The sequence below is a fragment of the Triticum urartu genome, chromosome 5A (genome assembly GCF_056163025.1).
Source record: "Triticum urartu cultivar PI428250 chromosome 5A, HENAU_Tu73, whole genome shotgun sequence".
Classification (NCBI taxonomy): domain Eukaryota; kingdom Viridiplantae; phylum Streptophyta; class Magnoliopsida; order Poales; family Poaceae; genus Triticum; species Triticum urartu.
Window position 1 is genome coordinate 399,673,106 of NC_141877.1, and position 72,089 is coordinate 399,745,194.

At 46.3% G+C, this 72,089-nt stretch overlaps 2 protein-coding genes and 1 pseudogene across 6 annotated transcripts; all 3 read right to left on the bottom strand.

Annotated features, from left to right (window-relative positions):
* Nucleotides 1-31,082: 31,082 nt before the first annotated feature.
* Nucleotides 31,083-34,118, bottom strand: LOC125509224 (glycosyl hydrolase family 81 protein). The gene is made up of 2 exons (XM_048674146.2): nt 33,964-34,118; nt 31,083-33,804 (listed from the first exon to the last, which is right to left on the bottom strand). Exon 2 carries the CDS (start codon nt 33,550-33,552, stop codon nt 31,312-31,314), a length of 2,241 nt encoding a protein of 746 aa, XP_048530103.1. The 5' UTR covers nt 33,553-33,804; nt 33,964-34,118; the 3' UTR covers nt 31,083-31,311.
* Nucleotides 34,119-34,807: 689 nt separating this feature from the next.
* LOC125509223 (RNA-binding motif protein 25) lies at nt 34,808-41,210 on the bottom strand. 5 transcript variants are annotated; one of them, XM_048674144.2, is made up of 9 exons: nt 40,842-41,045; nt 40,608-40,723; nt 39,564-39,811; nt 39,142-39,294; nt 37,202-37,558; nt 36,254-36,740; nt 35,891-36,162; nt 35,479-35,730; nt 34,808-35,110 (listed from the first exon to the last, which is right to left on the bottom strand). In XM_048674144.2, the coding sequence occupies exons 1-9, from the start codon at nt 40,892-40,894 to the stop codon at nt 35,084-35,086; spliced, it is 1,965 nt and encodes a 654-aa protein (XP_048530101.2). In that variant the 5' UTR covers nt 40,895-41,045; the 3' UTR covers nt 34,808-35,083. The 5 variants fall into 5 exon arrangements, with proteins under 5 accessions (XP_048530101.2, XP_048530102.2, XP_048530098.2 ...); XM_048674145.2 differs by having other exon boundaries at nt 39,564-39,772; nt 40,599-40,723; XM_048674141.2 differs by having other exon boundaries at nt 40,599-40,723.
* A 300-nt stretch (nt 41,211-41,510) lies between these two features.
* LOC147971588 (uncharacterized) lies at nt 41,511-42,934 on the bottom strand (annotated as a pseudogene).
* Between the last annotated feature and the right edge of the window lie 29,155 nt (nt 42,935-72,089).

The window sequence follows — 72,089 nt, forward strand, 5'->3', positions numbered from 1 at the left end:
TGGTGGCACAGTGCTGTGGCAATGAGTTCTCGGAGTTTGCATAACTACCCGCTGAGGGCACCAGAGGGGGCGTGCTGCTAGCATGGAAAGGAAACCACTACTCCCTGCCCGGTGTCACTATCTCACACACGTCATGGCTGTGACTGGGTGCAACACCAAGGGAGAGCAACTGGGGAACATCGGTGTATATGGCCCGCAGAACTGGGACGAGAAGGTGCAGTTTCTTCAAGAGCTCAGGCATATGGTGCAGAACTCGCTATCAGCTGGGGTTGCCTAGCCTTAGTCGGAGACTTCAACCTCATCACGCGGGCAGCTAACAAGAACAACTCCCGGATCAACCGTCGATGCATCACAGCATTTAGGAGGTTCATTAACGATTTGCAACTGAAGGACCTATACCTACATGGTCGTAGGTACACATGGAGTAACGAGCAAGATCAAGAAACAATGGTGAAGCTAGACCGTATACTCATCAATGGAGCATTCGAGGAGCTACTGCCCGACTGCATGTTGCATGCTCTATCCTCAGAGATCCCGGACCACTGCCCTTTATTGCTCAATTGTGAGATAGCTTTTCGGCAGGCGCGATGCTTCAGATTCTAGAACCATTGGACCAAATTGGAGGGGTTCGAGGAGGTGGTCTGTGCCACTTGGCAGGGAGGGCCTACGGCCGGTGACCCCGTCGGCCAGTTCGCCGGCAGGCTCAAGGCCATGGCCTATGCACTTCAACGCTGGCAGGCCAAGTTCTCCAACAACATCAAGCTCAAGGGGGCCATCACGAGTGAGATCATTGCGCAGCTCGACAGGGCTATGGACCAGAGGCCCCTCACGGCAGACGAGGGATAGTTCAGGGCCAACATGAAGATGCAGCGACTCGGATATGCCGCGCTGGACAGGGCTATCTGGCGGCAGAAATCGAGGGCCAGGGGGATAAAGGAGGGGGATGCAGGAGCTAACTTCTTCCGTGCCAAAGCTACGGCGCGGAGACGCAAAAACTTCATCCCCAAGCTACAGGTGGACGGGGTTACAGTCACCGATCAGGAAACCAAGGTGAAGGTCTTCCACTCCTTCTTCGAACCTATCTTCGGGGCCAAGCAACCAAGGCCAAGGAGGCTGAACTTACAGGGGCTCGGTTATGAACGGATTGAGCTGGGTGACATGGATGCGCCCATCACCGAAGAGGAAATCCTTGCCAACATAGCGGAGCTGGACGGCAATAGAGCTCCCGGACCCGATGGGTTCACGGGGCTATTTTACAAACGCTGCTAGCACATCATCAAGACTGACCTAACTACAGCCATCAGGGCAGTACAGACCACCACGACGACCCACCTCCGCCGCCTGAACCAAGATACCATGATCCTCCTTGCAAAGAGTGTTGACGCCGCTACCATGAAGGACTACAGGCCGATCAGTCTGGTTTGTAGCTTCGCCAAGCTGGTCACCAAAATCTTGGCGACAAGGCTTCAGAGGAGGATGAATGATCTGGTTGGACCTTGTCAGAACGCATTCATCAGAGGTAGGGCCATCCAAGACAACTTCTGCTTTGTCAGCGGCAGAGTGTTCACCAACTGCCTGGCTGCGCTCCTCAGTACAGCATCGACGAGAATCCTTGTCAACGGTGAGCTCTCCGAAAGGATTGATCTTATGAAGGGCCTCAGGCAGGGCGATCCTCTTTCCCCACTGTTGTTCGTTTTGGTGATGGACTGCCTAGCAACTCTAATTGACAAGGCAGCGAACCTGGGAATTCTGGGCCCTATGGGAGACCAAATATTGCCATTCCGGACATCTCTATACGCAGACGAAGCAGTGCTGTTCATCAACCCTTGCCGGCGCGAGATTGTTGCCGTAAGCCAGATCTTAGGGCTGTTCGGCGATGCCACGGGCCTGCACACGAACCTCACAAAGTCATCCGTATCGCCCATCTGCTGCGAGGGGATGGACCTGTAGGAGTTGCTTCAAGACTTGAACTGCCCGATCAAGCATTTTCCGTGCACCTACCTCGGCATGCCCCTGACAGATTCAAAGCTGAAAAAGGACTCCCCCCCTTTCCTAGTTGGAATAGGATTCACGGAGGGGGGAAAAGAGGAAAGAGAGGAGGAAGGGGGGCCGGCCCCCTCTCCTTGTCCTATTCGGACCAAGGGGGGAGGGGCGCGCGGCCCATCTCTGGCCACCTCTCCTCTCTTCCACTAAGGCCCACTAAGGCCCATATACCTCCCGGGGGTTCCGGTAACCTCCCGGTAATCCGGTAAAATCCCGATTTCACCCGGAACACTTCCGATATCCAAACATAGGCTTCCAATATATCAATATTTATGTCTCAACCATTTCGAGACTCCTCGTCATGTCCGTGATCACATCCGGGACTCCGAACAACCTTCGGTACATCAAAATGCATAAACTCATAATATAACTGTCATCGTAACCTTAAGCGTGCGGACCCTACGGGTTCGAGAACAATGTAGACATGACCGAGACACGTCTCCGGTCAATAACCAATAGCGGAACCTGGATGCTCATATTGGCTCCTACATATTCTACGAAGATCTGTTATCGGTCAGACCGCATAACAACATACGTTGTTCCCTTTGTCATCGGTATGTTACTTGCCCGAGATTCGATCGTCGGTATCCAATACCTAGTTCAATCTCGTTACCGGCAAGTCTCTTTAATCGTTCCGTAATACATCATCTCACAACTAACTCATTAGTTGCAATGCTTGCAAGGCTTATGTGATGTGCATTACCGAGAGGGCCCAGAGATACCTCTTCGACAATCGGAGTGACAAATCCTAATCTCGAAATACGCCAACCCAACATGTACCTTTGGAGACACCTGTAGAGCTCCTTTATAATCACCCAGTTACGTTGTGACGTTTGGTAGCACACAAAGTGTTCCTCCGGCAAACGGGAGTTGCATAATCTCATAGTCATAGGAACATGTATAAGTTATGAAGAAAGCAATAGCAACATACTAAACGATCGGGTGCTAAGCTAATGGAATGGGTCATGTCAATCAGATCATTCATCTAATGATGTGATCCTATTAATCAAATGACAACTCTTTGTCCATGGTTAGGAAACATAACCATCTTTGATTAACAAGCTAGTCTAGTAGAGGCATACTAGTGACACTCTGTTTGTCAATGTATTCACACATGTATTATGTTTCCGGTTAATACAATTCTAGCATGAATAATAAACTTTTATCATGATATATAAGGAAATAAATAATAACTTTATTATTGCCTCTAGGGCATATTTCCTTCAGTCTCACACTTGCACTAGAGTCAATAATCTACATTACACAGTAATGATTCTAACACCCATGGAGCCTTGGTGTTGATCATGTTTTGCTCGTGGAAGAGGCTTAGTCAACGGGTCTGCTACATTCAGATCTGTATGTATCTTGCAAATCTCTATGTCTCCCACCTGGACTAGATCCCGGATGGAATTGAAGCGTCTCTTGATGTGCTTGGTTCTCTTGTGAAATCTGGATTCCTTTGTCAAGGCAATTGCACCAGTATTGTCACAAAAGATTTTCATTGGACCCGATGCACTAGGTATGACACCTAGATCGGATATGAACTCCTTCATCCAGACTCCTTCATTCGCTGCTTCTGAAGCAGCTATGTATTCCGCCTCACACGTAGATCCCGCCACGACGCTCTGTTTGGAACTGCACCAACTGACAGCTCCACCGTTTAATATAAACACGTATCCGGTTTGCGATTTAGAATCGTCCGGATCAGTGTCAAAGCTTGCATCAACGTAACCGTTTACGATGAGCTCTTTGTCACCTCCATATACGAGAAACATATCCTTAGTCCTTTTCAGGTACTTCAGGATGTTCTTGACCGCTGTCCAGTGATCCACTCCTGGATTACTTTGGTACCTCCCTGCTAGACTTATAGCAAGGCACACATCAGGTCTGGTACACAGCATTGCATACATGATAGAGCCTATGGCTGACGCATAGGGAACATCTTTCATTTTCTCTCTATCTTCTGCAGTGGTCGGGCATTGAGTCTGACTCAACTTCACACCTTGTAACACAGGCAAGAACCCTTTCTTTGCTTGATCCATTTTGAACTTCTTCAAAATCTTGTCAAGGTATGTGCTTTGTGAAAGTCCAATTAAGCGTCTTGATCTATCTCTATAGATCTTTATGCCTAATATGTAAGCAGCTTCACCGAGGTCTTTCATTGAAAAACTCTTATTCAAGTATCCCTTTACGCTATCCAGAAATTCTATATCATTTCCAATCAGTAATATGTCATCCACATATAATATCAGAAATGCTACAGAGCTCCCACTCACTTTCTTGTAAATACAGGCTTCTCCAAAGGTCTGTATAAAACCAAATGCTTTGATGACACTATCAAAGCGTTTATTCCAACTCCGAGAGGCTTGCACCAGTCCATAAATGGATCGTTGGAGCTTGCACACTTTGTTAGCTCCCTTTGGATCGACAAAACCATCTGGTTGCATCATATACAACTCTTCTTCCATAAATCCATTCAGGAATGCAGTTTTTACATCCATCTGCCAAATTTCATAATCATAAAATGCGGCAATTGCTAACATGATTCGGACAGACTAAGCATCGCTACGGGTGAGAAGGTCTCATCGTAGTCAACCCCTTGAACTTGTCGAAAACCGTTTGCGACAAGTCGAGCTTTGTAGACAGTAATATTACCGTCAGCGTCAGTCTTTTTCTTGAAGATCCATTTATTCTCAATTGCTTGCCGATCATCGGGCAAGTCAACCAAAGTCCATACTTTGTTCTCATACATGGATCCCATCTCAGATTTCATGGCTTCAAGCCATTTTTCGGAATCTGGGCTCACCATCGCTTCTTCATAGTTCGTAGGTTCATCATGATCTAGTAGCATGACTTCCAGAACAGGATTACCGTACCACTCTAGCGCGGATCTTACTCTGGTTGATCTACGAGGTTCAGTAGTATCTTGTTCTGAAGTTTCATGATCATTATCATTAGCTTCCTCACTCATTGGTGTAGGTGTCGCAGAAACAGGTTTCTGTGATGTACTACTTTCCAATAAGGGAGCAGGTACAGTTACCTCATCAAGTTCTACTTTCCTCCCACTCACTTCTTTCGAGAGAAACTCCTTCTCTAGAAAGGATCCATTCTTAGCAACGAATGTCTTGCCTTCGGATCTGTGATAGAAGGTGTACCCAACAGTCTCCTTTGGGTATCCTATGAAGACACATTTCTCCGATTTGGGTTCAAGCTTATCAGGTTGAAGCTTTTTCACATAAGCATCGCAGCCCCAAACTTTAAGAAACGACAACTTTGGTTTCTTGCCAAACCATAGTTCATAAGGTGTCATCTCAACGGATTTTGATGGTGCCCTATTTAATGTGAATGCGGCCGTCTCTAAAGCATAACCCCAAAATGATAGCGGTAAATTTGTAAGAGACATCATAGATCGCACCATATCAAGTAAAGTACGATTACGACGTTCGGACACACCATTATGCTGAGGTGTTCCGGGTAGCGTGAGTTGCGGAACTATTCCGCATTGTTTCAGATGTAGACCAAACTCGTAACTCAAATATTATCCTCCACGATCAGATTGCAGAAACTTTATTTTCTTGTTACGATGATTTTCAACTTCACTCTGAAATTCTTAGAACTTTTCAAATGTTTCAGACTTATGCTTCATTAAGTAGATATACCCATATCTGCTTAAATCATCTATGAAGGTGAGAAAATAACGATATCCGCCACGAGCCTCAACATTCATCGGACCACATACATCTGTATGTATGATTTCTAACAAATCCGTTGCTCTCTCCATTGTACCGGAGAACGGTGTTTTAGTCATCTTGCCCATAAGGCACGGTTCGCAAGTACCAAGTGATTCATAATCAAGAGGTTCCAAAAGTCCATCGGTATGGAGTTTCTTCATGCGCTTTACACCGATATGACCTAAACGGCAGTGCCACAAATAAGTTGCACTATCATTATCAACTTTGCATCTTTTGGCTTCAACATTATGAATATGTGTGTTACTACTATCGAGATTCAAAAAATAGACCACTCTTCAAAGGTGCATGACCATAAAAGATATTACTCATATAAACAGAACAACCATTATTCTCTGATTTAAATGAATAACCGCCTCGCATTAAACAAGATCCAGATATAATGTTCATGCTCAACGCTGGCACCAAATAACAATTATTTAGGTCTAATATTAATCCTGAAGGTAGATGTAGAGGTAGCGTGCCGACCGCGATCACATCGACTTTAGAACCGTTTCCCACGCGCATCGTCACCTCGTCCTTTGCCAGTGTTCGCTTAATCCGTAGTCCCTGTTTCGAGTTGCAAATATTAGCAACAGAACCAGTATCAAATACCCAGGTGCTACTGCGAGCTCTAGTAAGGTACACATCAATAACATGTATATCACATATACCTTTGTTCACCTTGCCATCCTTCTTATCCGCCAAATACTTGGGGCAGTTCCGCTTCCAGTGACCAGTCTGCTTGCAGTAGAAGCACTCAGTTTCAGGCTTAGGTCCAGACTTGGGTTTCTTCTCCTGATCAGCAACTTGCTTGCTTTTCTTCTTGAAGTTCCCCTTCTTCTTCTCTTTGCCCTTTTTCTTGAAACTAGTGGTCTTGTTGACCATCAACACTTGATGCTCCTTCTTGATTTCTACCTCCGCAGCTTTCAGCATTGCGAAGAGCTCAGGAATAGTCTTATTCATCCCTTGCATATTATAGTTCATCACAAAGCTCTTGTAGCTTGGTGGCAGTGATTGGAGAATTCTGTCAATGACGCAATCATCTGGAAGATTAACTCCCATCTGAATCAAGTGATTATTATACCCAGACATTTTGAGTATATGCTCACTGACAGAACTGTTCTCCTCCATCTTGCAGCTATAGAATTTATTGGAGACTTCATATCTCTCAATCCAGGCATTTGCTTGAAATATTAACTTCAACTCCTGGAACATCTCATATGCTCCATGACGTTCAAAACATCGTTGAAGTCCCGATTCTAAGCCTAAAGCATGGCACACTGAACTATCGAGTAGTCATCAGCTTTGCTCTGCCAGACGTTCATAACATCTGGTGTTGCTCCAGCAGCAGGCCTGGCACCCAGCGGTGCTTCCAGGATGTAATTCTTCTGTGCAGCAACGAGGATAATCCACAAGTTACGGACCCAGTCCGTGTAATTGCTACCATCATCTTTCAACTTTGCTTTCTTAAGGAACGCATTAAAATTTAATGGAACAACAGCACGGGCCATTTATCTACAATTAACATAAACAAGCAAGATACTATCAGGGACTAAGTTCATGATAAATTTAAGTTCAATTAATCATATTACTCAAGAACTCCCACTTAGATAGACATCCCTCTAATCATCTAAGTGATCACGTGATCCAAATCAACTAAACCATAACCGATCATCACGTGAAATGGAGTAGTTTTCAATGGTGAACATCGCTATGTTGATCATATCTACTATATGATTCACGCTCGATCTTTCGATCTCAGTGTTCCGAGGCCATATCTGCATATGCTAGGCTCGTCAAGCTTAACCTGAGTATTCTGCGTGTGCAAAACTAGCTTGCACCCGTCGTAGATGGACGTAGAGCTTATCACACCCGATCATCACGTGGTGTCTGGGCACGACGAACTTTGGCAACGGTGCATACTCAGGGAGAACACTTTTATCTTGAAATTTAGTGAGAGATCATCTTATAATGCTACCGTCAATCAAAGCAAGATAAGATGCATAAAAGATAAACATCACATGCAATCAATATAAGTGATATGATATGGCCATCATCATCTTGTGCTTGTGATCTCCATCCTTGAAGCACCGTCGTGATCACCATCGTCACCGGCGCGACACCTTGATCTCCATCGTAGCATCGTTGTCGTCTCGCCAATCTTATGCTTCTACGACTATCGCTACCGCTTAGTGATAAAGTAAAGCATTACAGGGCGATTGCATTGCATACAATAAAGCGACAAGCATATGGCTCCTGCCAGTTGCCGATAACTCGGTTACAAAACATGATCATCTCATACAATAAAATTTAGCATCATGTCTTGACCATATCACATCACAACATGCCCTGCAAAAACAAGTTAGACGTCCTCTACTTTGTTGTTGCAAGTTTTACGTGGCTGCTACGGGCTTAAGCAAGAACCAATCTTACTTACGCATCAAAACCACAACGATAGTTTGTCAAGTTGGTGCTGTTTTAACCTTCGCAAGGACCGGGCGTAGCCACACTCGGTTCAACTAAAGTTGGAGAAACTGTCACCCGCAAATCACCTATGTGCAAAGCACGTCGGGAGAACCGGTCTCGCGTAAGCGTACGCGTAATGTCGGTCCGGGCCGCTTCGTCCAACAATACCGCCGAACCAAAGTATGACATGCTGGTAAGCAGTATGACTTATATCGCCCACAACTCACTTGTGGTCTACTTGTGCATATAACATCAACATATAAAACCTAGGCTCGGATGCCACTGTTGAGGAACGTAGTAATTTCAAAAAAATTCCTACGCACACGCAAGATCATGGTGATGCATAGCAACGAGAGGGGAGAGTATGATCTACGTACCCTTGTAGATCGACAATGGAAGCGTTAACTTGGTTGATGTAGTCGTATGTCTTCACGGCCCGACCGATCAAGCACCGAAACTACGGCACCTCCGAGTTCTAGCACACGTTCAGCTCGATGACGATCCCCGGACTCCGATCCAGCAAAGTGTCGGGGAAGAGTTCCGTCAGCACGACGGCATGGTGACGATCTTGATGTACTACCGTCGCAGGGCTTCGCCTAAGCACCGCTACAATATTATCGAGGACTATGGTGGAAGGGGGCACCGCGCACGGCTAAGAATATGATCACGTGGATCAACTTGTGTGTCTAGGGGTGTCCCGTGCCTCCGTATATAAAGGCTCAAAGGGGGGAGCTGGCCGGCCAAGAGGTGGCGCGCCAGGAGGAGTCCTACTCCTTCCGGGAGTAGGACTCTCCCCTTCCTAGTTGGAATAGGATTCGCGGAGGGGGGAAAAGAGGAGAGAGAGGAGGAAGGGGGGCCGACCCCCTCTCCTTGTCCTATTCAGACCAAGGGGGGGAGGGGCGCGCGGCCCATCTCTGGACACCTCTCCTCTCTTCCACTAAGGCCCACTAAGGCCCATATACCTCCCGGGGGGTTCCGGTAACCTCCCGGTAATCCGGTAAAATCTCGATTTCACCCGGAACACTTCCGATATCCAAACATAGGCTTCCAATATATCAATCTTTATGTCTCGACCATTTCGAGACTCCTCGTCATGTCCGTGATCACATCCGGGACTCCGAACAACCTTCGGTACATCAAAATGCATAAACTCATAATATAACTGTCATCGTAACCTTAAGCGTGCGGACCCTACGGGTTCGAGAACAATGTAGACATGACCGAGACACGTCTCCGGTCAATAACCAATAGCGGAACCTGGATGCTCATATTGGCTCCTACATATTCTACGAAGATCTTTTATCGGTCAGACCGCATAACAACATACGTTGTTCCCTTTGTCATCGGTATGTTACTTGCCCGAGATTCGATCGTCGGTATCCAATACCTAGTTCAATCTCGTTACCGGCAAGTCTCTTTACTCGTTCCATAATACATCATCTCACAACTAACTCATTAGTTGCAATGCTTGCAAGGCTTATGTGATGTGCATTACCGAGAGGGCCCAGAGATACCTCTCCGACAATCGGAGTGACAAATCCTAATCTCGAAATACGCCAACCCAACATGTACCTTTGGAGACACCTATAGAGCTCCTTTATAATCACCCAGTTACGTTGTGACGTTTGGTAGCACACAAAGTGTTCCTCCGGCAAACGGGAGTTGCATAATCTCATAGTCATAGGAACATGTATAAGTTATGAAGAAAGCAATAGCAACATACTAAACGATCGGGTGCTAAGCTAATGGAATGGGTCATGTCAATCAGATCATTCATCTAATGATGTGATCCTGTTAATCAAATGACAACTCTTTGTCCATGGTTAGGAAACATAACCATCTTTGATTAACAAGCTAGTCTAGTAGAGGCATACTAGTGACACTCTGTTTGTCTATGTATTCACACATGTATTATGTTTCCGGTTAATACAATTCTAGCATGAATAATAAACTTTTATCATGATATATAAGGAAATAAATAATAACTTTATTATTGCCTCTAGGGCATATTTCCTTCAGCTCGCCCCATGCCCAGCCACAGAATCCCTGTCACAATGGGCTGAGCGCACAATCTCTAGGCGTCCAGCGGAGCAAAGCAAGAAGTGGAGTGCCTTGGTACAATTAGTCTGGTGGTCAACTTGGAATGAACGCAACGCTAGAATCTTCCGGAACCAGCAATCATCGGCACACGCAGTGGTCGACAGGTTGATTGAGGAGGCAAACGTGTGGCGAGCTGCTGGACGAGGCAATGCCAGCTCCTTGCTGAACAGGCCCAGGGAACCCGACTAAGGAATTGTGCTAGATCAGGGCTAGTACTGGTGTAGGAGTTGGCCAGTGTTGCATGTTGGATCTGTACATCGCTTGTAACTATTCTCCTCTTAACCCCCCCCCCCCCCCATATATCAATGAAAAGCTGCTCTCAGCCTTTTCGTCAAAAAAATAATTAACATTTAGTCAATTTAAGGTGGGATTTGTCGACGGAAACTGCATCTAAAAAGATAATTAATGTGAAGTCAATTTAATGTGTAGTATGCCTAGACCGGTCGGCACTCTGAGCTCCACGTCGGTGGCTTGTTTTTTTTAAAAAAAAAAAGATATATCCCAGCCTCTGCATCTGCACAATGCATACAGTCATTTTATTAATTATTCATAATGATCTTCTAAAGTTGTACATTAGTAAGCCCGAAGCCATCATTTTGGCAACAACTGTCGCTGCTCCTATCTGTTGAGTAACGTGATTGTATTAGGAAACATAGGATAAATTAGGAAGTATTCTAGCTTGTCTTGTACTATAAGTAGATCATGTACTCTTACATATATGCCCACGTGGCTCAAGCAATACAATCAACAATTCCATCAATCTCCTCTCTCCCTTCTAACATGGTACCAGCCTAATCACGATCCAAACCCTAGCCGCCGCCGCTTCCACACCCGCGCGCCGCCCCCGGGGCAGTCGGCCTCCATGACCGCCGTCGGGGGCCGCGCCGCCCGTACCTAGGGTTCGTCTGCCGGCCGTGTTGGCTGGCTGCCCTAGAGAGTCTTTTTCTCGAACCCTTGCTTCGGGTTTTTTCGCTCTCTCGCCGGTCGTTTTAATCGGTGTTTTTCTTTTTGGTTTTCCGATCAAATCTTGATCGTTTGGTCGCCCGGCAACCCACGTGCGCCTCTACTCCAACCCGGCGCGACCAGCCGGCCTCTCCTACGACCCGGCGGCCATGCGCGCCGAGGCGGCCCATCAGGGCCAGCCGTCGTTCGCGCGTCGGTCCGCCCGTCGCCCTGCGCTCGCCGTCACCGCCTTGCTCCGACCGGGAAACCTGCATCGCCCCGACCTGGCGGCCTCGCGTCATGCGACGGCCAATCATAGTCATCGCTCGCGCGTCGGCCCGCCCATCGATCCACGTCACCTGCCTCTGCCGCGTCTGCACGGCGGCCCGGCGGTCTACCTCGCCGGCCTCGTCCTCGGCTGCGTCGGGACGGCAGCATCAAGCTCGTCGGCTGCCTCAACTCGGACGTTGCTGCTCCGTTGGTCGCTCGGGCCTCGCTCCCTGGGCGCCGACGCTACTTTGGCAGCTCGGATGTCGGTACTAACAAGCTCGTCTGCACGACATCCCACGCCATCTGTCGTCGCCGGCCTCATCCCGGACTCCTCCGCCACCACGCCTCCACCGAGCGATGTCCCCGACCTCGCACACGATCGGCTTGATCACCCGCTCGCCGCCGCGATTCGCCCCATCTACGCCGTGCGACCAACCTGGCCCGTCGGTTGCGCGCGCCTCCGCAGGTCCCGTGAAGATTGTCCCCGAGTTCAGTGCCCCCCTCCGCCGATCGAGCAACGGGTTGCCGCTGCGTCGCCTCGTCAGGCCACAGCGCCGCCACCCTGTGGTTCTCCTCATGGCTGCATCGACTCGCGCGTCGCCGCTGCGTCGCTCATACGGGTCGTAATGCTGCGATACGCGGTCCCAGCCACCGCCCCGAGGATGTCCCCGTGGTTGCACCGACCCGTGCTCCGCCGCTGCACCGCCCCTTCAGGTTGTAGCGTCGCGGCCCGCGGTCCCCGCTGCCGCCCCGAGGTCTTCCTATTGTCGCCCCGACCTGCCGGTCGCTGCTGCGTCGCCCCTTCGGGCCGTAGCGCCGCGGCCCGCGGTCCACTCCACCGTCACTGCACGTCGACCTCCCAAGGTATGCGCCGCGCCGTCTCCCTTGGTGTGGGAACGCCACCGTCCGCGCCAGTCTTCGTCACGCTGCTAGGGTTCTTCACCTACTTCGAGCACTGTCGCCACACTTCCAACCTAGCCGTCGCCGCCGTCAGTCCGTCGCCGCCGCTCTTCTTTGGCGGCCGCCGCCGCTACCTCCGTAGCCGCCGCAGCCGCCCGTCCACCCCCTTCGTCTTCGTCCAGCACCAGCCCGTCGCCAGCGTCGCTGTCATCTAACCCGCCCGCTTCATCTACTCTGACAACCGTGGGCGACATTGGCCCCGCGCCGATTGGCGCCGCAACCGTCGTCGAGTCCTTCTCTGCTGGCCTCTCCGACTTCTTCGACATGGCGTATAGCTCGTGCAGGTCCCAGTCTACGCATGCCTGGTGCTGGCAACACCGCCGTGTGCCTTCGTCCATGATGTGTCCCCGGGCCTGGCAAGCCTGGTGCGGCGCTTCGTCAACTTCGTCTTCGTCCGTCTACGCATGCCCGGTGCTGGAAACACTGATGTGTGCCTTCGTCTATGATGTGTCCCCGGGGTTGGCAACCCCGGCGTGACGCGTCGTCAACAACGTCTTCTTCCTGGCGCACCACTACTTCGACACCGCTGTGCCCATGACTGACTCGGCACCTCCTTGTGTTTGCGGCTCCACGGCGACTTCCTCGACACCAGCTACCCCGACTCGACATCGACCATGGCATTCTTCGCACGGCTACCTCGACCACGGCTACACCACCTACGCTCTTGGCTACTTCGACGAATGGCACAAAGGGCTACCGCCTGCTTGAGCAACCTCGTCGGTTTCCACTCCAACCATGGCTCTGAAGGAAATATGCCCTAGAGGCAATAATAAAGTTATTATTTATTTCCTTATATCATGATAAATGTTTATTATTCATGCTAGAATTGTATTAACCGGAAACATAATACATGTGTGAATACATAGACAAACAGAGTGTCACTAGTATGCCTCTACTTGACTAGCTTGTTAATCAAAGATGGTTATGTTTCCTAACCATGAACAAAGAGTTTTTATTTGATTAACGGGATCACATCATTGGGTGAATGATCTGATTGACATGACCCATTCCATTAGCTTAGCACCCGATCGTTTAGTATGTTGCTATTGCTTTCTTCATGACTTATACATGTTCCTATGACTATGAGATTATGCAACTCCCGTTTGCCGGAGGAACACTTTGTGTGCTACCAAACGTCACAACGTAAATGGGTGATTATAAAGGTGCTCTACAGGTGTCTCCAAAGGTACATGTTGGGTTGGCGTATTTCGAGATTAGGATTTGTCACTCCGATTGTCGGAGAGGTATCTCTGGGCCTTCTCGGTGATGCACATCACATAAGCCTTGCAAGCATTGCAACTAATGAGTTAGTTGCGAGATGATGTATTACGAAACGAGTAAAGAGACTTGCCGGTAACGAGATTGAACTAGGTATAGGATACCGACGATCGAATCTCGGGCGAGTAACATACCGATGACAAAGGGAACAACGTATGTTGTTATGCGGTCTGACCGATAAAGATCTTCGTAGAATATGTAGGGGCCAATATGAGCATCCAGGTTCTGCTATTGGTTATTGACCAGAGACGTGTCTCGGTCATGTCTACATTGTTCTCGAACCCGTAGGGTCCGCACGCTTAAGGTTTCGATGACAGTTATATTATGAGTTTATGCATTTTGATGTACCGAAGGTTGTTTGGAGTCCCGGATGTGATCACGGACATGACGAGGAGTCTCTAAATGGTTGAGACATAAATATTGATATATTGGAAGCCTATATTTGGATATCGGAAGTGTTCCGGGTGAAATCGGGATTTTACCGGATTACCGGGAGGTTACCGGAACCCCCCCCCCCCCGGAGGTATATGGGCCTTAGTGGGCCTTAGTGGAAGAGAGGAGAGGTGGCCAGAGATGGGCCGCGCGCCCCTCCCCCCCTTGGTCCGAATAGGACAAGGAGAGGGGGTCGGGCCCCCCTTCCTCCTCTCTCTCCTCTTTCCCCCCTCCGCGAATCCTATTCCAACTAGGAAAGGAGGGGAGTCCTGCTCCCGGAGGAAGGAGGACTCCTCCTGGCGCGCCTCCTCTTGGCCGGCCGCCCCCCCCCCCTTTGAACCTTTATATACGGAGGCAAGGGGCACCCCTAAGGACACAAGTTGATCCACGTGATCATATTCTTAGCCGTGTGCGGTGCCCCCTTCCACCATAGTCCTCGATAATATTGTAGCGATGCTTAGGCGAAGCCCTGCGACAGTAGTACATCAAGATCGTCACCACGCCGTCGTGCTGACGGAACTCTTCCCCGACACTTTGCTGGATCGGAGTCCGGGGATCGTCATCGAGCTGAACGTGTGCTAGAACTCGGAGGTGCCGTAGTTTCGGTGCTTGATCGGTCGGGCCGTGGAGACGTACGACTACATCAACCAAATTAACGCTTCCGCTGTCGATCTACAAGGGTACGTAGATCACACTCTCCCCTCTCGTTGCTATGCATCACCATGATCTTGCGTGTGCGTAGGAAATTTTTTAAAATTACTACGAAACCCAACAGTGGCATCCGAGCCTAGGTTTTATATGTTGATGTTATATGCACGAGTAGAACACAAGTGAGTTGTGGGCGATATAAGTCATACTGCTTACCAGCATGTCATACTTTGGTTCGGCGGTATTGTTGGACGAAGCGGCCCGGACCGACATTACGCGTACGCTTACGCGAGACCGGTTCTCCCGACGTGCTTTGCACATAGGTGGCTTGCGGGTGACAGTTTCTCCAACTTTAGTTGTACCGAGTGTGGCTACGCCCGGTCCTTGTGAAGGTTAAAACAGCACCAACTTGACAAACTATCGTTGTGGTTTTGATGCGTAGGTAAGATTGGTTCTTGCTTAAGCCCGTAGCAGCCACGTAAAACATGCAACAACAAAGTAGAGGACGTCTAACTTGTTTTTGCAGGGCATGTTGTGATGTGATATGGTCAAGACATGATGCTAAATTTTATTGTATGAGATGATCATGTTTTGTAACCGAGTTATCGGCAACTGGCAGGAGCCATATGGTTGTCGCTTTATTGTATGCAATGCAATCGCGCTGTAATGCTTTACTTTATCACTAAGCGGTAGCGATAGTCGTGGAAGCATAAGATTGGCGAGACGACAACGATGCTACGATGGAGATCAAGGTGTCGCGCCGGTGACGATGGTGATCATGACGGTGCTTCGGAGATGGAGATCACAAGCACAAGATGATGATGGCCATATCATATCACTTATATTGATTGCATGTGATGTTTATCTTTTATGCATCTTATCTTGCTTTGATTGACGGTAGCATTATAAGATGATCTCTCACATAATTATCAAGAAGTGTTCTCCCTGAGTATGCACCGTTGCGAAAGTTCTTCGTGCTGACACACCACGTGATGATCGGGTGTGATAGGCTCTACGTTCAAATACAACGGGTGCAAAACAGTTGCACACGCGGAATACTCAGGTTATACTTGACGAGCCAAGCATATACAGATATGGCCTCGGAACACGGAGACCGAAAGGTCGAGCGTGAATCATATAATAGATATGATCAACATAGTGATGTTCACCAATGAAACTACTCCATCTCACGTGATGATCGGACATGGTTTAGTTGATTTGGATCACGTAATCACTTAGAGGATTAGAGGGATGTCTATCTAAGTGGGAGTTCTTTAAGTAATATGATTAATTGAACCTAAATTTATCATGAACTTAGTACCTGATAGTATCTTGCTTGTTTATGTATCATTGTAGATAAATGGCCCGTGCTGTTGTTCCGTTGAATTTTAATGCGTTCCTTGAGAAAGCAAAGTTGAAAGATGATGGTAGCAATTACACGGACTGGGTCCGTAACTTGAGGATTATCCTCATTGCTGCACAGAAGAATTACGTCCTGGAAGCACCACTGGGTGCCAGGCCTGCTGCTGGAGCAACACCAGTTGTTGTGAACGTCTGGCAGAGCAAAGCTGATGACTACTCGATAGTTCAGTGTGCCATGCTTTACGGCTTAGAACTGGGACTTCAACGATGTTTTGAACGTCATGGAGCATATGAGATGTTCCAGGAGTTGAAGTTAATATTTCAAGCAAATGCCCGGATTGAGAGATATGAAGTCTCCAATAAGTTCTATAGCTGCAAGATGGAGGAGAACAATTCTGTCAGTGAACATATACTCAAAATGTCTGGGTATAATAATCACTTGATTCAAATGGGAGTTAATTTTCCAGATGATTGCGTCATTGATAGAATTCTCCAATCACTGCCACCAAGCTACAAGAGCTTCGTGATGAACTATAATATGCAAGGGATGAATAAGACTATTCCCGAGCTCTTCGCAATGCTGAAAGCTGCGGAGGTAGAAATCAAAAAGGAGCATCAAGTGTTGATGGTCAACAAGACCACTAGTTTCAAGAAAAAGGGCAAAGGGAAGAAGAAGGGGAACTTCAAGAAGAACAGCAAGCAAGTTGCTGCTCAAGAGAAGAAACCCAAGTCTGGACCTAAGCCCGAAATTGAGTGCTTCTACTGCAAGCAGACTGGTCATTGGAAGCGGAACTGCCCCAAGTATTTGGCGGATGAGAAGGATGGCAAAGTGAACAAAGGTATATGTGATATACATGTTATTGATGTGTACCTTACTAATGCTCGCAGTAGCACCTGGGTATTTGGAACTGGTTCTATTGCTAATATTTGCAACTCGAAACAGGGACTACGAATTAAGCGAAGATTGGCTAAGGACGAGGTGACGATGCGCGTGGGAAATGGTTCCAAAGTCGATGTGATCGCGGTCGGCACGCTACCTCTACATCTACCTTCGGGATTAATATTAGACCTAAATAATTGTTATTTGGTGCCAGCGTTAAGCATGAACATTATATCTGAATCTTGTTTGATGCGAGACGGTTATTCATTTAAATCAGAGAATAATGGTTGTTCTATTTATATGAGTAATATCTTTTATGGTCATGCACCCTTAAAGAGTGGTCTATTTTTATTGAATCTCGATAGTAGTGACACACATATTCATGGTGTTGAAGCCAAAAGATGCAGAGTTGATAATGATAGTGCAACTTATTTGTGGCACTGCCGTTTGGGTCATATCGGTATAAAGCGCATGAAGAAACTCCATACTGATGGACTTTTGGACCCACTTGATTATGAATCACTTGGTACTTGCGAACCGTGCCTCATGGGAAAGATGACTAAAACGCCGTTCTCCGGTACTATGGAGAGAGCAACAGATTTGTTGGAAATCATACATACTGATGTATGTGGTCCGATGAATATTGAAGCTCGTGGCGGATATCGTTATTTTCTCACCTTCACAGATGACTTAAGCAGATATGGATATATCTACTTAATGAAACATAAGTCTGAAACGTTTGAAAAGTTCAAAGAATTTCAGAGTGAAGTTGAAAATCATCGTAACAAGAAAATAAAGTTTCTACGATCTGATCGTGGAGGAGAATATTTGAGTTACGAATTTGGTGTACATTTGAAACAATGCGGAATAGTTTCGCAACTCACGCCACCCGGAATACCACAGCGTAATGGTGTGTCCGAACGTCATAATCGTACTTTACTAGATATGGTGCGATCTATGATGTCTCTTACTGATTTACCGCTATCGTTTTGGGGTCATGCTTTGGAGACGACCGCATTCACGTTAAATAGGGCACCATCAAAATCCGTTGAGATGACGCCTTATGAACTATGGTTTGGCAAGAAACCAAAGTTGTCGTTTCTGAAAGTTTGGGGCTGCGATGCTTATGTGAAAAAGCTTCAACCTGATAAGCTCGAACCCAAATCGGAGAAATGTGTCTTCATAGGATATCCAAAGGAGACTATTGGATACACCTTCTATCACAGATCCGAAGGCAAGACTTTTGTTGCTAAGTTCGGAAACTTTCTGGAGAAGGAGTTTCTCTCAAAATAAGTGAGTGGGAGGAAAGTAGAACTTGACGAGGTAACTGTACCTGCTCCCTTATTGGAAAATAGTACATCACAGAAAACTGTTTCTGTGACACCTACACCAATTAGTGAGGAAGCTAATGATAATGATCATGAAACTTCAGAACAAGATACTACTGAACTTCGTAGATCAACTAGAGTGAGATCCGCGCCAGAGTGGTACGGTAATCCAGTTCTGGAAGTCATGCTACTAGATCATGATGAACCTACGAACTATGAAGAAGCGATGGTGAGCCTAGATTCCGCAAAATGGCTTGAAGCCATGAAATCTGAGATGGGATCCATGTATGAGAACAAAGTGTGGACTTTGGTTGACTTGCCCAATGATCGGCAAGCAATTGAGAATAAATGGATCTTCAAGAAGAAGACTGACGCCGACGGTAATATTACTGTCTACAAAGCTCGACTTGTCGCAAAAGGGTTTCGGCAAGTTCAAGGGGTTGACTATGATGAGACCTTCTCACCTGTAGCGATGCTTAAGTCTGTCCGAATCATGTTAGCAATTGCCGCATTTTATGATTATGAAATTTGGCAGATGGATGTAAAAACTGCATTCTTGAATGGATTTCTGGAAGAAGAGTTGTATATGATGCAACCGGAAGGTTTTGTCGATCCAAAGGGAGCTAACAAAGTGTGCAAGCTCCAGCGATCCATTTATGGACTGGTGCAAGCCTCTCGGAGTTGGAATAAACGCTTTGATAGTGTCATCAAAGCATTTGGTTTTATACAGACTTTTGGAGAATCCTGTATTTACAAGAAAGTGAGTGGGAGCTCTGTAGCATTTCTGATATTATATGTGGATGACATATTACTAATTGGAAATGATATAGAATTTCTGGATAGCATAAAGGGATACTTGAATAAGAGTTTTTCAATGAAAGACCTCGGTGAAGCTGCTTACATATTAGGCATAAAGATCTATAGAGATAGATCAAGACGTTTAATTGGACTTTCACAAAGCACATACCTTGACAAGATTTTGAAGAAGTTCAAAATGGATCAAGCAAAGAAAGGGTTCTTGCCTGTGTTACAAGGTGTGAAGTTGAGCCAGACTCAATGCCCGACCACTGCAGAAGATAGAGAGAAAATGAAAGATGTTCCCTATGCTTCAGCCATAGGCTCTATCATGTATGCAATGCTGTGTACCAGACCCGATGTGTGCCTTGCTATAAGTCTAGCAGGGAGGTACCAAAGTAATCCAGGAGTGGATCACTGGACAGCGGTCAAGAACATCCTGAAGTACCTGAAAAGGACTAAGGATATGTTTCTCATATATGAAGGTGACAAAGAGCTCATCGTAAACGGTTACGTTGATGCAAGCTTTGACACTGATCCGGACGATTCTAAATCGCAAACCGGATACGTGTTTACATTAAACGGTGGGGCTGTCAGTTGGTGCAGTTCTAAACAGAGCGTCGTGGCGGGATCTACGTGTGAAGCAGAATACATAGCTGCTTCGGAAGCAGCGAATGAAGGAGTCTGGATGAAGGAGTTTATATCCGATCTAGGTGTCATACCTAGTACATCGGGTCCAATGAAAATCTTTTGTGACAATACTGGTGCAATTGCCTTGGCGAAGGAATCCAGATTTCACAAGAGAACCAAGCACATCAAGAGATGCTTCAATTCCATCCGGGATCTAGTCCAGGTGGGAGACATAGAGATTTGCAAGATACATACGGATCTGAATGTTGCAGACCCGTTAACTAAGCCTCTTCCACGAGCAAAACATGATCAGCACCAAGGCTCCATGGGTGTTAGAATCATTACTGTGTAATCTAGATTATTGACTCTAGTGCAAGTGGGAGACTGAAGGAAATATGCCCTAGAGGCAATAATAAAGTTATTATTTATTTCCTTATATCATGATAAATGTTTATTATTCATGCTAGAATTGTATTAACCGGAAACATAATACATGTGTGAATACATAGACAAACAGAGTGTCACTAGTATGCCTCTACTTGACTAGCTCGTTATCAAAGATGGTTATGTTTCCTAACCATGAACAAAGAGTTGTTATTTGATTAACGGGATCACATCATTGGGTGAATGATCTGATTGACATGACCCATTCCATTAGCTTAGCACCCGATCGTTTAGTATGTTGCTATTGCTTTCTTCATGACTTATACATGTTCCTATGACTATGAGATTATGCAACTCCCGTTTGCCGGAGGAACACTTTGTGTGCTACCAAACGTCACAACGTAAATGGGTGATTATAAAGGTGCTCTACAGGTGTCTCCAAAGGTACATGTTGGGTTGGCGTATTTCGAGATTAGGATTTGTCACTCCGATTGTCGGAGAGGTATCTCTGGGCCTTCTCGGTGATGCACATCACATAAGCCTTGCAAGCATTGCAACTAATGAGTTAGTTGCGAGATGATGTATTACGGAACGAGTAAAGAGACTTGCCGGTAACGAGATTGAACTAGGTATAGGATACCGATGATCGAATCTCGGGCAAGTAACATACCGATGACAAAGGGAACAACGTATGGTGTTATGCGGTCTGACCGATAAAGATCTTCGTAGAATATGTAGGAGCCAATATGAGCATCCAGGTTCCGCTATTGGTTATTGACCAGAGACGTGTCTCGGTCATGTCTACATTGTTCTCGAACCCGTAGGGTCCGCACGCTTAAGGTTTCGATGACAGTTATATTATGAGTTTATGCGTTTTGATGTACCGAAGGTTGTTCGGAGTCCTGGATGTGATCACGGACATGACGAGGAGTCTCTAAGTGGTCGAGACATAAAGATTGATATATTGGAAGCCTATATTTGGATATCGGAAGTGTTCCGGGTGAAATCGGGATTTTACCGGATTACCGGGAGGTTACCGGAACCCCCCCGGGAGGTATATGGGCCTTAGTGGGCCTTAGTGGAAGAGAGGAGAGGTGGCCAGATATGGGCCGCGCGCCCCTCCCCCCCTTGGTCCGAATAGGACAAGGAGAGAGGGCCGGGCCCCCCTTCCTCCTCTCTCTCCTCTTTCCCCCCCCTCCGCAAATCCTATTCCAACTAGGAAAGGGGGGAGTCCTACTCCCGGAGGGAGTAGGACTCCTCCTGGCGCGCCTCCTCTTGGCCGGCCGCCCCCCCCCCCCTTTGAACCTTTATATACGGAGGCAAGGGGCACCCCTAAGGACACAAGTTGATCCACGTGATCATATTCTTAGCCGTGTGTGGTGCCCCCTTCCACCATAGTCCTCGATAATATTGTAGCGGTGCTTAGGCGAAGCCCTGCGAAAGTAGTACATCAAGATCGTCACCACGCCATCGTGCTGACGGAACTCTTCCCCGACACTTTGCTGGATCGGAGTCCGGGGATCGTCATCGAGCTGAACGTGTGCTAGAACTCGGAGGTGCCGTAGTTTCGGTGCTTGATCGGTCGGGCCGTGGAGACGTACGACTACATCAACCAAATTAACGCTTCCGTTGTCGATCTACAAGGGTACGTAGATCACACTCTCCCCTCTCGTTGCTATGCATCACCATGATCTTGCGTGTGCGTAGGAAATTTTTTGAAATTACTACGAAACCCAACAGGCTCCATGATGCATCGACCGTTACGACTGTGGGAGGTGTGTCCGTCGGCTTGCCTTCAGATTCTTTTCCAGTCTCACCGTCTGCGTCGCTACCGTTGTGACTGCGGGGGATGTTGAGTAACGTGATTGTATTAGGAAACATAGGATAAACTAGGAAGTATTCTGGCTTGTCTTATACTCCAAGTAGATCATGTACTCCTATATATATATGCCCACGAGGCTCAAGCAATACAATCAACAATTCCACCAATCCCCTCTCACCCTTCTAACACTATCCCCTTGATGAAGGGGTGCCGAATGTCCGAGCCTAATACCAAACAAACATCGTACCAAAGCCTAACATCTAAAGCCGGATGCCCTAGCCTAGCCACAATACCGGGACTAGGTCACACACCGGTCTAGCACACTCTCAGAGGCCACTGCCGCCGTCTTCCACCGATCCATCTCCAGAGCAGGTACTGATGCACCGGCCTTGCCAGGCCTGCTGTCGACGCCACCATGGCGCCCGACAACGCCACCATCCTGCACGTATCCATCCACACGCGCCCGTCGACGAAACTCCGCAGCACCATGCCGCCGGGATCCGTCGTCGGCCTTGCGGTAGATATAACACTGCTCCTCCTCTTGCCTCCTCCAGCCAGCTCCTGCTCCAAAACGATGCCCCCGAGAGGGAGAACGACACCGAAGGCGCCGTCATCGTCCAATTTGGTAGACCCAGATCTAGAGTTTCCCCGGAAACATCCCGATCGAGTTGACGTGACCTGCAACGACGATGCCCCGAGAAGGAAACGGCGTCAGAGACGCCGCCATCGTCCGCCAAGAGCGCAGTATGGCGCGATTTTCACCAGAAGCCACGTTGTCCCGATCTCGCGGCTGGTTGGAACCACGCGGAGCCTCGCCATGAAGACGCATGCCGCCGCCGGTACTCCGGCAAAGATCCTCCATCCCGCGTAGGAGACGCGCGAGGTCTAGTAGCAACACCAACCCGACGCCCGCTTAGGATTGGATCCGGTTGAATCCATCCCATCCTCGCAGTGCTGAGAACGAGCCGATGCATATCTGGACAGAAGGACCTCCCCGCCGCCCGCGTCCTTGGAAGACACGCGGCAGCCTCGTGAGATTTTTAATCTCGGTTACGCATCAAGACTAGTCCTCATTAAATGGGTGAGTACCAGGAAAGCATGGTCCTCAAGAATAAATAGGAACATAAATTCGCCTCCGTGAGGATTTGAACCTAGGTGTTGGGTTTGTACATCCACTCCCCCAACCAGTTGAGCTAGATTCACTTGGCATGAGTGATAAACAATATCAAAAAAGATGGTGTCCGGGATTTGAACCTAGGTGTTGGGTTTGTACATCCACTCCCCCAACCAGTTGAGTTAGATTCACTTGGCATGAGTGATAAGCAATATCAAAAAAGATGGTGTCCATTGATGCGGTCAGAACACATCTTTATATTTGTAGGTGCAGCGACTATGTTCGCCTTGAATGTGACTTTGAGTTGATTTTTGTATTTATTTTGTCACACTCTGTTGAATAACTTCATAAATATGGTTGTATGTATCATTTTGATGCAGAGGAGCAGGGATAAGCCTCCTTTTCAAAAAATAATCTAGAAAGAGCATAATATTTTTAGGGGGAGAAGAAGAGCAAAAACTGATGTCATCTTCTTTTTTTTTTGCCTACTACATGCATGTAGCAAGAAAATGTAAGAAGTAAGATGATGTTTATTTTTTGAAAATAAGGCAAGCCCCCAGTCTCTGCATCATTGCAATGTTCACGGCCATAAAGAAAAATGAAGGATGTGTTTCGAATAAGCTCAGTTGCTTCACCAACTTGGGAAGACAACTACTCCCTTCGTCCCGAAATTCTTGTCAAAGAAATAGATACATTCATTTTTATTCATTTCTTCTAGAAGAATTTCCAGATGGAGAGGTATATATGTTCCCTGGTTGAGTATAATGCTACGATTGTATAGACATATTCCTCGGGATTGGAACCAACCAAGCAAATATCCTAACTTGTCGACGAAAAAAAGCTGAAGAATGACAAGAAACCTTTGCCCCGATATAAACGAACAATATGGGAAAAGTGTTGCAATTGAGACCAGAAAAGGATGCTTCCTTAGCTGTTACTTCTGCTATAGATCTCCGAGTAGTCTCTGATGCGGTTATTCTCATAGTTTTTATGGAATCAAATCAGGCATCATACTGGACGGTCACTAGTTGAGCATCTGGTGCTTGCCAATCTAAGCGAAACACTGCAAGCATAAGTCCTGATTTCGTGTTCTGGTGTGATGAAATGTATAGTAGCTTTCATCATATGCTCACTTACATGTATTCGACTCAAACACCTAATGCTCCGCTAATACCAAGTCCAACTATAGCCCTGTTACACAGACGCCAATTTTCCTTTTTCTTTCCCACGAAAAGTGATTGCTTCCCGTCTCTCACCTGTGGAAGAACTTGTGCCAAGGAAAGATTTTCCGGACTCTTTTTCGAAGAAATTAAAAAGGCGACACAGAACAAAGCGAGCGGCAGCCCTGATGTGCATGTGTGTTGAGATGTAGCTCTCAACTCGTTTTCAGAAAATATGCCCTTAATCGCCCGTGACATGCTTCACATGGGCCATAAGGATTAAGGAATAGTGTAAACAGTTTGTTAGACCTTTTGGTCTTAAATTCCTCAGGCCAAACTCAGAGCACCAGGTGCCATGTCCTTGGCCAACCACTTGTTCCATGCAGATTTGCAGCAGCAGAGGTGACATTGTGGTCAATTCAATTCTGAGAAAGATAACCTTCTCTTTCTCCTGGTGTGATTTCTCAGTGAGTGATCCTTCCTTTTTGTAGGAGGGCACTCAACACCTGTGCAGGAGGAAGGGTCTGTGTTGCCATATACGGGAAGTAGTCTGGCTTTAATCTGTGAAGTTGTCTGGTGCATGATCTGTTAGTTAAGATAGGGTTTGGACTTTGGACACGACGAGATGTGTGACAATTAGCGCATTATTTAAACCTATCTTTGCACTGTGTCATAGAGTTTTTCTATTTCTTTCAGTGCCCAACTTAGACTTGTCTCCCTCGCCTTCTTCCTCTTGGCCTGGCTGAATGGCCTGTATTTCAGAATATGATGCTCACCAATCTGAAGGAAATACTGCACTCCCAAGCGTACAAAATTTCCTTTTCATCTTTCCTCTGAAAAACGGCCGTGGCTTCATGCCTCTCAGTAGCTTTTGGTAAAGCTTGTGCTAGAAACAAGCTCCCAGATTCTTATCAACAGGATTACAGAACAAGGTGAGTCACAGCCGTGATGTCTACAGTAGCAGGTGCTTATGAAATGCAGCTTTCAAACTGGTATTCTTCACATAGCATAACGGATAGTCTATTATATAGTCTCATATTGGTCAGGAAGGCTCCTGAATTGACTTTTTAATCTTATATATACTGCTCAGGCCAAATTCAGAGTGCCAAATGCAATGCTCCTGCCCAACCACTTGCCGCTTGCAGATTGCACTGGCGATGATGTGGTCAGCTTTTTTTTAGAGACAAGGAAAACAAGATGCATAGATGCACACACACGCATGCCTCCACGCTCACGAAACATCAAGTTGCGGAGCTTAAAAATGGTCGAAGTCACCGGAGACGCCTCGCTATATCAACGGATACGTCACCCACCGGCGAAGTCAGAAATTTACCCTGGTGAGACAAGCGTGACACCAATTGGTTTGATTCTTTCCAGGCAGTGGCCTAGTTTCTACCTCCCTGCTTTTCTTGCTACGGTTTCTTACTGATTAGGCATGCTGATCTGATAGGGGCACCAGAGGATGCTCAGCACGTATGCAGGAGGAAATGTTGTCATATACAGGAGGTGATCTGACTTTGTGAAGTTGTGTGGTGCATGATGAGATAGAGCTGTGAGACGCCGTGAGATGTGTGACAGTTATCTCATTACTTAAACCTATCTGTGCACTGTGCTCTTACTTTCTTAGAGCAACTAGCAGATTCCATAAAACCTGCCTCCCTTAAAAAATTGTCATTACAAAGAAAATTGGATTAAATCCACGCGTGCACTCTAAAAACAGTCCTGCAGGCTTTGCATTTAGAAGTGTGTGTACAATGTGTTTATGGTGTTAAGCATGCTGTCCCAAAACTAATCATGGTGGCATTTTAGAGAAAAGAGAATAATGGAATCAAGTATATGAACAGGCAACAGCCTTCAGAAATTAGACAGCAGCACCTGCACTCTGTTCGCAGTATTCGTAGTTGATTATAGGAGTGCTCATCCACAACGATAAGGTTCACCGCTTCGAGTCATAGGGGAAATAGAAGAGATAAAACTATAAAGACTACAGTTTTAGGAATTTGACTTTGCACACTTTCTCTGCAGCCTTTGAAAAAAAATTAAAGGCCGATGTAAAGGAGATTTAAAGGTGGGCCGGGTGGGCCTGGTCCGGTGTGGCAGGCTGTCCAGACACCCTCATTGCCTCCCCACATATGGGCTAGATTTGGCGGTTCACGAACAGCCTGACATATGGGGACGATTTGAAGGGTCCGACTGGAGATGCTTCTCTCTCTCACACACACATGTCCGGGCACTGTCCGGGCTGTCCGCTTGGACATATGTAGGAACGGTATGGATCATCCGGATGGAGATGCTCTTAGATCAGTTTGTTCCAGTTGCCTGGCTGACCAGTAACAACCTTCAGAAAATTTTGTCAAAAAAACCTTCAGAAATTAGATGGCAGAGTTTCCGGCCGTCGGGACTAGTCTCGGTCAGTATCTTCACTGCCTGTGTCCTGTGCAGGTTTGATCACTTATCACTGCCAGCCTCGTGCCCTCACTCTATACAGGCTTTCGCTTAGTTTTCTCCTCAGATTGCACTTGTTCCATGGTAGAGAATCCTCCGTCCTCGGCTCCTCGCTCTCATAGATAGCCAACCGTTGTTCTGTCTTCGTTATGAAACAGAAGATAACCGGTAGTCCGGCGGTACCTTGCTCTGTTTATTTCCAGCCGTCAGGTAGTTAGGGTGTCTAAGTCCTGATAATGTGTGCCTGAACCATTTTTAAATGCAGAAGGGGGGGTGCCACAAGGTGATCTTCTCTCCAGATTAGTTTTTGTCATTGCCTCAGATTTCCTACACACTTTGGTGAATAATGAAATGCAGACTGCCCAATTGGAAAAACCTCTGATCAGAAGATGATGCCCTGCTTCCAAATTATCCAATATGTTGATGACACCCTTGTCGTCATGAAAGCCTTCGAGAGACTGTTATCCATCCTAAAGGATTTACTAGACTCATATGCTGCTGCTCTCCAGGTTAACCTCCATGAATCAGTTTTGGTGCCCATCAATGCTAGCAATGAGCGGATCCAGATCTTCACTGATATCTTGCAGTGTCAGCTAGCTGCTTTCCCCTTTACATACCATGGATTACCCCTTAGTCTGACAAACCAAGAATGGAGCATTTTTTACCATTGATTGAGAGAGGCCAACAGAGATTAAGTGTCTCTGCTGATTTCCTGGGATATGGGGCAGATTACAAATGGTTAATGATATCCTCTCATCTTTGGCAACTTTTGTCATGAGTTGCATCAAGCTTCACAAAGGAACTTTGGATGAATATATGGCAAATACAGAAGACGCTGTTTCTGGAGGGGGGTCTGGAAAAGAAAGCCCCACCCTTGGCTGCTTGGAAGCTAGTGTGTACAAAAAGGTCAGGGGGTTAGGTATTTGAAGCTCCAGACTCAAAATGATGCTCTGTTGATGAAAAACATATATAAGTTCCTTAATACGCAAGATATCCCATGGGTGAAGTTAGTTTGGGAATCTTACTATCAATCTGGTCTTCCACCAGATCAAACTGCTGATTGCTCCTTTTGGTGGAGAGATTGTATTAAGCTTCTGCCCAAATTCAAGGAACTTGCTATTTGCAAGGCTCATGATGGAAATACAGTACGTACTCTTTTGGAAAAACAAATGGCAAAGGAATACACCGCAAGCAACCTGGCCTTATTTATTCTCCTTCGCGCTCAAGGAAAACTCCTCAGTCCAGCAAATTATGCAGCAAGATTTCACCCCTGATCTCTTCCACTTACCTTTATGTCAGGAAGCTTTCCAGGAAGTTTCCTGACATAATTCAAACATTATGTCAGGAAACTTTACAAAGGACATTTGGACGAATGTGACAAATGTAAAGGACACTGATTCTGGGGAGGGGAGGACCTGGATAAGAAAAACTCACCCTTGGCTACGTGGGGGCTAGTGTGTAGACCAAAAGATCAAGGGGGGTTAGGTATTTGAATCTCCAGACTCAAAATGATGGTCTGTTGATGAAAAACATATTCCCTCCGTCCCAAAATAAGTGTCTCAAGTTTGTACTAACTTTAGTACAAAGTTGTACTAAGGTCAAGACACTTATTTTGGGGAGTATATAAGTTCCTTAACACGCAAGATATCCCATGGGTGAAGTTAGTTTGGGAACCTTACTATCAATCTGGTCTTCCACCAACTCAAACTGCTGATTGCGCCTTTTGGTGGAGAGGTGTCTTAAGCTTCTACGCAAATTCAAGAAACTTGCTATTTGTGAGGCTCATGATGGAAATACAGTACTCTTTTGGAAAGACAAATGGCAAAGGGATACACTGCAAGCAACCTGGCCTCATTTATTCTCCTTTGCCCTTAAGGAAAACTCCTCAGTCCAGCAAATTATGCAGCAAGATTTGACCCCTGATCTGTTCCATTTACCTTTATATCAGGAAGCTTTCCAGGAATTCACTTTCCTGGAACAGCTGAAGGAAGGGTTTCAGGTCACAGAAGACCCTGATATTCGGCAATGTTCTAATTCTCCAAAGGAAGTGGAATTCGGTTGCTCATCAACAACAGATTAAGCACAAGGGAGATGTTACATAGGAAAATTTTCTTCTTACCTGATTACTCTTGTATGCTTTGTGGACGTTTTGCTACTGAGACTAGGGACCACCTATTTTTCCAGTGTCCTTTTGCGGTTGCTTGTCAGAAATACTTATGCCCAGACTGGAACCAAATTCAAGGCCCTTTTCAGGATAAGATTTACACTTAAACAACATCTCTGCACCTTCCATTTGCAATGGAGCTAATAGTGCTTGCTTCCTGGACTATCTGGTCGACAAGAAATGACTTCATATTCAAAGGAATCTAGCCAAATCTTACTCTTGCAGAGCAAAGTTCAAACAAGAGGTCAAGCTACTGCTGCTCAGAGCCACTGGCAAGAAAGATTCAGACTTCCAGACTTGGGCCATGGCTCTTCTTTGATTGTACATATCTCTTGCCTCTTCCATTTCATTTTATTTTCTTCTCAGGATTTATGTCAGCTACCTCAGCTGTCTTAGGCTCTTTTTGTACTTTCTTACTGTGCCTTTTTATGAAAATTGACAAAAGATACAGTAGGGAGAAATCACTTCTGGTTCCCTAAAAAAAACGTTTGGCTGAACCTAGATTTCTTGCCGCCAGACATCTGTTCCAACGAAAGGTTATTCACAAGGTGTTCAGGAAAAAGCTGCCTAGATCATCCTACCTGTAAAGCTTCCGAGTGTGTGCAACAATATATACACGCTCTGTTCCAAGATTGTCAAACCTACAGCAGCTTCTTCCGATGCTCGTGCTTCAGTCAGGAGATGTATTCTTTTTCAGTCCAGCACAAACGACCAAGACAACAGCGAGTTCAGTTGTTGATCACTATGGAAAGAAAAGCACAACAGGAACAGGGTAGAAGCAATAACAATGGCGATGAAAAGTTGAAACAAGCAATGCCTGGCAAAGATTTGTCTGCACAATGAATCTGCATACAACTCGAGTCAATCCTTTTGCAAAGACTGATCGATGGCCTGATGTATACATTTCAAAATTCGAGTATGCAAGTCAAAGAAATTACACTACATACTTACAATCTATATAATCCGTAGGTTGATGCTTTGAGTTCACTTCTGAGCATCTAAAATTGTAGATAGAGGAACTCTGGGTTTCGAAAATAAATTATGAGGTTCAAATTTCGGACTTTGTTTCATGACATTTATCATCTCTCATAATTCAAAACTTTGCGCATGGTCAGAACATGGTAGCGGCAGCAATGGAAGATGTCTGAGAAGGTAAAGGATGGAGTAAGAAGGAAGGTAGAGGGAGAAGATATCAGCATTTTGCCAAGGAAAAAAAGTGTAAGTTGTACAGAGGGAGTACTATTAAAGGGGTAGGTAGCGACACCTCCACCTCCTCCCTCGGTTTTTTCCTTCCCACACCTCTGGGCTCTGGCCTCCCCCTCCACTTTGGTTTTCTTTCGGGGTTTTTTGTAATCTCAACAGATGCTCCACAAAATAAAACCAACGTAAATAGAGTTACTTGAAATAATCAAAACAAAATCAATACTTTCCAGAACCATGCCATGCATTAACTCAATCAAATCAAATAAAATCAATTCTTACCAAAACCCAACTCAATTAGAACTTTCCTTGTCTTCCCCTACCCATACCCGAATCAAATCTTACCAAAATCCCCAACTAAATCAAAACTTTCCTTGCCTTCCCCTACCCGTACTCAAATAAAATTAAATCTTATCAAAATCTAGAATACGGTGAATGTAACCTATTCTAGATTGTCGGACATGATTGATGTTGCACCACGAGAATATATTTATGCCCTCGTTGCAACGGAGCAAAAGGCATGGGGTTTTGCTGATCATGGAGCTGAAGTGGCGTTTATCCGATTACTCTTTCAAGCTCGTGAATTTTTATCTTCTGTAACCAGCAATTGTGGTACTAATAGCTCCTACCTAATTGTGGATTTTAAGCTACACATCTTACACAAGATGAGGCCTTCCCGATTCACTTTTCGTTTGGAAGAGTATTCAACTAAAGTCAGAACATATCAGCAGTGGCTTCCTTTGTTTACCGGTTGCATCATGTGACCAACAAAACAACGTGTCGTGTTCTGTTGAACAATTATACGTTATATCCCGGTTGTCCTATGTGGAATCAGTCTATTATACCCAGAAATGCAACACCGGGTATCGACAGGGTAAGCATAGATTGAACACAGCAGTAAACTGAAACTTTTGAACACAATATAACCTCCTGATGAATTGGCTGTGACACCAACTTGATTTATTCAAATATAAGAAGAGCACTATAACATCGTGAATTTGTGATGTACTGATGTTTAAAATACAATGGACAACCACTCTGTATCTTAAGCCGAACCAGCAACACTCACAGTCTGAAACCCGGGCATTTTCACTTGCAGGTACACATGACATACCTGAAGTGCATTCCACCTCCCCAGCAACTCGTACTCAGCGCCATCAATGGCCGTACTGCCGATACCAGCAGCACCTGCCGGATCCGACAACCATGTTGTCGACATTGCCGCGGCTATGGAGCCACCACAGAAGGTTCGTCAGTGTGTTACCGTCGTCGTGTGATGCCAGTGCCCTGGTCTTGGTCAATGCCGACTCCTTGTCGTAAACCCCCTCCAGCGCGTACACGAAGCCCTTCCACCCTTCTCCGACACCATCCCTCGCCAAGGCCGGCGTGGTCCAGCTCACCAGGTCCTTGACGAACCCAACGTCCGGGAAGAGGGCCTCACTGATCGGCAGGAGCGGCAGGAGCTGGATCCCCAGCCTGCATTCCTTCCACTCCGGTGGCGCGAACCAGAGCCCACTGTCCCTCTTGTTCGCCCACAGGACACCGACCACACGGTTGTTGCTGCTGAAGTCGTCCTCGTAGATCCCTTCTCCTTCCCGGACATGCCACCATGTCTGCGCTGCCAGCATCTCAAACGCGGTAAGCGTCGCGCCGACAGAGACGAGGTGTGTGTCCCCATAGCTCAGTCCAAGGAGCGCAGCAGAGTAATAAGCGTTAACAGCCTCGCTCGTGCTCTCCTGGTTGCGCCCATCGCCGAACTCTGTCAGTCCTCCGGCCCAGGAATGCAGCTTCCAGAGATCAAAAGTCCTCAGCCTGGTGTAGCTCGCACCGCACTTGCGGGACAATGTCATGAAATCGGCAACCATGGAGTAGGCCTGAGACATGAACTTCCTTCCCCAGGATGGATCGATCTTGGCAAGCACAGCAATGGCATACAGGAAGTAGCCCAAATGGTAGTGGTGATCGTTGTAGATCCCGAAGCCAAAGTCTGCACCGGAGTCCTGCAGCCCCTGCTTGGTGACAAGGCCGCCCCATTTGGGATCATACAGGAAGCCATTCCCCTGGAAACTGCCGTCCAGCCACGGCGTGACGGTGGCCTTCAAGAACCGATGCACCGCGGGGATGACATCGGGGCACCCGACCTCCTCGGCGATCAACGCCAGCCTCGCCGCCCTGGCAATGGCCTTCCCGTAGAAGTAGGAGGAGGTGGTGGTGATGGGGCTGGAAGCAAGGCTGTCAACGTCCTTGCGCAGCGCGGACACGACCTCGTCGACCCCGTCGTCGTTGACGCCCCGGGTGGAATGCCATGTTGGGGACAAGGGGTCGGTCTTGAGGACCCAGGAGTCGCCGACGACGCCGACCAGGTCCCCGTCGATGCTCCGGTACTTGAAGTCGTCGAGCACCCGGACGGAGCAGTCGTCGGAGAGCAGCCGAAGGTGGAGCGGGTTGGCGAGCATGAGCAGATCCCCCCACCCCTGCTTGCGCCACGTGTAGTCGATGCAGAAGGGGCGGTTGAGCGCGGCCTCCCCGGCCGTCGGGTAGCAGCGGCTGTACTGGTCGAGGACCGCCTCCATGGCCGGGTCCGGCAGGTAGGCGATCCGGATGACGCCGGAGAACCCCGGCGCGGCCAGCTGCGTGACGCTGGCCTGCGACAGGGCGATGGGCGCGGAGGCGTAGAGGAGGAAGGTCTGGCCGCTGTTCATCCGGAGGCGCCACTTGGTGCGCGCGTCGTCGCAGGGCGCGGCCTCGAGGAAGGCGTGGACGGAGGCGACGGAGACGTCGACGGGCCCCGCGGCCTCGGCGGTGGCGACGGTGACGAAGGGGCAGCCGCGGACGAGGAAGGCGCGGAGCGACGGGGAGAAGTCGAGGGTGACGGAGAGGTCGTCGAAGGCGACGACGCGGTGCGGCTGCCCGGCCGCGGCGGCGTCGGACGGGGAGGAGACGGTGAGGTCGGCGGCGAAGGTCTGGATGTCGAAGGCCGGGGAGTGGCTGCGCGCCGGGTAGCAGAGGGTGAGCCCGGCCGCGGCGGAGCGGACGGAGTAGGGGTGGATGTACTCGGGCTGGTCGCCGTTCTTGAGCGTGAAGTTCTGGAAGAAGCAGTTGGTGGGGAGCGGCGCGGAGAGCAGGCCCGGCGCGAAGAAGCGGGCCGGGTCGGGCAGCACCGTGGACGCGGCCTGCGGGAAGACGTGGCCGCCCGGGGCCGGCGGCGCGGGGCGGCGCCCGTGCGGCGGCATGGCCGGCTGCGGCGGGGGCGGGGGCGGGTGAGATGAATGCAGCGGCGGTGGGGGAGGTGGGGGTGGCGGCGGCGCGGCGGGCTTGGGCCTTGCGAGGTTGAATGGGGGTTTGGAGGAGACGAGGCGGGAGATGGTGTGGCCCAGCTGCTTCTTCCACCTCCGCATCGCCGAGTCCGTCCTCCTTTTTATATACACAGATCTCGATTTTTGGCTTGATCTGATCTGTTTTATTTTATTTTTGGATTTTTTTTCCTTCAAATAAAAAGGTTTTTTTGGGATATTTTCTAGGCTGTTCCTTTTTTGAAAATGTTTTTCGTGGGATGTTTGACCGGGCTGGTGTGAACACTCATTTCATTTTGTGTGTGAGCATAGCCGCTGCGTCCGGCGTCGGGAGCGCGTCCCTCCCTCCCTTCCTGCCTGCGCGTAGACAAACACGAACGTGAGATTGACGCGACACCGACCGCGATGGGATGATTAACGGCTAAGGCATTGGCACGAACATGGGGAAGAAAGATATTTCCTTTACCAATTGCCATTTGCTTACCCAAAACGCCAAAAACAAGATAATGCACGTACCTTGTTATTCTCGGAACCTGGAAGCTGATGTGGTATGATGGAGTGGTTGCGTTTCCGCACATGAATAAATCTCCAAGTGTGCTATGCTGTTACTATTATTATTAGCCTCGCAACTTGCAAGGATTGGCACGGGGCAGGATTGAGTTGAGAGTTGAGTTGAGGAGCGCGAGAAGCAAGCATTTGTCCCACCCAAGTAGCAGCCCGCCGGGAAGGTTCACCACAGCATCACCGAAACGTGTTTCCTTCCGGAGAGAGAAGCTTGGGAGAGCAAGGAACCAAAAGAAATGAATCATGGCGATGGCCCCCTCCCCTCCCCTCGCCGTCGCTTCTCCCTTGCTTGCTTGCAAAGCCAAGCCAGGGCAAGCCAAAGGCCGTTGGTGTTCGTTACTTGTTCGTTGCAACTTGAGAAAAGTTTGTCTTGGTTGGACGCGACAGCAAGGAACATGTAAACTGCATCGTGTCGACCGGAGCAATGGTAATGGTGGGGTTGCTCCATCGTCGTATCTTCACAAGGAAAGAAAAGAAAGAAAGGGAGGTGTTCCTCTACTAGTTGTTATCAGGAAATCCCAAGCCCATCAGGCAAGCAAAGTAACCTAAAACCATCCCAGAAATGACGTGCATTCCTAACGTGACACAGACCAGGCGTCATATACTCCAGATCGATCCGTGTCGCCATCATCGAGCTGTCCGACCAAACATTGACCCAGGACACCAATCTCACATCACCAGACTTATGCTTTTGTGGACGCCTCCCTCCCTTTCACGCAACTAATACCTCCGCCTCGAAATATAAAACATCTTATATTTCGAGGCGGAGGTAGTACAATCAACTCCCACATGGACGAAAAAACGCGGAAAGATACTTAAGTCTCAGTTAACTGATTTTACAAGATAAAAGAAAAGCTGGCACCGCCAATGTGCTTTCTGCTACTGTCAGCATGGCAAGTCTCCATACATTGACCGAGTTAAGTGAAAGTCCAAGTCCAAGATAGCGTCAAAAGTTCAACGAACCAAATGACAGCCAAGAGCAGGAACGCAAACATTGCCCAAACCGACTGCTCGACTGCAACATGTACAGGTCAGCAACTGCGGCAGCTCAGAGGAGCAAGCTTCTTCCAATCTACACACCACCTTGAGCAGCGGCGCACTGTGACAGGCAGCGGCACATACACAGCATCAGTAATTCAACCATGTACGTATTTGAACAACACAAAGCACATTGACTCATATGTACGTACTCCGCTTCTAGATATAAGTCTTTCGAGATTCTAATATGGACTACATATGAAGCAAAATGAGTGAATCTGCACTCTAAAATATGACTATATACACCCGTATGTTGTCCGTATTGAATCTCTAAAAAGACTTATATTTAGAAACGGAGGGAGTACTACTTTATTGTTTATTCATGTCAACAGCAGGAGCCTAAAACTGGAAAACATCACAAGACAATCGACACGGATTCACGTGTGTTTACCACATGAAGTTTTTTTTTTTTTAAAGAGAAGAACAAACCTGGCATGGCCTTGTTCCTTCTACTTCTGTTTCGACTCTCTTGATTTCAAATATCAATTTCCTCCACATCAAGACGACAAACCTCTCCGTGTCATCATCCAACAGAGACAAAAAGAGCTCCACCATTCTGGGTGCACTCACATGTTCTTTCATGGTTTTGACGACATAGTCCACAAACTCTGGCAACTCCGCGTCGAAAATTTCCGTGAACTTCCTTGAAATCCAAGGCCTCATTCTCTCATGCAATCCATGCTGCAGGAAGATAAACTTATTTCATGTCACAATACTGAATGAGCTGGAGTTAAACATGCATGGTCCACAAAGACAACGAATTGTCCGGTTCCACATACACAAAACATTTTTTTTTCAAGTACTGAACTGAAAATGGAGAAGGTGGATAATGCTGTTTCACCTCTTCATAAATTGCCCAATTGATATCATGGGAAAATAGCTCTTCCTTCGTCTTAGGGACAGTAGCAAGCAACTGTTTTAGCTCTTCCTTCTCCTTAGGGACAGTATCAAGCAACTGTTTTGCATCCAAAGTTTTATTTTTCCCTGGCTTGGATGTAGCTTGCAATTCATAACCCACTTTCTTTCCCGCATTGCTGATCTGTTCATATGAGAGTAGGCCTGGTGCAAACACAATACGCCTCTCTTTGCTGTTGCTCCTATGAAACCCATCTACTGTCCAATGAAGCAAAAACAAATCCAGGTTCAAAATAACTAGAATATGAAGAAGATAATGTAAATTAACGAGCAAAAAAAAAGCACTCACTTTCCCTGTGCTGACTTTTCGTCCCATGTTCAACTGTAGGTTCACACTCCATAGGGGCATACATTGTTGATGCCCCATCAGTTTGCAGAGAGGACTTTCCAGCTGCAGTCACTTCTCTATCTTTCCAACATTGCAAACCCACAGCTGTCCTTTCCCTTAAATGGTCCTCTTTTTCGCATTGTCTCCTGATTTTCCTCTCCTCTAGTGCAATACTTCTGGAATCAACATCACTATTCTCGTCAACAACTTCATCGTCGAGAGGGAAACAGCCCGGATCACCAGCTAAGGCCCCTAAATGACCACTCAGTGATAAAGGACTGGCAGACACCTGAACTGGCGGAATTGGTGAACCTGGACATTTACTCTTCATTCTTTCTTCAACCGTACTGTGTATCTTTTGCATTGCATCCTTATCAGCTTCATTGGCCTTCTTTTCTGTAGTACTCTGACCATATTTCTGAAGATACGTGTCTGCATTGACATTAAGCTGTACAAACCAAAAGATAAGCATATATGAGAGCAAAATAAATATTTCACTAGATTGAGAACCCACGGAAAAAACCATTGCAAATGAAAGCTTGACAAATAAAAAATGCTCAGGGAAATTTGCAAATGAAGCAAAAGGCAAAACGGAAATGAAAAGGCTTTTTTTCAAATGCATGTTCTCCTAGGCCATTAGGTTCAACCATAAACAAATGGAACATTATTCTAACAGTGCCAATTCTTCATAAAAAGAGAAGTGCATAGAAGTCATAATGAAAACTGCAAGGTCACAGTTGATTTTGACGCATAACATTAAAGGTAAGCAATTTTACAAGGATAACTTCCTTTTATGGACAACTTGCTGTAATCAATAATTCAGAAATACCAAGATAGTTTCTCAAATATTATCAGAACTTTGAGTGTATTATATGATCTACACAACAATTATTTTAGTAAACACTGTACCGCATCAATTTGCAAAGAAGACTTTCTAGCTGCAGTCACTTCTCTCTCTTTCCGACCTTGCAAACCAACAGCTTTACTTTTCCCTAAATGTTTCTCTTTTTCACATTGTCTCGTGATTTCTCTCTCCTCCAGTGCACTACTCCTTGTATCACCATCTTCATTCTCATCAACAATACTGACATTGGCAGACACCTGAATTGGCGGAATTGGTGAACCTGGAAGTTTACTCTTCAATCTCTCTATAATCATACTGCGTATCTTTTGAATAGCGTCCTTATCAGCTTCACTGGCCTTCTCTTCTATAGTTCTACCTCCATGTTTCTGAAGGTAATCTCTGGTGGATTGATTGACATTAAGCTAATTTCAACAAAACAAAGCAAGCATAGATAAGACAAATAAGCACTTCACTAGATTGAGAACCCGAGTGGGCAAAACATTACAAATGAAACCTTGACAAAGAATGAAAAAAGGAAATGCTGAACCAAACTTGCGAAGAAAATGAAATTAAGCATTCCACTAGATTGAGAACCCAAAGGGGGGGAGGGGGGGGGGATATAACAGATAAGCTTCACAAAGAATGAAAAAAAAATTGTTCATATTGCAAACAAAAAAATCGGAAAAGGTAAACGGAATTCTTGAAATGCATGTTCTCCTATGTTATTGGCTTCATGCAAGATCAGAGTTGCTTCTGAAGCATGATGATAGCATTGAAAGTAAGTAATTTACAATAGTGGGATTATTCCCAGGCTCCCAGCTGCCAAATGGATACGTAAACAAGGTTAACTTTCCTGCATAGATAAATTGCTGCATTTAATCACTCAGAATTACCAAAATGGTTTCTCAAATATTATCAGGAACTTCAAATATTATATATGTTCTACACTGCGATTTTTATAACAAAAAAACTACTCCCTCCGTAAAGAAATATAAGAGTGTATCACACACAAATACTTTAGTGATCTAAACGCTCAAATATACATATAGTGATCTAAACGCTCTTATATTTTAGTGATCTAAACGCTCTTATATTTCTTTACGGAGGGAGTACTGCAGAAGAATGGGGATTATTATCAGTTCCAATCCAATCCTACTTTTGTAACACACACAAATATACATATATGACTCCCAATACTTAAGGGGAGAATGCAAGGATTCATCCATCCTTCACCTTTAATTATTTAAAGAAAACTTGATGCCAATACCACTACTTTCAAAGCCAATCCAGCTTATGTCTTCACTTTTAAATGAATTACCTGAATGTCACTCTTCCATTAGGGCCATTTATGCATACATTCCTCCCTCCGTCCGTTTCACAGTTAGTGCGGCATAAAATCACCCCCAAAAAAATAGGCCCTGCATGGAGGAAGCGTCTCACTGCTCATTGTCGCGCAAGGTCTGTCATCATTTCTGCCTCTAGAAAGGCGCAATAACCCCAAGCTATGTAAAGTAACAGAAATACCTCTAGATCTCACATGGCAGAATCCTCTCTACTCACTGCCGCATGGGCCCACCTGTTAGCCCTTCATCTGCCTCTACAAAGGTGCACCCCCAAGACATGTAAACTAACGAAAATACACTAGGACCCACATGATGAAATTCTCTCTCCATGCGCTGCCAGGTCTACCAGTCAGACCTTCTGCCTATAGAGAGGCGTACCAAGCAACCTCTCCACCAATCCCCCCAATCCCCCCAAATCGCCCAAACCACCATGGCTGTAGGCCTATTATCTCCAATTCAATTTTTTGCATGTCTACTAGTATTAGCAAGATACTTTTCAAAATGAGGTATGTCATCTACTAAAAATTCATAATATGTATGTCCACTCTGAAAATAATATCTCTAACTAGGGTACCACTTTTCTAGGAAACAGTACATCTTAGTCTACATTTATTAATATACAAAAAGTTGCAAGCATAAATGACATGCAGCCCAGTACATACCACCAGTTCTTGGCCATCAACACTCAGTTTGTTGAGCAACCGCCTTGCACGAAGACTGCTTTCAGCAGACTCAAACTCACAAAAGCCAAATGCAGTAGGAGTTCCATCTATGGGATTTGTGACTGGCTTCCAACTTTTTACAGGTCCACAAACCTGTAGCAAAAAAGAGGCACATACACACTATTATCTACACCCTCAACCCAAAGAAGATGTGATTTAATGCCTCACAACCTTTCCTTGTAAACACTCCAATAAACTACCTTGTATTCATAATAAATATACTATAATCTGCTTCACCAGAAGACAATAGGTTTAACAAGATCAGTTTGAACAACAACTTAATTCTAGTTATACGGTATTAAGAGATCATTTTACAAACAGAGGTATACTATAAGTTCATAAGAAGCAAAAAATAACAATACCTGGAGAAGAGAAAGAATAAAATCCTTGTCCACTGTTGACGCTATCTTGCCTATGTATACATTAAATTGTAGTATATCTGCTGGAGCAACAGGTGGGACAGGTGGTCTGGCCGCAGCCACAGGATCAGAAACGCCATGAATTACCGCTGGTCGTTGATGCGAGATAACACCAGGAGGATACATGAGGCTTTGAGGTGAGCCTGGAGGCCCTGGACGGATAGGATACTGTGTAAAATACCTCGGATCTACTGCAGACAAAAGAAAAAACAAATTTTCCTTTTGCCATATTAGTAACTCTTCAGTAATCCAAACACATGATGCATAATCTATCCTTACAAATAAATCAACTTAACAACAAACAAAAACAAAATAAGTTATCTACAAGTCATAACAGCCTGAGAAAAGGCATTATAGTGCTCGGATCAAGCAGATGAGTAAAACAAAGCTGGCCATTGCTCTCAGCATCCCTTTGAGCAGAACAATGCAATGGAAGGTTTATTTGCGAAAAATAAGAGAGATGTATAAATGCAGATTGTAATACTGCAACCAGAATAAAAACTCATGTAAACATCTTGCTATTAATCCAAATAATTAGCATGACAAATCGGCGGTTTTATGCAAATCTGGAGGCAGACATATATGGTCACCCAAATCTAACCTAATCAAACACAATAGGTTTGTAGCAATCATTTGCAGAACTCTCAGAGATCATACCATAATCAATGCAGTGCACTACAGACTATGAATGCTTGATAGAATGTGTTGCTATCAATAGCTTATTATAATGGGTGAGATGACTTCAACATAGAAATGGAAATGATAGAGCACACGTTTCAGAAATGTTAATTTGGAAGTTTGCAGCTTTCCACTGTGGGGTGATGTACATATTATAAAAAATACACTAATTCAAGCAGCAAAATAAACCACAGCATGCTACCAGTTAAACCACTGCATGAACTCAAATGGTGTAAGAAAAAAAACCTCAAATGGTGCACATTGTGTTTTTAGTGTAACATGACAGCCAATAAGCATTACCAAACACACCAAGGTCGTGGGAGCAAACCAAAAGACACCAAAGGTCGTGTAAGATCACTAGATCTTCCGAAACAAACATGGGGCTCGCCTTTCTTGTAGGGCAGTGCATCAAGACACAATCATTACTGTTACAGAAAAGCGGTCAGTCGAAAGTATACGCCGTGCCCTCTTAGTTACTCTGATAATCCACCATAATTCCAAAAGATAAGCGACCGGCAATTCGCATTGCGGTAAACAGCTTACCGAATGGGGGGAAGGCGGTGCCTGGGTACGGACCCAATACACCCGGCGGCCATGCCGGAGGCAGGTATATGCTAGGCCCGCGGAAAGCGGCGGGTGGCATGACGGGCGGGAATGCTGGGGGCCGCCACGTGTGGTAGAAGGGCGCCGGGTACGGCACCGGCGGCGGAGCGCCGAGGGTTTGGTAGGGGCCCGCGAACGGGATCGGGATTGGGTTGAGCCTGGGTTGGGAGGCGGCATTGCCGCTGGGTTGGGCGATGGAGGCGGCGTTGGGTTGGACGGTCGAGGCGGCGTCGTGTGGGCGCGACATGGCAACCACGGCGGGGAGGAAGCTCCGAAGCTGCGACTGCGAGGCAGCGGGCAAAGGCGAGGTTTTTTTTTACTCCCTTCATTCATTTCTTTTAATAACTCAGCAGGTTTTGGGTTAAGTCAAACTTCATCAACTTTGACTAAAATTATAGTCTAAAGAACTATCAACATCCATAATGTCAATTCAATGTCATTAGAACTCCAACGGGCCGACCCAAACAGACGGCGATTTCGTCCGCTTTTTGTCCGTTTGGGTCGATCGCCCGTCCGGCGTCCGCCCTGTTTTTTATATGGGTCGGCAGCGCATCCAACGCGCCGACCCGTATGTGCAGGCGTGGTCGGCTGGCCGCCCAATTTTGCATTGCATTCAACATATTGTGAAATGAAAATTTAACAAACAAAATAGTCCGCCCAAATAAATAGTATAGTTTTACAGGCCAAATAAAAATAAAAACGTTTCACATAGTTTTGCAAACGAATAAAAAAAGATACATCTATTGGTTGTCAACATGAGTCCACATATGCTCAACCAAATCATTTTGCAGTTGCACGTGAGTTTCCCAATCACGCATGTCTTCATGAAACTGAGTGAACTGCTCAAATGTTGCCGCTACTCCATGCTCAGGCACAACATTCTCGCCCTGAAACTGAAAGTCTTGATCGTACAGACGTTCCGGGCGCTCGTCTTCTACGATCATATTGTGCATGATCACACAAGCAGTCATCACCTCCCATAGTTTCTGCGTGCTCCAAGTATTAGCAGGATACCGAACGATGCCCCATCGAGATTGCAAAACAGCAAAGGCACGCTCGACATCCTTTCTAACACTCTCTTGCTTTTAGGCAAATCTTTTCCTTTTCTCTCCGACAGGGTTGGGTATTGTCTTTACAATAGTGGTCCACTGAGGATAGATACCGTCACCCAAATAGTACCCTTTGTCGTAATTGTGGTCGTTGACAGTAAAGTTCACCGGTGGGTTGTTGCCTTCGGCAAGCCTAGCAAGCACCGGCGAGCGCTGAAGCACGTTGATATCGTTGTGTGATCCAGCCATACCAAAGAAAGAGTGCCAAATCCAGAGATCTTGAGACGCCACGGCCTCTAGTATGACAGTGCAAGCCCTGACATGTCCCTTATACTGCCCTTGCCAAGCAGAAGGGCAGTTCTTCCACTCCCAGTGCATGCAGTCTATGCTGCCAAGCATCCCCGGGAAGCCCCTGCTAGCATTCATCGCCAACAAACGGGCTGTATCTTCAGCTGTCGGCTCTCTCAAGTACTCAGGGCCAAACACATCAATCACAGCCTTGCAGAACTTATACAGGGACTCTAGGCATGTAGACTCGCTCATACGGACGTACTCGTCAATGAGATCACCAGGCACTCTGTATGCAAGCATTCGGATGGCGGTAGTGCATTTCTGATAAGAGGAGAAACCAATCTTGCCGACGGCATCCTCTTTGCACTCGAAGTAGTCATCATAGCCGACCACTCCCTCTCTAATACGGTTGAAAACATGCCTACTCATACGGAACCGGCGGCGGAATTTGTGATGTTTGAACAACGGGTTTGTTGTATCAAAGTAGTCCTTCCAGAGAAGGAAATGCCCACTCTCCCGGTTACGATTCAACGCCTGAAGGTGGCCCGGAATGGAGCCATAGAACAACGGCCGCTGTTTGTTGAGGTGGTGATGGACCAACACGGCAGCCAATATCTCCTCCTCGTCGTCGGACGACGAATCGTCGGAGTCGCAAAGGAAATTGTGGAAAAAGAACTCGTCGACGGAGTCCATTTTCGTACCTTGGCAAACTGTCGAACAGCTTGCGGGCGTGGAAGAAGGAGACGGCCAGCGAGGGGAAACGCGGCGCCCACAGACTAGCTAGCTGCCCGACCAGCGTCCGACGAGTGTGACGGCGTCCGACGAGCGTGCCGGTCGTATGTGGCGGGGGCGGCGAGGCGTCTTCTTGGTCGCGGGCGGCTGGGCAGTGGGGGAAGCGGCGGCGGGAACCAGCTTGCTCCCCGGCGGCAAAATGGCGGCGGCGGCGACTGGGGGCAGGGGCGGCGTTGCTGGGCAGATGTGGAGGCAGCGGCAGCTGGAAGAGTCGCCGGCAAAATGGGCGGCGGCGGCGGTGACGGAGGAGGCGGGGGCGAGGGTTGCTTGTTGGCCGGGGGGAGGCCAATGTGCCACGGACGAGCGGGCCCGGGGACAGGAGTAGGCGAGCGCGCGCGCGTCCGTCGCATGTCCGCGCCAACGCAAATCAGGCTCAAAATGGGCCGGGAATGGGTCGTCCACGGACGAAAAACGGACGCGCATCCGTTTGGGTCAGCGCGTTGGGCCGCCTTTTCTGTCCGCGCCGATCCAAACAAACGCGAGCGGACGAAATGGGTCGCCCCATTGGAGTTGCTCTTAGAAGCATCATGAAATTAACTTTTATATTGTACTAGATGTTGATATTTTTAACTCAAGTATAACTTTGATCAAATTTTATGAAGTTTGAATGAAAACAAATTGTATATACGCAAAATAAAAGGAAATATATGGAATACTGGTAGGGAAATATAAGGGGCAGCTTTGGTTCTCAAAATACATGAAAACAGGATTATGGAAAAAAAAGACATTCTACTCGTGGTTTAAGTGGGTGAAAAAATTCCTCTAAAATATAGTGCAAACAAATGCTAAGGGCTCATTCGGTTTGGAGGAAATCAGAACGTAGGAATTAGGGGTAGTATAGGAATTTGATAGGATGGCACTTGCCATCCTAAGGAATTGACTTGCCTCGTTTCTACGCGCAAAATGAACTTTGAGTGAATGTGTAGTTTCCTCCAAAAAACACAGGAAATGAGTGGTATTCCTACGAAATTCCTATACGCATTTCCTATAAACCGAATGCATATATAGGAAATTGTCCTCCGGAATCCTTGTTCCTATGTTATTCCTACGAAAATCCTCCAAACCGAATGAGGCCTAAGGAATAAATCCCAAGGATTCTAATTCTATGAACCAAAGGACCAACATAGGAAAATTTCAGGATCCAGATACTCCAAAATCCTATAAATTTATTTAAATCAAAGGAGCCTGACCTCTCTGGCCTAGGGATTTTCTCTTCAGAGGGACTAACGGCGGCGAGACAACTACAGGTCGATTCAGAGGGGCCAAATGATGGTCGGGGGGAGAGGGAGGAGCCAGTGTGAACAGATCTGAAGAGATATATGGAGAGTAGGGAAGGCGGAGAGCACAAGGAGAAACAAAGTTGCGATACAACCATTTAGGTTACTCATGTACCTTTTCATGATCTATTTCACTAACCTCTTTCACCTCTCGGTCCTCTGCTGCCAACATTATACCTTAGCCCAGCCTTGTGGCCGCCGCCTTTGCTACATCCGGAGGGCTGGTAGCTCTGTTGGTCGCCCATGCCGTTGTCGATGTCCCCGTTTGAAACTTATTGTTACCCTAGATCCATATGAATAAGTATGGGTAAGAGGATTTGAGAGACGAGAGCAATGACTTTTTTTATGTGAGCATTTAGTCATTTGTATATATATACTAATACTTGTTACTGGCAAGAAATTAATGCACATCAACCGCTGAGCATGCCCCTCGTTACCACGTCACGATGTGTTTTGGCTAGATCTGATTGGTCAGAAAGTTATTAATGTGCAACATATTTGTTTATTGAAAAAGAGGGACCGGAATTTTGTATGCATCTCATGCTTTTTTGTCTTCTAGAATGTAATAGGAGTCGGAGCTCTTGTCCATTTAGGTCATGGGCGGTTGTGGGTGGCGCACAGGATCGTGGGCGGTGGCGGATCATACGGGTGCGAGACAGAATGAGGCGCGAGACACGACGGGCGCGGGTGATCGGGTGGGGCCGACGGATCGGGTGCATACGCCATATGTACACTGCATCTATGATGCTAGCAAATTAGGTTTAGCAACAAATAGGTTATTGTAAGTGCATCTAGTGCCACCCCTAGTTGGTTTTGGAGTATTGACGACAAACCTAGTTGAGGGACTAATGTGTTTGTGAGAATTGCAGGATAACACAGGTAGAAGCCCCTCATGATTCAGTTTTACTACCAGAGATGACCCCTAAAAATATATGAAGACATTGAAGTCAAAGGTGGTATATGAAGATATTCACATTGAAGACTATGACAACAGAAGACACGATATGAAGCCTATGGAGCTCGAAGACTTAGATCTTTCGTAGTTCTTTTTCTTTTGTGTTGAGTCATAGGAACCACCGTACTGTTAAGTGGGGTCTAAAAGAACCAGTCAGAATGACTGAAGTGATGCCTAAACCAAAAACCTATGTCTTCGAGTGAATACTATGAGAGCGAATCTTGTCCAGAGTCGGACAAGTCAGCTTTGCTTGTAGCCCAAGTAAAGTTGCCGTGTGAGTTTGAAATCTGACCGTTGGAACACGTGTCAGTTCCTTAGTGACCCAGGGTTATTTCGGACAAATCAGGTCGGGTTGCCAAGTGGCTATAAATAGCCCACCCCCTACAACCATAAACGGTTGGCTGCTCGGATTGAGAGTATGAATTTTGTTGTTTGAGAGCAACCCACCTCGAAGCCTTTGAGAGAGAATTCCTTGCGAGGATAAAATCCCTAACCACCGGAGCCAGAGAGAATTGGGCATCACTTAAGTCTTCTTGTCTGTGTGATCTAAAGACTTATTACACTTGAGGACTGTGCATCCTCCAGCCGGTTAGGCGTCGCGTTCTGAGCATCCAAGAGACATTGTGGATTGCCAGTGAACGAAGTCTGTGAAGGTTTGGGAGTCTACCTTGAAGACATACCAGAGTGATTGGGCGAGGTCTATGTGACCTTAGCTCAAGGAGAATACGGTGAGGACTGGGTGTCCTGAGCTGCGTGTTCAGGACTGTGTGTCCGGGACTGTGTGTCCTAAGGTTTAAATACCTAGCCGCTCCAACCAGACGTACAGTTGTCACAGCAACTGGAACTGGTTCAACAAATCATTGTCTTCAACGAGTCACTGGTTTCATCTTCACTTCACTTTACTTACTGTTCCTCCTTGTGAAGTCATTGTATGATTGCTCTATCATTTGTCTTCACTGAGTGACTGCGTGTTTTGTTTGGCTTCACAATATCTTCCTACCTGATCCTTACTACCTAGCTGCTATTAGTCTTTGTGCTTTTACTTCATTGAATATTTGACTATGGTTTGCCTAGTGTAGTCTACCTTCCGCTGCATGGTAATAGGTTTAATTTTATCGTTTGTCTTCAAAACTCCCATGTTCTGAAGACTTTCATAAAAATCGCCTATTCACCCCCCTCTAGTCGATATAACGCACTTTCAATTGGTATCAGAGCAAGGTGCTCCCTTGTTCTGTGTGATTCGGTTTAACCACCTGGAGTTTTAGCTATGTCGACTGCAGGGATAATTAAAGTCTCCGCTGCGTGCCCCGTCTTCGATGGAACTGAATATCCCTACTGGAAGAATAAGATGCGCATGCATCTTGAAGCCATTGACGTCGACCTATGGTATGTCGTCGAGAACGGCGTTCCCAAGGCTGGAGAAGGTGTCACTGCTGCTGATGTCAAGAAATTCGTTCAACTGGACTCTACTGCCAAGAATATCATCTGTGGTCATCTGACCAAAGGACAGTATGGCCATGTGAGTGCTTTGAAGACATCCAAGCTGGTCTGGGACTGACTCTCCAAGGTCAATGAAGGCATCTCAACCCAGAGAGATCAGAGAATCAGTGTCCTTCGCAACCTCTTCAATCGCTTCAAGCGAAATGACAATGAGAATGTCCAGCACATATTTGACCGACTCACTAACATCACAAATGAGCTTCAAGCCCTCGGCGCCACTGAGATTACCAAACACGAAGTCGTCAAGACGCTGCTGAGATCACTTGATAGTTTGTTTGACATCCTGGCCCTGATGATTCAAGAACGTCCTGATTTCAAGACACTCAATCCGTCTGACATACTTGAGAGGCTCAACACACATGAGTTTCAGCTTTCGGAGAAAAGAGATATCTACGGTCCAAACTATGGGAGAACTCGTGCCTTGAAGGCAAAAGCTGTCTCCTCATCTGAAGAAGAATCAGACAGCAGTTCTGATGATCCTGAAGACATTGGAAGGGAACTTGCTATGCTTGTCAAGAAGTTCCAAAAATTCACCAAGAAAAAAGGCTTCAGAAAGTCTTCCCGATCAAGTTCAAGGAATGATGAAGCTCCTGCTCATGACTACAAGAGGAAAACATGTCACAAGTGCAAGAAACTTGGCCACTTCATCTCTGAGTGTCCACAGTGGGACAATGAGAACAAAAAGAAGTAGAAGAGCAAGGAATATGACTCTGACGACAAGAAAAAGAAGAAGAAATACTCAAAGTCTTCTTCCAAGTCTTCCTCAAAGTCTTCATCACACAAGAAGAGCTCATCTGGCAAGACACGTGCATTTGTTGGCAAGGAAATGGATTCAGAAGAGGAGTCTGCTTCTGAGGAGGCAGAGGTGGAGTCTGAGGAGGAATCCGACTCAGGCGTCGCAAGTCTGGCTACAACATACGTTGCCAAGTCTATCTTCAACACTGAAGACAATGACTTCATCACCGACACTGATGCAAATGACAAGGACTACTCCGCTTCTACCTACTGCTTCATGGCACGCGGTGCCAAGGGTACGACACCAGCGTCTTCAGAATGGATTATTGACAGCGGGTGTACAAATCACATGACTGGCAAAAGAAGTCTTCTTATGGACTCAACCTTACGTCCATCCGACAAGAGCCACATCACATTTGCTGACACTGGTAAAAGTAAGGTATTGGGTCTAGGTAGAGTTGCAATCTCAAGGGATCAACACATGGATAAAGTCATGCTTGTTGAATCCCTTGGCTTCAACTTAATGTCTGTCTCAATGCTTTGTGATTTGAACATGATCGTAATGTTTGGAAAATATCGTTGCCTTGTACTAATGGAATCTGACAAGTCTCTAGTGTTTGAAGGGTATCGAAAAGATGATTTGTACGTGGTAGATTTCTCAGCAGGGCCACAGCTTGCAGTATGTCTTCTAGCAAAGGCTTCAGAATGCTGGCTCTGGCATCAGAGGCTTGGACATGCTGGCATGAGGAACCTCCACACCCTTGCGAAGAAGAAGCATGTCATAGGCATCGAGGGCGTCAAGTTCAAGAAAGACCACTTATGCGGTGCCTGTGAAGCAGGGAAGATGACGAGGGCCAAACATCCCTCGAAGACAATCATGACCACTACTCGACCCTTCGAACTGCTTCACATGGATCTTTTCGGTCCTACTCATTACTCAACTCTAACTACTATTGCTTGCCTCTATGGCTTCATTATTGTTGATGATTATTCTAGATATACTTGGGTGCACATAATCCTTTACAAGACTGAAGTGCAGGATGTCTTCAGACGCTTCGCCAATCGAGCTATGAACAATTTTGGCGCCAAGATAAAGCACATCAGAAGTGACAATGGCACTGAATTCAAGAACACTGGCCTTGATACATATCTTGATACCTTGGGCATCACACATGAATTCTCAGCCCCGTACACGCCACAGCAGAATGGCGTCGTCGAACGCAAGAACAGAACACTAATTGAGATGGCCAGAACGATGCTAGATGAATACAAAACCCCAAGAAAATTCTGGCCCGAAGCCATTGATACTGCATGCCATACAATCAATCGTGTTTATCTTCACAAGCTACTGAACAAGACATCTTATGAGCTCCTTACTGGCAAGAAGCCAAATGTCAGTTACTTCAGAGTATTTGGCGCAAGGTGCTGGATCAAGGACCCACATCACACCTCAAAATTTGCACCAAAAGCACATGAGGGTTTTATGCTCGGATATGGAAAGGATTCACACTCCTACAGAGTCTTCAATCTCTTTCATTACAAAGTGATTGAAACAGTGGATGTGTGGTTTGATGAGACCAACGGTTCACAAAGAGAGCAGCTGCCAAATGTGCTAGATGAAGTTCCATCCAGTGAATCAATCAAGCTAATGGGAACTGGAGAAATTATACCTTCTGAAGCTCATCCTGAAGAAGAACTTATCATTTCAGCACCTGATCAACATGAAGACAATGCTCAGCCTGAAAACATTCCTTCCAACAACGACAATGAACAGCAAGAGCAAAGTCTTTGCCCTGTACATCCTCGCGTTGCCAATGAAGTGCAGATTGAAAGAATAATTGATAGCATCAATGCACCTGGTCCACTCACTCATTCAAGGGCAACTCAGCTAGCAAATTTCTGTGGGCACTTCGCATTCGTCTCAATAGCAGAACCCAAGAAAGTTGAAGAAGCCTTCATGGAACCTGAATGGATTCAAGCTATGCAAGAAGAGCTTCAACAGTTTGAGCTGAATAATGTATGGGAACTGGTTAAGCGTCCTGATCCACGGAAGCACAATATAATAGGCACCAAATGGATATACCGCAACAAGCAAGATGAGCATGGTCAAGTTGTCAGAAACAAAGCTCGTCTCGTTTCTCAAGGATATACTCAAGTGGAAGGCATTGACTTCGATGAAACATTTGCTCTTGTGGCTAGACTTGAAGCCATACGCATACTGCTGGCCTATGCAAATCATCATAACATACTTCTATATCAAATGGATGTGAAGAGTGCCTTTCTCAATGGCAAGATTGAAGAAGAAGTGTATGTTGCACAACCACCTGGCTTTGAAAATCCAAAACATCCTGACATGGTATACAAGCTCAACAAGGCACTATATGGCCTCAAACAAGCCCCTCGGGCCTGGTATGACACACTCAAATACTTCCTGAAGAGCAAAGGCTTCATACCTGGTTCCCTAGATCCCACTCTTTTCACGAAGACATATGATGGTGAACTGTTTGTGTGCCAAATATATGTGGATGACATTATCTTCGGCTGCACCAATCAAAAGTACAGTGAAGAGTTTGGATATATGATGCAAGAGCAATATCAGATGTCCATGATGGGGGAGCTGAAGTTCTTCCTTGGTCTTCAAATACGACAACAATGCAATGGCATCTTCATATCTCAAGAGAAGTATCTCAAAGATTGCCTGAAGAAGTTCGGTATGCAAGACTGCAAAGGCTTCACAACACCAATGCCAGCCAAACATCATCTGGGTCCTGACGACAATGGTAAAGAGTTCGATCAAAAGGTATACCGCTCCATGATTGGTTCTTTACTTTATCTATGTGCATCTAGGCCAGATATTATGCTTAGTGTTTGCATGTGTGCTTGATTTCAAGCGGCACCAAAGGAGTCGCATCACTTAGCTGTGAAGCGAATTCTTCGATATTTGGCTCACACCCCAACTGTAGGATTATGGTATCCAAAGGGCTCAGAGTTTGATCTGGTTGGATTCTCGAATGCTGATTATGCTGGTGACAAAGTTGATTGCAAGTCTACATCAGGCACATGTCACTTTCTAGGACGATCACTTGTATGTTGGTCTTCAAAGAAGCAGAACTGTGTATCTCTCTCCACTGCTGAATCTGAATACATTGCTGCTGGATCTTGCTGTGCTCAGCTTCTGTGGATGAAGCAAACACTCAAGGACTATGGCATTCATCTGAAGCAAGTGCCACTTTACTGCGACAACGAAAGCGCCATCAAGATTGCTAACAACCCAGTTCAGCACTCGAAGACAAAGCACATTGAAATTCGTCATCACTTTCTCAGAGATCATGTTGTGAAGGAAGACATTGATATCATACACGTCAACACTGAAGAGCAATTGGCAGATATCTTCACCAAGCCCTTGGATGAGAAGAGGTTTTGCAAGTTACGGTGTGAGCTAAATATCCTGGAATCCTCAAATGTCCTGTGATCAGGCACACATCCTAACCCTTATGCATATTGATGACTTAAATGTGCAACACACGAAGTGAAGTATATCTTCAATCAATGAAGACATACATTCTAAGTGTGAATACATTAATGTGGAATTTGACTTCGAAGCGCCACGATAATTGTGCGCCGTGTCTGGGTCTAATACTTCCTATACGGTGGGTAACGCCACCACCAAATGTTCTATTTTGAAGTGTTTCACTCATGGCGTTACCTTGCAATGTCTTCACATTTGGTTTGGCTTCGATCTCAACATATTTTCATGATTATCTTCACTATGTTGATTATAGATATATATATATATATATATATATATATATATATATATATATATATATGCTAGTATTCTGTCCTCTACAGCATTCACTTATAGCTATGTCTTCGTGTTGAAACTTTTGAACTAAGTGAATGTGATCGGACCCTAACCTCTCTATGCTTTCTATCTCAAACTCTATCTCTCCAAGTCATATGCATTCTATTGAAACTGTCGAATGTCTTCTCTACGTCCTTGTCAGCAGAAGATACAAAGACAACCATTAAGTCCGTTTTCAATGCTCATTCCTCCACATGAATTCCGGAGAAGTAGGAACGACCACCCGACAATCCAGGCGTGCGTGGGACGTGGAACAAACCCCAAAATTCCGCATAATGGCCACGTGTTCCTCAAATGCGAATCGCCAGGGGCACCTGTGTAATAGCACAGTGCCGCCCCTGTGCCTATAAATACACACTCACAGCAGTCATTATCTCTTCTTCCACCCTCGCACGAACCCTAGCGCCACCGCTAGCTCTCGACAACGCCGGCGACGAAGCACTTCGCTGCCGCAACCTCTCCGACGCCGTCTTCACGCTGACCGCGGACATCGTCCTCTCCGCCGTCGCCGTAGGTGTCCTTCGTCGCCAAGTTAGGGCACGGAAGATCGAACTGCTCGGCCTCATCTCCCACTACGTCTAGCAGTTCTCAGTGTGGTAAATAAAACTCCCTTTTTTACAGCACCGTTGATCCTATTGATCTGTCACTTTCTACCACAAGCAGTTTCTGTTCACACAAACTAGATCTCTCTCATACTGCATCTCATAAACATGCCTAGTATATTCACTTGTGCTTTACAAAGTAGTTAGATTCCTCACTTGTACTGATCTGTGGATTCGTACAAATCTGGAACCAACTTCTTATCTATGAGTGAATGTCTTCGCACGATGAGGTCAATGTCTTCTAAACCGATTTATCTTCAAAATCTTCTGAGAATGCATATGACCTCTTCCCCTTCCCTCGCACCTTAATGCTGTCACAGGTACATGTCCGTGGGAGAATCCTTTGGTTCTCATGGTCTGCATTCATTTGCAGAATTCTTACAGCATCACATAAATTCTCCCGAAGCTAGTTCCTGTTGGTCCAGCAAACGAAAACCTTTGAAGCCTTTGAACGTCTTGAAGCCTTTCAAGTTAAAGTTTATGGCTTCAGAGAAAGCAGCAAGGAAGGGTGGCAGAAAGCGTCGTGGTGAGACCTCCAGAGATCTGTCAGATGAACTCTCAGAAATGTACAAGACAGATCCTGAAGAGGATTACAGTTAGCGCAAGACCCGAATCCAATGGATTCAAAGATATTGGGCAGAACAATGGTTCAAATACAGATTTGTGACCCAGGAGTATGCTGAGAAAAACGCCATCAAGAGACCGTGGGGAGACATCCTATTCAAGAATCTTCTACCCAGGTCCAGAGATGAAGCCATTGCTCAAGGCTTCTATCCATGCATGGTCCGTGGACCACAGCCTGCTGATGCACACTCGTCGTCACTGCTATGGTGTCGTGACGACAATCTGTTCAAGCGCAACTTCTAGTTTGCTCAGAACTCAGCGAAGCAGAACAAGAAGACTTTTGGGTTAGACTTCAACCCTGGTCCCTCATCTCCAAGGGTAGATGGCACACGACATGCAGAACCCAATGTCATCGGTCCTTTCGCCAACCTTGAAGGCCTCATCACCTACATCTTGGTTCAAGGGACTGCAGTGAATGAGCCTGCAGCTGACACTGAGTCTGATGACGCGCCTGCAGTGCCGAAGCCAAAGCAGTTGAAGAAGCCAAAAGCTTCAAAGCCGGCCCCTTCACCAAAAATCTCAAGGGCGAAGCCATTGGCAACTGCACCTCCTGAAGACAGTGTGCAGTCTGAAGACTTATCACACGTCTCAAGGCCCCAGAAGGCCAAGATGCCTCTGTCTCACACTGGCAAAGAGCTAACAGCTGCTGCCATTCTGTGCAACGACGACATTGATCTGTCAAATGATGAAGATCTTGCAGATGACGCTCTTGAGCAACTCATCAAGAGCAAAGAAGAAGCAGAAATTTTCAATGATCTGCCTCTCTTTGATGTCACCATCATCCACAACTTCATTGACGAGTGGTTTGACACGCCAAACATCAGCTTTGAAGATCTGCAGCTACCCATTGGCCTCAGTGTCGCCTTTCAAGGCGCCATTGCTTCAGAACTTGCTATTGCCCAGCGCATTGTTGAGCTGAAGCAGAAGATTGACTATGAAAAGGCTCAGTTCAAGAAGCATATGGCCAAGCTCAGCGTGCAAGAAGTGAAGAACTTCAAGACAATGATGCACGAGCTCAAGGAAGCCTTTGTGAAGAAGCGTGCAGAAGCTCAGGGTTCGCGTGAGCGCATGAAGACTCTGGCTGACAGATGTGTGCAAGCCTATAATGAGGCTGAGAAGCGCAAGGCACTTGGGCGTCCTGGCATCGACCCCAGGATGGCCACAAAGAAGAAGAAGAAGCTTGCTACGGCTGAATCTGATGCACCAAGGCAAGAAGCAGTTCCGATTGTCTTCCCAACAAGAATGACTGGCTCGAAGCCAAAGAGCCGGTCAACAGCTTCAGAGCTCAAGAAGACAAGAACTGCTGAGGCTGAAGCCAGGAAGAGGAAACACTCTGAAGACTCTCCTACTGCCCCCACCAAGAAAAAGCGAAAGACCAAGAAAGCTCGGGCTGCTCCCACAGAGCCCTTGATAGTTGAACCCATTTCTATGGTTCATCCTGACGCGGAACGTCAACTGACAGTTCATGAGCCTGCTTCCACAGAGGCTCCTGAAGCTGAAGACATTCCAGCAGCTGATCCCATCGCTGCTGGAGACATTGGTCATCATGACAATGTAGAAGATGATGCAGTCCTTCCTCAGTTAGAAAACAGCAAACTCATCAGCATTGGTCGTCCACTGACGCCAATTGCACAGGATGCTTCATGGGCGGATCGCCCACAAGAGGAAGAAGACTATGAGGCCCAGCCCACTCCAACTCCACAGGCGTCGTCTGCGTTCCGCAGGCTTCCCAAAGGTCCAAGGCCTCAAGTCTCTGCTGAAGACATTCTGGCTGCATCAGCCGCAGAAGAAGAAGTACCACAAGATCCCACTCCCCTGCTCCACCAAGAAGCAGTTCTCCAGGAGAACGTGCATGTGACCGACCCTCCAGCTAGTCAAGTGGAGGATGAAAATATTGAGGCTGCCACAACCAACAACGAAGCTAATGTGGATCCCTCCCCAGCAAAAGCTTCAGAAGACAGCGAAGCCACTGATCCCGCCACTTCTGTTCCTGAGTCTGCTGCCGGTCCCCAATTCAACTATCATGTTGAGCACAAGCCTCAGGTCCAGAAGCCAATCCCAAGACTGTCAAGGTTTCCAGGTCCTGCATCAGCACCTAGCTCCTTCAACATCAATGGCTTCAGGGCAGACAACACATTCTTCAATAGCTCCAGGAACCCCTACTCAAGGGAAAGGATATCATCTGATCGGTTCTGGAGCTATCCTCAGCGAAGCTATTACTCTTGCATTCTTTACAACCAAGGTCGCATCTTCCCACATAAGCGCCTTGACGTTGAAGCTATAGCTAGTCTGCCCTGTCTAGAAGAAGCGTTGGATTGCTTCAAGTAAGTGGGTCTGCTGCAGTTTGTTACTGATGAAGAGCATTGGAATGAAGAGTTATTGCTACAATTCTATGCCACACTTCACATCAAAGGGTACAATAGAGATCCAAAGACTTGGGTCCTAAAGTGGATGACTGGCAACGTTCATCACGAAGCCAATGCATTTGACATCATTGAGCTCACTGGCTTGCCCACTCCTGGCGATCTCTTCGAGCAAGGCTGTCAGCTGCATGCTGAAGCTATTGAGAGCATCTTTCAGCGGCCAGAACCTGATATGAGTCAAATGCTCAGCATGATGAAGCCATTGCCCCAAGATGCTGCGTATCCCACAGAGTTCTTCGTTGAAGACCTTGAGTACCTGCCCAGAACCATCTATCACATCATCAGGCGAACTCTCTGGCCTATCAAAGGGCACTCTCCAAATGCCAAGCTTTAGGGTGCAATGAAGACTTTGGTCTTCTATATACTTCATGGCAAATGCTTCAATGCACAGGACTTCTTCATACGCCAACTTGCTGCATCAGGCATTGATCTGTTTGGTTTGAAGTTCTACGCCCCTTGGGTCATGCGGCTGATCAAGCTACACTCTGCCATCTCTTATCAGCCCTCTGCCCGCAACCATCGGATCTTCTTGCCTGACGTGGATATGTCTACTGAAGCCATATATTCTGAGCCTGCCAAGCAACCTCTAAGTCTTCAGAATGCAGACCATCAGAGTTTTACTCAGAACGTTGAAGGCGTTGAAGAAGTTTCTCGGGTGTATCCTTTGGCTGGCACTACACGTGCACCACACCCTGCTTCCACTGAAGCCACTGACAGTGCCACTGCTCCAAGACCCAAGAAGCGCACTCGTGTTCTCAACGACCGAGAGCTTCTTGTGGCTCTACATCAGAAACAAGATAGGCATCATGACTGGCTGAAGCGTCAGATGAAAAGCCTCTTGATGGATGTTAATCGCACTCGAAATCTTGCCACCAAGAATGCTTTCGTTGCCCATGAAACCTGTCGCCGCACATGGAAAGGGATAACGATGATGCTGTCTGAAGCTGATCTTTAAGAGGATGGCTTCACTGAGAGATTCAAGTTTGACTCCACACCTCCTCGAAGGGCTGTGCTGCTAGGAACTCCATCCCTTGAAGACTCTGAGTTCTCTTCCTCTGCTGCCACAGTGACTGCCAGAATTATTGAGGAAGAAGACGATGCTACTTCACCGCCACCTCCTTCAGCACCTCCGAGCTCTTCTGCACCGCCAAACAACACCAATAACCCTGCTACTTCACCTACTCCTCATGGGAACGAGTAGAGGCTCTATGTCTTCAAACCTTTTTGGTCATTACTGACAAAAGGGGGAGAAGCATATGAGATTGATAGTCTTCAAGCGGGTCCATATGGGCGGGTGCCTTATATTTTGCTTCGTGCTTACAACTCTCATTTTTTTTGCTACATTTGGTTCTTATGAGTTGTAACACTTAAACTAGATGGTCGTCTGCTACTTATTCGCCACCTTGTTTTGCGAAGATAAATTCCGCATGTGCGACGATAAATTCCGCACTTAGCTCATTCTGCAGACGTCCATTTTCCATTATGCATGGCATTATCTTCATATACTTTCACATGCATAGTGGATTGTCATCATAAGTTGAAGTGGATCTCCACAAGTACCACCTGCCATGTGCATTTGCATTCCAAAAGCAAATTAACTTATATGCACATCTTCAGGGGGAGCCCTTGCAACTTATGAAGACAATTCCTTATCCTTTATAGTTTCACAGATTATATTCCCCGTTTAAAACTTCAACTAGTTTGTCATCAATCACCAAAAAGGGGGAGATTGTAAGTGCATCTAGTGCCACCCCTAGTTGGTTTTGGAGTATTGACGACAAACCTAGTTGAGGGACTAATGTGTTTGTGAGAATTGCAGGATAACACAGGTAGAAGTCCCTCATGATTCGGTTTTACTACCAGAGATGACCCCTAAAAATGTATGAAGACATTGAAGTCAAAGGTGGTATATGAAGATATTCACATTGAAGACTATGACAACAGAAGACACGATATGAAGCCTATGGAGCTCGAAGACTTAGATCTTTCGTAGTTCTTTTTCTTTTGTGTTGAGTCATAGGAACCACCGTACTGTTAAGTGGGGTCTAAGAGAAACCAGTCAGAATGACTGAAGTGATGCCTAAACCAAAAACCTATGTCTTCGAGTGAAGACTATGAGAGCGAATCTTGTCCAGAGTCGGACAAGTCAGCTTTGCTTGTAGCCCAAGTAAAGTTGCCGTGTGAGTTTGAAATCTGACCGTTGGAACACGTGTCAGTTCCTTAGTGACCCAGGGTCATTTCGGACAAATCAGGTCGGGTTGCCAAGTGGCTATAAATAGCTCACCCCCCTACAACCATAAACGGTTGGCTGCTCCGATTGAGAGTATGACTTTTGTCATTTGAGAGCAACCCACCTTGAAGCCTTTGAGAGAGAATTCCTTGCGAGGATAAAAGCCCTAACCACCAGAGCCAGAGAGAATTGGGCATCACTTAAGTCTTCTTGTTTGTGTGATCTGAAGACTTATTACACTTGAGGACTGTGCATCCTCCAGCCGGTTAGGCGTTGCGTTCTGAGCATCCAAGAGACATTGTGGATTGCCAGTGAACGAAGTCTGTGAAGGTTTGGGAGTCTACCTTGAAGACTTACCAGAGTGATTGGGTGAGGTCTATGTGACCTTAGCTCAAGGAGAATACGGTGAGGACTGGGTGTCCTGAGCTGCGTGTTCAGGACTGGGTGTCCGGGACTGTGTGTCCTAAGGTTTAAATACCTAGCCACTCCAACCAGACGTACAGTTGTCACAGCAACTGGAACTGGTTCAACAAATCATTGTCTTCAACGAGTCACTGGTTTCATCTTCACTTCACTTTACTTACTGTTCCTCCTTGTGAAGTCATTGTATGATTGCTCTATCATTTGTCTTCACTGAGTGACTGCGTGTTCTGTTTGGCTTCACAATATCTTCCTACCTGATCCTTACTACCTAGCTGCTATTAGTCTTTGTGCTTTCACTTCATTGAATACTTGACTATGGTTTGCCTAGTGTAGTCTACCTTCCGCTGCATGGTAATAGGTTTAATTTTATCGTTTGTCTTCAAAACTCCCATGTTTTGAAGACTTTCATAAAAATCGCCTATTCAGCCCCCCTCTAGTCGATATAACGCACTTTCAGTTATCTAGATGTGCAACTAGGTGAGCAACATATATGATGCTAGCAACACGAACAACACAAGCAGGCAAAGGATATAACACAAGTAAAGCTTGCACAAAGTAAAGGTAAGAGATAACCACAAGTGGAGATGGTGAAGACGAGAATGTGTTACCGAAGTTCCTTCCCTTTGAGAGGAAGTGCATATCCATTGGAGCGATATGGAGGCACAATTCTCTCCAAGAAGCCACTAGGGCCACCATATTCTCCTCACGCCCTCACACAAATGTGAGATGTCGTGATTCCACTAGTGGTGCTGTAGGATCGAAAGTATGTCTAGAGGGGGGTGATTAGACTACTTGACCAAATAAAAATCTAGCATTTTCCCAATTTTAAGTCTTGACAGATTTTAGCAACTTAACACAAGTCAAGCAATCAACCTACACATGCAATTCTAAGAGTATAGCAGCGGAATGTAAATCATTGCATATGAAGGTAAAGGGGAGGAGTTTGAAGGGAGCAAACGCAATGTAGACACACGGAGATTTTTGGCGTGGTTTCGATAGGTGGTGTTATCGTACATCCACGTTGATGGAGACTTCAACCCACGAAGGATAGCGGTTGCGCGAGTTCACGGAGGGCTCCACCCATGAAGGGTCCATGAAGAAGCAACCTTGTCTATCCCACCATGGCCATCGCCCACGAAGGACTTGCCTCACTTGGGTAGATCTTCACGAAGTAGGCGATCTCCTTGCCCTTACAAACTCATTGGTTCAACTCCACAATCTTGACGGAGGCTCCCAAGTGACACCTAACCAATCTAGGAGACACCACTCTCCAAAAGGTAATAGATGGTGTGTTGATGATGAACTCCTTATTCTTGTGCTTCAAATGATAGTCCCACCAACACTCAACTCGCTCTCATAGATTTGGATATGATGGAAAGATGATTTAAATGGAAAGTAACTTGGGGAAGGCTAGAGATCAAGATTCTTGTGGTTGGATTGGAATGTCTTGGTCTCAACACATGAGTAGGTGGTTCTCTCAGATAATGAGTAGTGGAAGTGTAGGCATGTTCTGATGGCTCTATCTTTAATGGAGAGGAGGGTGGAGGGGTATATATAGCCTCCACACAAAATCTAACCGTTACACACAATTTACCAAACTCGATGGGACCGAATAGTGAAACTCGGTCAGACCGATATGGTTCAAAATGTGAACGTTAGGCATTTCGGTGGGACCGACATGATCAACTCAATGGGACCGATGCGTTAGGGTTAGGGCATAACTTGATCTCGGTTTGACCGATTACTTCAACTCGGTGAGACCGATTTCAGTAGCAAGCAAACAGAGAGTTGGTCAAGCAAACTTGGTGGGATCGATCGCTCATTTCGGTGAGACCGAAACGTTACAAAAAGGAAACAAAGAGTTTGCATTGCGAACTCAGTGGGACCGATCGCTCATCTCGGTTGGACCAAAATGTTACGATGGGAAATAGAGAGTTTGCAATCCCATCTCGGTGAGACCGAGATCCCTATCGGTGAGATCGAACTGATTAGGGTTTCTGGCTATGGCTATGTCAAGTGAACTCGGTGGCGCCAGATAGATCAAATCGGTGGGGCCGAGTTTGACTTTATGTTTAGGATATATGTGGAAATGAGAAAGTGGTTGAGGGCTTTTGGAGCATATCACTAAGCATTTTGAGCAAGCAAGCCATTAAGCAACACCTCATCCCCTTTTAACAGTATTGGCTTTTCCTATGGACTTAATGTGATCTTGGATCACTAAAATGAAAGTGTAGAGTCTTGAGATTTTGCTAATATGTGTCCTAGCATTTTGAGGGGTCCACATCTCTAGTCCATGCCATGCCAATCATTGAACTTTCTGAAATGATTACCTTGAAAGAATATTAGTTCAATGAGCTATATGTTGTTAAGAATTATTAAAACCACCCAGGGATTAGTTGCACTTTCAATCTCCTGAGCCTCTACTGATGTAGGATGTGAAGCATCCATGACAACCGTGTTATCCTCATGATCAGGCCTCAAGGGAAGGTGCTCTTTATCTAGGAGATATATGTCTATGCCCATCTTGGAGTTGATGAGCATCTGAATGTGTTGAGCATAGCCACATGATCTCTTTTGATCTGCTGCAGTCCTCTTGATTGTTTCAACTATCAAGCTCATCACCTTGAATTTCTGTGGCACATCAAACATTTGAAGCAAGTTGATGGAGTGGCCTATGATAATCTTGTGATCTCCTGACTTGGGCAACAAGGTGAGCCTCAATATATTGTTCATGGTGGCCAATCCAGACAACAGATAGTACACTAAGCCTAGCTTGGGTGTCTCCAAGGCTTTGTCGGGTATCTCCTTGTACATATCGGCCATGGAGTTGTGATCTTTCCTGGGCTTTGCATAGACATCAATGTCATCCCCATGCTCTTCAGGGGCATTGATTAACTTGTCCCACTCATCAATAGTAGACTGGTACCTAGTACTTTCAGTCATCCAAACAATCATCCCATCTGGGTAGAAGTGAGATGTTGAATAGAACTGCATGATCAACTCATCATTCCATTTGGTCAATTTCTAACCCACAAATGTGTCAACTCCATTGAGTCTGAAGCTCTCACGCACTCCATGGAAATGATCTTCATTATTGTCAATGTACTTCCAATCCACCCATTTCATGTCACACACACAATGGGCTTCTTATCCAAGAGGACTATCTCATAGAAGTCCTATTGTTCCTTAGTGTGAAATCTATAATCCACTATAGTCCTTCTCACAGCATAGGGGTCTGACTGTCTCCACAATCTGAGACCTGCATCTTTTTTTCCTTCATATTCTCAGCAACTGGATGATTATCATCATGATCAGGAATCTTTGGCTTCAATTTCCTAAGCACTTGGGATTCTTCCTCTTCTTCCACTTCAGGCACTGGGGCCTTGTTCTTCTCAGCAGCAGGGATGTTCTTGGTAGATCTCTTTGGTGGTGAAGGCTTAGAAGCTTGAGCAGCAGCCTTGGGGGCAGTCTTGGGCTTTGATGGAGCAGCCCCTGACTTGATGGCATCCCCCATCAACTTCTGAGTCTTGGGTGCTGGTGCAGCATCTTCTTCATCATCCTCTTCCTCATCTGATTGGATCATCATAGATGGCTTTCCAAAAACTCTAGCCATGGTCTTCTTGACCCTTTCCTTCCTTTGCTTGCCTCTAGCAACCTCTTCTTCTGTTGACTTGGAGACTTCAAGAGTAGAGGCTCTGGCTTTGGACATTGACACTCTCTTGGCAGGAGCTTTCTTGTGCAATCCAGACTTGGCTGAAGCTGTAGTGCCAAAATCTTTCTTGACAACCTTTTTCTTTGAGGTGACTTCCTCCTCGACAGCAACATAGTCCTCATCTTAAGAATCTGAATTTCTCTTCTTCCTTGTCCGTGTTGCTGCTTTGGGCAAGTTGCTTGGGGTTCTTCTGCTACCCTCATCATAGCTGCCAGAGGGACTAGTGCCCTCACTCAACTTAACCTGTTCCTCAGATCTGTTATGGCTGTCACCCTGGTCTGACATGGCTGACACTGAAAGCTGAAAGCTGACCCTGTGAGTAGATATAGTTGAGATAGAGTGGATGATCATCACAACATGCAGAGATTTTGCAAAGAAATTGATGAAGGAAATATGCCCTAGAGGCAATAGTAAAGTTGTTATTTATATTTCCTTATATCACGATAAATGTTTATTATTCATGCTAGAATTGTATTAACCAGAAACTTAGTACATGTGTGAATACATAGACAAACTGAGTGTCACTAGTATGCCTCTACTTGACTAGCTCGTTAATCAAAGATGGTTAAGTTTCCTAACCATAGACATGAGTTGTTATTTGATTAACGGGATCACATCATTAGAGAATGATGTGATTGACTTGACCCATACGTTAGCTTAGCACTATGATCGTTTAGTTTATTGCTATTGCTTTCTCCATACACTGGTGCGCGTCGGTCCAAAACAAACGGTTTTGAACCCCTTTCCACGACGGCATCTGGAACTGTCGCCAAACGATAGGGGGGTCCTTCCCACACGACCCATAAACCATCGGGGATATGCCCTCCTGGCACACACGTTCGGCAAAATGAGGTCGTGTGCGACTGGCGAGCACTTAAATACGGAAATACGTATAGTACAGCTAACAAATACAATTATACGGAGAAATTGTTTCCGGTCGCAAGTACATCCCACACGGTCAGTCCCCGCTAAACGTTTCCGTTCGTATGTACATCCCACATAGTCGCTCCAAGGAAAACATTTCCATTCACAGGTACATCACACACAATTTTTCCCATTAAATAGTTTGTGATAGCGTTGCCATTGCACACGATATTAATAATTTTATCGTTTGCGTTATTGAATGCATCACACACGGTGCGTAGAAAGAAACTGTGTGGCAAAGGCTGTCCATCACACACACTTTTTATATGATAAACGTTTGCGCAAGGTGGCCTAACGCAAACAGTTTTCAAGAGAAAGTCGTGTGTGCAATGGAGATTGATCGCACACGTAGTGGATACTAGACTCCACATATATCGCAGACGTTTCGCTTTCGCAAACCGTGTGTAGTGTAATCCCTATTTAATCCATAATTAATCCAATTAATCCCTAATTTAAAAATCACATGTTATGAATTTGAAAGTAGGCAATCACTTATTTCATATCCAACCATGTTTATTACAAATATAGGTTCAACCACGAATCCATAATTCAATGCACAGGTACATATACTGAAGAACTACAAAAGCACCAAGTAAAGAATGATGAACCACAGTTGTACTAAAGACTGTAAAGAGAGAGGCGAAAGACATTATGGTTGCTGGAGAAGGTGAAGCGGAATTCCCATATTGTGCCCTCCTCCATGCGTAAGGCGCGCACGACTCTAGGCCAACCCCTTGTGATGGCTGCCCGTCCATCCTTCACTGTCTTCATTAGGACTTCTCAATGCTCAATGTAGTCCGGATAAAATACTTTAACCTTCATTGCGTGTCCACCAATCTTGTACTTTGCGAGGTAATCTTGAGTGAACTGCTTCAGGAACCACTGGGAACGAAAAAGATTCAGACATTGTTGTCTAACAACTCATTATGGGCAGTAAAAAGAGAAGGATGCAGAGTTTGTAGTTACCATCCTACAGCTCACTGTTGTGTAGGATAGAGCATAAACAAATAATTTGCTTGCCACCATTTGTATCTTTTTGCTAATAATCCTTATCAGTTTCCTTACTTGATGCTTGTTCATCAATATCTCATTGCCCCATACGCAAAAAGGGTCGATGCATGGATCCTTGCCAAGGGCATATGTACCTACAAGCAACAAGTCAATATTCGAAGCTAACTAGTGTCCAGGATTGGATCTGTATGCACTACATTATGGAACGACGGGGGAGTACAAGCCGAGGGATGAAGCTAACCTCGGCAGAAAATGGTGGCCACTCCCATTGTTGTCCTGCATAAGTAGTGGAAAGGCATGATAAGTACATCAATCTTAACATCAAACAAATATAGCAAAGGTAAACAACATCATCTCCAAATGATAGCTTGAATGTGTTGGTTTCAGCATGATGTTAAAGCAGATATAAAATGGAAGGCAATGTTACCGACAGCAGGCTTAACAGCCATCAAATGTTGCAATTCAAACTGGTATTGTTGAAAAATGAATAGAACGTAGGTAATGCTTAAACATCACACTAGATAAATGTGTAAAACTATAATAAAGGGCACGTGTTAACTACACCAGGAATAACTGGAACCAAATATAGTCATTCAAACTGGTATTGATGTAGTCGAGCGACATAGTTCCGACTTGCACATAATGAACCACACATTGTTAATGACTGAAATAAACAAGGCATAAATGACCAGTATAACAACCAAATATTGAAAACTGGACAGAGTCTCACTGCAACTAACCTAACAAGCAAATACAGATAAACAGGGCATATGCTTGAAAACTGGACAAATGCTCACTGCAACCAACCTAACAAGCAGATAAAGATAAACAAGGCATCTGCTTGTTAACTGGAGAAATGCTAAAAAAGCAACCTAACAACCAAATACAGATAAACAAGGCATCTGCTTGATAACTGGACAAATGCTAAAAAAAAGCAAACTAACAACCAAATACAGATAAACAAGGCATCTGCTTGATAACTAGACAAATACTCACTGCAACCAAACTAAGAACCAAATACAGATAAACAAGGCGTCTACTCGATAACTGAAAAAATGCTCACTCCAACCAACCTAACAACCAAATACAGATAAACAAGGCATCTACTCACTATAAATAACCAAATATAGCCATTCGTGAAACTAAAGTGGACAATTCATACTTAAACATCACATAGACCTATTGAACAATACATTTTTGCATAACTGAAATAATTAAACACGGCATAGTTAAAGCACTGCACGGCAAATGCTACTACAACAAAGGGTACGGGTTGGCAAGCTAGAAAAGGTAATATTTGCCGATAGAATGTTGCCTCACATTTCATGGACGTGATCCTTCCATTTGGAAGAGCACAGACCCATGGTGCGCTCTCTGGTGTCACAGATGGGCTATTTCACCTGGGAAGAACCTTCGTGGGTGCCCTCCTCGTGGTCGTGGTCGATGAAATCTGACTTGGCAATTGAGGATCCCAAGCCGCCGCCATAGAACGTGTCCTTCAGAAGTGACAAAATGGGCTCGATGGCGTATAAAGCTCGCAAATCCTTGACCGCTTGGTGGAGGAGATCAACGGCAGGATAGTCGAAGAGATCGACGACGGTTGAACCAGAGGGGTTGGGGATGGACCACTTAACCTATGACATGGCCCGCGTGAAGTTGTCGGTGTGGACGAGCTTGATATCGTAGCCAGCTTTCCCGAGATACAGTAATACGCTAGCCCGCTGACATGAAGCCTTTGTTGGGGAACGTAGTAATTTCAAAAAAAATCCTACGCACACACAAGATCTATCATGGTGATGCATAACAACGACAGGGGAAGAGTGTTGTCCACGTACCCTCGTAGACCGTAAGCGGAAGCGTTATGACAACGCGGTTGATGTAGTCGTACGTCTTCATGACCCGACCGATCCTAGTACCGAAAGTACGGCACCTCCGTGATCTGCACATGTTCAGCTCGGTGACGTCCCACGAACTCACGATCCAGCAGAGTGTCGAGGGAGAGCTTCGTCAGCATGACGGAGTGATGACGGTGATAATGATGCTACCGGAACAGGGCTTCGCCTAAGCACCGCTACGATATGACCGAGGTGGATTATGGTGGAGGGGGGCACCGCACACGGCTAAAGATCAATGATCAACTTGTGTGTCCATGGGGTGCCCCCTCCCTTATATAAAGGAGTGGAGGAGGGGGAGGGGGTGGCCTCTCTAGGAGCGCCCCAAGGGAGTCCTACTCCCACCGAGAGTAGGATCCCCCCTTCCCTTTGTTGGTTCTAGGAGAGAAGGAAGGAGGAGGAAGAAGGAAGGAAAGGGGGGCCGACCCCCTTGCCATTTCGGATTGGGCTTGGGGGGCGCGCCCCTCCTTTGCTCCTTCTCTCTCTCTTCCACTAAGACCTAATAAGGCCCATATACCTCCCGGGGGATTCCGGTAACCTCCCGGTGCTCCGGTATATTCCCGATTTCATCCGGAACCATTCCGATGTCCAAACATAGGCTTCCAATATATCGATCTTTATGTCTCGACCATTTCGAGACTCCCCGTCATGTCTATGATCAAATCCGGGACTTTGAACTACCTTTGGTACATCAAAACACATAAACTCATAATACCGATCGTCACCGAATGTTAAGCGTGCAGACCCTATGGGTTCGAGAACTATGTAGACATGACCGAGACATGTCTCCAGTCAATAACCAATAGCGGAACCTGGATGCTCATATTGGTTCCTACATATTCTATGAAGATCTTTATCGGTCAAACCGCATAACAACATACGTTGTTCCCTTTGTCATCGGTATGTTACTTGCCCGAGATTTGATCGTCAGTATCTCAATACCTAGTTCAATCTCGTTACCGGCAAGTCTCTTTACTCGTTTCGTAATGCATCATCCCGCAACTAATTCATTAGTCACATTGCTTGCAAGGCTTATAGTGATGTGCATTATTGAGAGGGCCCAGAGATACCTCTCCGATAGACGGATTGACAAATCCTAATCTCGATCTATGCCAACTCAACAAACACCATTAGAGACACCTGTAGAGCACCTTTATAATCACCCAGTTACGTTGTGACGTTTGTAGCACACAAGGTGTTCCTCCAGTATTCGGGAGTTGCATAATCTCATAGTCAGAGGAACATGTATAAGTCATGAAGAAAGCAGTAGCAATAAAACTGAAGTGCCAAGTGCCAAGTGTTCATCTTTAGAAAGAAAACAAGCAATGTGCATTAGCCCCCAAGTGCCAAGTGTTGTTGCTTGCAAAGCATTTGGGACTTGCTTTTTATAATCCGCCATGAAACTAAACAACCTTACACTGTATACAGGTTGCCACCGCAGAACTGGAATCCCAATTGTCTGAAGCCAAGACCCTACTGTCGACTCATGAGACTGAAATAAAGAAAACTGAATCCAAACTCCAATTGAGTTTGTCTGAAGCAGAGAAACTGAAGACCAGTTTTAGTGCAGAGAAAAAGGCTTGGGCCGATGAGAAGACTGCTCTGACGTAGCGTGCTGAAACGGCCAAGGCGGCTTTGAAAGAAGTTACCGCCGAACTTACCGGTTTAAAGAACCGTGTATCTCAGATGGTTTCTGCAATCTTCGGTAAATCACCTTATTACTTACTCAAATTCTATATTTGTCACCATAATGTAAGCCGCCTACTTAACTCATTGGGAAAACCTCACAGGTCCCCGGAGCAGCAATCTGAATAGCCTGCTAAAGCTCAAGGCGGTTTACACTCTTGTGGAGCAATGGTATACTGGAGCTCAGCGGGCTCTTGCTATTATCTCCCCAGCGAACCAAGGATCACACTTATTGAGTGATGTTTTGAAGAAGCTGTCCATCTTACCCGCCAGGTTTCAGGAAGTCAAGCGTTCTTGTGCGAGAGCCGGAGCGTAACTGCTTTGAGCCGCTCCAAAGCCTGGGTACCGGAGTTAGACCCGGCGGACGTAGCCAGGGGGTACCCCAGCTTTAAGGAAGATGGAAGTCCCTTCAATCAAGAAGACTTTGTTGCATGTGTGAAAGAGATTCGTCCTCATGCCACCATTATTGCTGAAGAAACCAATCTCACCAAGTATCAGCCGGGTTATGATGCAGAAAATAAGAATATGGCCACTCCTTCCTATAAAGTTCTGCAATCTTCGGTAAATCCGAGCCCCCCGCAGTTGGAGCACTTGTCTTCGGCGTAGGTGAAGCCCCCGCCGTGTGCACCCTAGCCTCGGGCCACGACGTCTCCTTCGAGTTGGCCCCGACTACCTCAGATGAAGCCGGTTGACCCTCAGACCTTGACGCAGCTGCCGCCCCTTTCTCAGATGCGATCTTGTCTTCTGGAACCACAGCACCCTCTCTCGCCTTCTCCGCCATAGGCACCGCCCCTTAGCAGAGAGCGACGAAAAAGCTCGGCCGGCAATGAAGGGAAGCGCAGTCGCCCCCTTGATACCACCGAATCCTCACCACCCCCGTCGACGAAACCCTAACCCTAGCTCCGACCTGACTTGAAAACTAGCAGTCGGTACCCCACTTTAAAAATTGCGCTTTGCAGTTATTGCCCCACATGAAAACTTGCAGGTATGACTCCAATTGAAAAATTGCAGTTCGCAGTTGTGACCCAATTGCGTCTTTTTTAAAACTTACAGTACGGCCCGATTTAAAAATAAATAAAAAGTTACAATTGCAACCCATTGTGATACATTTTTGAAACCTCATTGCCACCTCGTCTTAAAGCAGCTACAACCCCATTGTAATCTTTTGAAAACTTTATAGTTGCAATCCACTCAGCGACGCGCCACATCGGAACTCGGGTGTGGTGGAAAATGGGCAAGGGCCGGGCTGTCACCCCCAAGTGGTGCGCCGTATCTTGATCCGGATATGGTGGCAAGTGAGCGAGGATCGGGTCGTCGCATCCTTAGTGGCGCACTACATCAGCGCCCAGATGTAGTGGAAAATGAGCAAGGGTCTTCGCATTTGACTCGACGAGTGCGAAGGGTAAGGAAGCTAGCCGAGCCTAGGAGGATTCGCTTAGGTAGCTGGAACATAGGGTCTCTAACAGGGAAGCTTCGAGAGCTAGTTGATGCAGCGGTGAGGAGAGGTGTTGATATCCTTTGCGTCCAAGAAACCAAATGGAGAGGACAGAAGGCGAAGGAGGTGGAGGATACCGGCTTCAAGCTGTGGTACATGAGGATGTCTGCAAACAGAAATGGCGTAGGCATCTTGATCAACAAGAGCCTCAAGTATGGAGTGGTAGACGTCAAGAGACATGGGGACCGGATTATCCTGGTCAAGCTGGTAGTTGAGGACTTGGTTCTCAATGTTATCAGCGTGTATGCCCCGCAAGTAGGCCACAATGAGAACACAAAGAGGGAGTTCTGGGAAGGCCTGGAAGACATGGTTAGGAGTGTACCGATTAGTGAGAAGCTCTTCATAGGAGGAGACCTCAATGGCCACGTGGGTACATCTAACACAGGTTTTGAAGGGGCGCATGGGGGCTTTGGCTATGGCATCAGGAATCAAGAAGGAGATGTCTTAAGCTTTGCTCTAGCCTACAAGATGATTGTAGCTAACACCCTCTTTAGAAAAAGAGAATCACATCTGGTGACTTTTAGTAGTGGCCAACACTCTAGCCAGATTGATTTCATCCTCTCGAGAAGAGAAGATAGGTGTGCGTGCCTAGACTATAAGGTGATACCTGGAGAGAGTGTTGTACCCCAGCATAAACTGGTGGTTGCTGACTTCCGCTTTCGAATTCGTGTCCAGCGGGATAAGCGTGTCAAAGTCGCTAGAACGAAGTGGTGGAAGCTCAAGGGGGAGGTAGCTCAGGTGTTCAAGGAGAGGGTCTTTAAGGAGGGCCCTTGGGAGGAAGGAGGGGATGCAGACAATGTGTGGATGAAGATGGTGACTTGCATTCGTAAGGTGGCCTCGGAGGAGTTTGGAGTGTCCAGGGGAAGGAGAAGCGAAGATAAGGATACCTGGTGGTAGAATGATGATGTCCAGAAGGCGATTAAAGAGAAGAAAGATTGCTTCAGACGCCTATACCTGGATAGGAGTGCAGACAACATAGAGAAGTACAAGATGGCGAAGAAGGTCGCAAAGCGAGCTGTTGGTGAAGCAAGGGGTCGGGCATATGAGGACCTCTACCAACGGTTAGGCACAAAGGAAGGTGAAAGGGACATCTGTAAGATGGCCAAGATCCGAGAGAGGAAGATGAGGGATATTGGCTAAGTCAAATGCATCAAGGACGGAGCAGGCCAACTCTTGGTGAAGGACGAGGAGATTAAGCATAGATGGCGGGAGTACTTCGACAAGCTGTTCAATGGGGAGAATGAGAGTTCTACCATTGAACTGGACGAATCCTTTGATGAGACCAGCATGCGTTTTGTGCGGTGAATCCAGGAGTCTGAGGTGAAGGAGGCTTTAAAAAGGATGAAAGGAGGCAAGGCGATGGGCCCTGATTGTATCCCCATTGAGGTGTGGAAAGGTCTCGGGGACATAGCGATAGTATGGCTAACCAAGCTTTTCAACCTCATTTTTCGGGCAAACAAAATGCCAGAAGAATGGAGATGGAGTATATTAGTACCAATCTTCAAGAACAAGGGGGATGTTCAGAGTTGTACTAATTACCGTGGAATTAAGCTGATGAGCCATACAATGAAGCTATGGGAGAGAGTCATTGAGCACCGCTTAAGAAGAATGACAAGCGTGACCAAAAATTAGTTTGGTTTCATGCCTAGGAGGTCGACCATGGAAGCCATTTTCTTGGTACGACAACTTATGGAGAGATATAGGGAGTAAAAGAAGGACTTGCATATGGTGTTCATTGACTTGGAGAAGGCCTATGATAAGATACCGTGGAATGTCATGTGGTGGGCCTTGGAGAAACACAAAGTCCCAGCAAAGTACATTACCCTAATCAAGGACATGTACGATAATGTTGTGACAAGTGTTCTAACAAGTGATGTCGACACCAATGACTTCCCGATTAAGATAGGACTGCATCAGGGGTCAGCTTTGAGCCCTTATCTTTTTGCATTGGTGATGGATGAGGTCACAAGGGATATACAAGGAGATATCCCATGGTGTATGCTCTTTGCGGATGATGTGGTGCTAGTTGACGATAGTCGGACGGGGGTCAATAGGAAGTTAGAGTTATGGAGACAAACCTTGAAATTGATAGGGTTTAGGCTTAGTAGAACTAAAACCGAGTACATGATGTGCGGTTTCAGTACTACTAGGTGTGAGGAGGAGGAGGTTAGCCTTGATGGCCAGGTGGTACCTAGGAAGGACACCTTTCGGTATTTGAGGTCAATGTTGCAGGAGGATGGGGGTATTGATGAAGATGTGAACCATCGAATCAAAGCCGGATGGATGAAGTGGCGCCAAGCTTCTGGCATTCTCTGTGACAAGAGAGTGCCACAAAAGCTAAAAGGCAAGTTGTTGGGGATATTACTACTAGTATGACCCGCCCAGGAGGGGCCGGGTCAGCCCTAATGGCGGGTTACCTAAGAAGCCCAATATCCAGTCAAGATGATAGTTTATTAAACATATAGAAAGCCCAAGGGCCTCGGGCCGGCTTAAGGCCCGTTATTGTAAACCGCCATATGGACGGCAAATACTTGTACAGAAAGGCATGTAAAGAAAGTCACCGAGCCAGACACGATTATGAGCCGGCCGGGACTCCGTAGGCCACCTGGTGTCAACCCGTGTATATAAGGGGACGACCCGGTGGCGGTTTAGGGCAAGAAACAACGAAGTCGATAACCAAGCCGGCGAGTTGAGCCTCTTGGAGATCGAAACCTCAGCAATACCAATCACAACTAGACGTAGGCTTTTACCTTCATCGCAAGGGGCCTAACTAGTATAAAACTCTCTCGTGTCCTTTGTCCCGATTAACCCCTTTAAGCTTCCTAGTGCGATGGCCCTACGACTAAGTCCTTGCTCTAGGACATCTGCCGTGTCAACTCCACGACAGTTGGCGCCCACCGTGGGGCCAGCGCATGGTGGATTTGAGTTCTTGAAGGGCAACTTCGAAGGGCTCAAGGGATACGTTGTGGGCCGAATTACCAAGAGTTGTCGCGGCAAACTCTACATTGATGACGAAGGCTGGGGCCCCGAGGCCAGCTCGATCGAGTACGGGTACCGGGTCCCCTTCGACGGAATTCACGTCTGCATCGACCGGATCGGCGAGTCAGGCCCTGAGCCGGACGTCCATGCTACGTCTTGAGCTTGTGTTGGTTTTCCCCGAAGAGGAAGGGATGATGCAGCAGAGTAGCGTAAGTATTTCCCTCAGTTTTTGAGAACCAAGGTATCAATCCAGTAGGAGGCCACGCTCAAGTCCCTCGTACCTGCACAAAGCGATAGCTACTCACAACCAACGCGATTAGGGGTTGTCAATCCATTCACAGTCACTTACGAGAGTGAGATCTGATAGATATAATATTTTTGGTATTTTTGGTATAAAGATGCAAAGTAAAAAGTAAAAGCAAAGTAAAAAAGTAAAGCGAGATTAAAGTGATGGAGATTGATATGATGAGTATAGACCCGGGGGCCATAGGTTTCACTAGTGGCTTCTCTCAAGAGCATAAGTATTCTACGGTGGGTGAACAAATTACTGTTGAGCAATTGACAGAATTGAGCATAGTTATGAGAATATCTAGGCATGATCATGTATATAGGCATCACGTCCGTGACAAGTAGACCGAAACGATTCTGCATCTACTACTATTACTCCACTCATCGACCGCTATCCAGCATGCATCTAGAGTATTAAGTTAAAAACAGAGTAAC

Bases quoted from the DNA above. Each gene is read 5' to 3' on its own strand.
- LOC125509223 (XM_048674138.2), bottom strand. From the start codon at position 41,148: ATGTCGCGCCCACACGACGCCGCCTCGACCGTCCAACCCAACGCCGCC. The intron at 39,812-40,841 runs GTAAGCTGTTTA...TTTTGTCTGCAG, and splicing joins CACCGCCTTCCCCCCATTCG to TAGATCCGAGGTATTTTACA. The intron at 35,111-35,478 runs GTTTGTTCTTCT...TGCCTGTCACAG, and splicing joins AAGGAACAAGGCCATGCCAG to TGCGCCGCTGCTCAAGGTGG.
- LOC125509224 (XM_048674146.2), bottom strand. From the start codon at position 33,552: ATGCGGAGGTGGAAGAAGCAGCTGGGCCACACCATCTCCCGCCTCGTC.